Below are 72,089 nucleotides of genomic sequence, written 5' to 3'. Positions count from 1 at the left end.
ACACACCCCCTCACATAGCTCTTTTTGCCATCCTAGGATAATTGCTTCAATCTTAGAGGTCCTGCAAAAACTCCACCATAGGACCCTATCTACATATATCAGTGCCCTATACTCTTCATTATACCAGCAGTCGGGTATGTAAAAATATTACCTCATCCCTACCTCTCTCCCCTACCCTCCTATCCATCACATATCAAATTATGAGATTTACCTTATTGTTTTCATTGTTTTGTTTTGTTTTTTGACATTATTATGTTTTGTTATAAATTTATGATGCAGTTTACTGAAGAAGATCTAAATGTTTGACCAAAACGTTTATGCTGGGCTGCTATTCAAGTAATAAAATTATTTTTCTTTATTATCACGATCCACTAAGTTGAGTGCCAAGTTATTTACTAACTATATGATTGCTGGTGTGGGAAACCTTTCTTGAGCACCGACACAGCTGTGCCACGATATACTTCACTAATGAGCAGATCAAGGTCACAGATAACAGAAATTTAGGTTGTATATTACTGATGGTAACAGAACTAGCGATTCTCTTTATACGCTTATTGCAATAAGAAATAACATGAGCAGAGTCGCCGCAGTAAAAACACAACCTATTCTGTCGCCTGAATGTTTGACGTTCAGCTCTAGACAAAGTCCTATCACACTGCATAGGCTCAGGGCTCCGCTCAGAGGACAACGCCATAGAGTGCACAACTCTGCGCTCGCGCAAGTGCCGATCAATCTGAATGGCCAGAGACATAGAATCACTCAGACCAGTAGGCGTGGGGAGCCCCACCATAACATCTTTAACGGATTCAGAAAGACCCTTTCTGAAAATTACCGCCAAGGCATCCTCATTCCATTTAGTCAGTACAGACCATTTTCTAAATTTCTGGCAATACGATTCTGCCACTTCTTGACCCTGACACAGGGCCAACAAGATTTTCTCAGCCTGATCCACAGAATTAGGCTCATCATACAACAACCCCAAAGCCTGAAAGAACGAATCAACATTAAGCAAAGCAGGATTGCCAGTTTCCAGGGAAAATGCCCAATCCTGTGGGTCACCACGCAGCAGAGATATGATGATTTTAACCTGCTGAATAGGATCACCAGAAGACCGGGGTCTTAATGCAAAAAACAGCTTACAGTTATTTTTGAAACTCAAAAATTTGGATCTGTCACCAAAGAATAAATCAGGAGTGGGAATCTTAGGTTCTAAGGCAGGAGTCTGAACAATATATTCTGAAATACCCTGAACTCCTGAACACTCATGTTATTACTAGGTTCCGCAGCCACCCAGAGGTAAAGAGGGAGGAACAGGCTAGGGAAAAAAATGGCTCAAAAGCTTCTCTCCCTTCTTCTGAGATGTAATTAACTCATTGTAGGCCAGTTGTACTGTTATGATCTGGTGGCCTAGGAGCAGCATGAGACGGACTCTGGAGAAGGTGGTCCCTGTACTGACCGCAAACCCTGAACCTAGCAGCGCAACTAGAAATAGCCTTGGGAGGTACCTGACACTTCCTAGACCCCTCAGCACAGCCTAAGATCTAACTTCCCCTAAAGACAGAAACAGGAAACCTATCTTGCCTCAGAGAAAATCCCCAAAGGATAGATAGCCCCCCACAAATATTGACGGTGAGAGGAGAGGGAAATAACATACGCAGAAATGAAATCAGACTTTAGCATAGGAGGCCACACTAGCCAAAAAGAAAGAACAGAACAGAATACTATGCGGTCAGTACAAAACACTAGAAAATATCCACCACAGAAAATACGAATCACCACATCTGACTAAAGACATGGGGGGTATATCTGCATCTCTAGAGACACAGCTTAGCTGCAGAAAATCCTTCACAGACAAAGCTGAACAAGACAAAAACATGAATATGCACAAAATTATAAGGTCCACAGCAGGTGGACAGAAAAAACAAAGCCAGGACTTATCTTTGTAGAAAAGCACAGCAAACTGGAGAGACCAGCAGGCAAGTGAATCCTTCAAAAACAATGGACAACTGGCAGGGACTAAAGAGTCCAGCAAGGCTATATACCCCAGTCAGTTTTGCAATTAGTAGATACACCTGTCCAATCCTGCAGTCCAGTCACAACTGCATTACCTTTTACAACCACCAGAGGGAGCCAAAAGCTGAATTCACAACAGTCCACACTGCTGATAGGCTGAGAGACTGCACCGCCCCACTGTAAAGGCGGGAAAGAAAAAAAAAATGGAGATCGGCGTTATTTCAGCACAGATCTATCCCCCGCCCCCCCCCCCCCCCCCCCGCCCACTATACACTGAAACAGTCTATTAACAATGATAAACAGTTTTAATGTGCAAATCAAGTGAGACTTTTGCTGAATGAACAGTTATCGAACAGAAACTCGAACAGACGAATTTTAAGCAAATTGTTCGGTTTCGTCGAACGACTCGAACACCGCCCAAAACAGCTCGAATTTGAAATTGGCGAACAGTTCGACTCGAACACCGCTCATCTCTAGTTACCACAAAGAGCTTTTGTTGAGTTTTTGATGTTGCAGAATTTCTGCAACATTTCTGCACCTATTATTTAATTAGGTCACTTGCAGGGTTTTTTTTTTGCGTTTTTGCGCGCATTTTTTAACATGTGTTTTCTATCAATCCCATCCACTTTTGAACTGTAAGACACTGAGTTTTTGACACAGTGAAAATATGCAGCATCAAAATCTCACCAAACGCTGATCATGGGATCGTAGTCTAACACATACAGCTGCACCTACCCATTGCTGTTCCACTAATAGCTTTCCACTGCTGCTTCTGGTCTATCTTGATATGGCTGCAGTGGAAAAATCACAAGGACATAACTTGATTGCTATAGTCAATCAATGGGCTGAGCAGTCTGATTCCATCTATATCAGAATGACCTTTGAGCTCAGTGATTGGCTGCAGCAGTCTTATGACTCCAATGTGGCTTCACCACTGCAGCCATATCAACAGAGGCTTAATACAGAGGCAGAAAGCCGGTTCTGGATTGGCAGTGAGTAAATATAGCTGTAGCTGTTATTTTCTTGTGTATGATGCCAATGGATTACAAAAATGTACTCAGAAAACATCAGACATTTAAGGTAAAATAGTGCCTAATAGATGCTGAAAAGGAGCATTCTTTGCTCTAGTGTGAAGAGAGCCTTAATAAATCGTATCAGTTTTGTCTTTCATCAAAAAAATGATGATAATAATAAAGAACAGCGCACAGAGATATATGTGAAGTGATAATATATAGAACTGGAGGAAGGGTATATGATAGCCGAAAAAGGAAGGCAAAAAAAACCCCAGAGTGTTAGCATGCGAATCCGCTATAGCAATAAATCTGGGGAGTGAGGACTTCACTATATATGCCAAGAGGTTATAGCGTGTTACACCTGATCACAGTTCAATGGCCAAGAGGTTACCTGTGGTATCAGTATCCAGAGTCTGTGCGCCCGGGTAAGGATGAAAGTAAAGGTGATGTGGATGCCGCCCGCGCCCAACAAGTGCCGTTTCGCTGTTTAGCTTCTTCAAAATGGGGCCCCATTTCACATATATCTCTGTGCGCTGTTCTTTATTATTATCATTTTTTTGATATCTGGGATCTTTTCAGCTTTGTTTTCTAACATCTGACACACATGTGAGAGATTGATTTAGCTGCTTTGGATTCCCAGTTATATCCTAGTGTTGTGGTGTGCCTCCCAGGTATTTGGAGGTTTCCGTTCCCCCCCTCTATGTCTGCATTTATTTTATGTGTTATACACTTTTAGAAGAAGTTCTAAATAAATTTATTGGTTTTAATAATAATAATAATAATTTTTATTTATATAGCGCCAACATATTCCGCAGCGCTTTACAAATTATAGACGGGAATTGTACAGACAATAGACATTACAGCATAACAGAAATATAGTTCAATACAGATACCAGGAGGAGTGAGGGCCCTGCTCGCAAGCTTACAAACTATGAGGAAAATATTATCCTTATCTTCACTTCTTTTTTCTCCTGGTACCCACCATGTGGAAATGTGTTTATACTTCATATCGAAGTGATTCTAGCCTTTGCTAAATACAGGACTATGGGAATAATAGTCATAGAAGGGCATACCTTCCAACTAGGGTTGAGCGACCTTTACTTTTATAGGATCGGGTCGGGTTTCACGAAACCCGACTGTTTCAAAAGTCGGGTCGAGTGAAATCGGCCGATCCTATAAAAAAGTCGGGGTCGGGGTCAGCCGAAACCTGAAACCCAATGCAGTGCATTGGGTTTCCATGGTTCCCAGGGTCTGAAGGAGTGGAAACTCTCCTTCAGGCCATGCGATCCATATTTTAGTGTAAAATAAAGAATTAAAATTAAAAATATCGCAATACTTACCCTCTGACGCGCCCTGGTACTAACCGGGAACCTTCCTTCCTTAGAATCAGCCTTCCAGGACCTTGCGGTGACGTCGCGGTGACGTCGCGGCTTGTGATTGGCCGCGCGGCCGCCCATGTGACCGCTCGCGCGACCAATCACAAGCCGCGACGTCACCGCGACGTCACCGAAGGTCCTGGAAGGGCTGATTCTTAGGAAGGAAGGCTGCCGGAAAGAAGCAGGGCGCGTCCGAGGGTGAGTATATTCCTATTAGGTATATACTCACCCTCGGACGCGCCCTGCTTCTTTCTTGATTTCAGCAAAGTATAATGCTGCCACAGTGCCCCCACAACAGTATACTACCCCCCACTGCATGAAGCTCATAAAGTGCCTATCATAAAAAGTATTATGTCCCCATAGTTTCACCACACACAGGACTTTGGCCTTCACAGCCCCCCTACACATCATTGTGCCCCCTACAGCCACCTACACTTAATAATAAGGCCTCACAGCCCTTGCACAGTATGATGTCCTCACATTGTCATGGTATCTACAGCTTCCCACTCAACATGATGGACGCACCCACGGTCTCCCACGCATTATGATGACTTTACATGGTATCATTGTCTCATCAGCATGCTACAAACATGGCATTTAAAAAAAAATAAATAAAAAAAATAAATACTACTCACCTAGTTGTGTTCCGAAGACCAGCTACTCCAGTCTGTGCTGCATTTGGACTGACGAAAACAGCAGGCGCAATTTAGTGATGTCATTAAACCTGCTGTACTGAGTCTCGGACCCACATGATGAATGGTAGAGCAGAGAGATGATAGCTCTTTGATAGACCATTTTATTCAAAACTATCGGCATCCTGGATATGCAGATTCCGGTAATATTGTAATGATAAGTCAGAGTGGTGCAGGGGGTGTAGTGCCAGCCTTCCCAAACTCATGGGCTCCATAGCAGCTTACTTTGTGCGCAGATCATAGAAAAGAAATCTTTGCTAAATCCATGCTCAAAAAAAGTCAACCAACTCTACCATATGATCTTGCACAACAACCCTGGCAGTCTCCTTGCATTTCATGATCCAAGCCTGTTATTTAATTATTTATCTGATGCCAGACAGCTATGTTGTATTTTATTCCTAATATGTGTGAGCTGCTGAAGCTAAGTAAGCTATTCTCTCTCTGTTACATCTTATAGAAAAATCGTAACTAAAGAAGAAAATAGGAGAAAAAGAAAAATAATAGCTGTTCTATTTAGGAGCAATCAGACATAATAAACCTATTCCAGTTCCATACAAACTGAGTTAGCACAGCGATCAATTTTGTGTAAATCACAGGCATGATTTGCTGTTGCTGCCGAACACTGACACTGCTTACAACAAAGATGCCCAAGATATGTTTTATATGCACATTTATCTGCAATAAGCAAAGTATCGTGGGTAAGTATGAACCTTCAGTGATTTTGTAATGAGCTAGAGAACACAGTTTCAGAAATAGATATAGGCTTAACGGCTGCACTCATATTGTGTGGGGGATTACCATAGAATCATATCAGAAAATTGAGAGCAAATCTCTTTACCGAGTAGCACGTTTACATTTCAAAATATTTATAATATACAGTGGGTACGGAAAGCATACAGACCCCTTTAAATTTGTCACTCTTTGTTTCTTTGCAGCCATTTGGTAAATTCAAAAAAGTTCATTTTTTTCTCATTAATATACACTCTGCATCCCATTTTGACTGAAAAAAACTGAAATGAAGAAATGTTTGCAAATTTATTAAAAAAAAGAAAAATTGAAATATCATATCGTCATAAATATTCAGACCCTTTTGAGCTAGAACAGCCATGAGTCTTCTTGGGAATGATGCATAAGTTTTTCACACCTTGATTTGAGAATCCTCTGCCATTCTTCCTTGCAGATCCTCTCCAGTTCCATTAGGTTGGATGGTGAGCGTTGGTAGATCGCCATTTTCAGGTCTCTCCAGAGATGCTCAATTGGGTTTAGGTCAGGGCTCTGGCTGGGCCAGTCAAGAATGGTCAGAGTTGTTCTGAGTGGTCCTTTGTTATTTTATCTGCGTATTTAAGGTCATTGTTTTGTTGGAAGGTGAACTTTCGGGCAATTCTGAAGTACAGAGCACTCTGGAAGAGGTTTTCATCTAGGATATCTCTGTACTTGGCAGCATTCATGTTTCCTTCAATGGCAACCAGCCGTTCTGTTCCTGCAACTGAAAAACTCCCCCTTAGCATGATACTGAATTAGTCTGATTGCCGTATGTGGAGTCGGGAAGGAATTTTTTTCCCCAATGTGAAGCTTACTCTGCCACATGGTTTTTTTTTGCCTTCCTCTGGATCAACATGTTAGGGCATGTTAGGTTAGGCTATGGGTTGAACTAGATGTACTTAAAGTCTTCCTTCAACATTAATAACTATGTAACTATGTAACTTTCACCACCATGTTTCACTGTTTGGATTGTATTAGGCAGGTGATGAGCAGTGCCAGGTTTTCTCCACACATAACGCTTAGAATTATCACCAAAAAGTTCTATCTTCATCTCATCAGACGAGAGAATCTTATTTCTCATAGTCATTATTATTATTATTTATTATTATAGCGCCATTTATTCCATGGCGCTTTAGATGTAATGAGGGGTATACATAATAAAAACAGGTACAATAATCTTGAACAATACAAGTCACAACTGGTACAGGAGGAGAGAGGACCCTGCCCGTGAGGACTCACAATCTACAATGGATGGGTGAGGATTCAGTAGGTGAGGATAGAGCTGGTCGTGCAGTAGTTTGGTCGATCGGTGATTACTGCAGGTTGTAGGCCTGCTGGAAGAGGTAGGTCTTCAGGTTCTTTTTGAAGGTTTTGATGGTAGGTGAGAGTCTGATATGCTGTAGTAGAGAGTTCCAGAGTAGGGGTGATGTGCGAGAGAAATCTTTTATGCGATTGTGGGAAGAGGAGATAAGAGGGGAGTAGAGAAGGAGATCTTGTGAGGATCGGAGGTTGCATGCAGGAAAGTACCGGGAGACAAGGTCACAGATGTATGGAGGAGACAGGCTGTGGATTGCTTTGTATGTCATGGTTAGGCTTTTGTACTGGAGTCTCTGCGTAATGGGGAGTTAGTGAAGGGATTGACAGAGGGGAAAGGCCGGGGAATAGCGGGGGGACAGGTGGATTAGTCGGGCAGCTGAGTTTAGGGAATCCTTCATGTGCTTTTTAGCAAACTCTATGCAGGCTTTCATATGTCTTTCACTGATGAGAGGATTCCATTGTGCCACTCTGCCATAAAGGCCTGACTGGTGGAGGGCTGCAGTGATAGCTGACTTTGTGGAATTTTCTCCCATCTCCCTACTGCATTTGTGGAGCTCAGCTACAGTGATCTTGAAGTTCTTCTTTACCCCTCTCACCAAGGCTCTTCTCCCACGATTGCTCAGTTTAGCTGGACGGCAAGGTTTAGGACCACTTCTGGTGGTCCCAAATTTCTTCCATTTAAGGATTATGGAGGCCACTGTGCTCTTGGGAACCTTGAGTACTGCAGTGCTGTAAATATGTCATGATTAGGAAGGGCTTTCCAACCAATGCAGTACATATACATCATGGCAATCGCCCACGCACAGCCCCCTGATTCAGACAGCTGACACTCAGCTCTCAAGGTCAGCAGTGGTGCCGCACCACTCCCGGCACTGTAACCATCTAAATCCGAGTCACCAGGTACTAACAAATTAGTTAGTTAGATTGTTTAATATCACTATGAAAATAAGAACATTGGGGATGATATACCATTTTTGTGGGAAAATGTGATTTTTTTTATTTTTACTGCTCTACGTTATAAACTTCTGTGAAGCAGCTGAGGGTTCAAGATTCTCAATACACATCTGGATACATTCCTTGAGGGGTGTAGCTTCCAAAATAGTGTTATTTGTGGGGGGTTTCCACTGTTAAGGCACATCAGGGGTTCTTGGAACAAGTCATGATACCGGCTGATCATTCCATTAAAGTCTGTGTTCAAGAATATCACTCCTTCTTCTCTGAGCCCTGCTGAGAGCCTAAGCAGTAGTTTACCCCCACATATGGGGTATCTGGGTAATAAGGAGACATTGTACAACAAATTTTGTTGTCAGTTTTGTCCTTCTATTATTGTGAAAATAAAAACATTGGGTCAAACTTCTGTAACACACCTGGTGTTTCAAAGTGCTCAACGCACATCTAGATAAGTGCCATGACAGGTCTAGTTTCCAAAATGGTGTCACTTGTGGGACTCTCCACTGTTTAGGCACATTAGGGGCTCTCGAAATGTGACATGCCGTCTGCTAATTATTCCAGAAAATTTTGCATTCATAAAGTCAAATGGCGCTCCTTCCCTTCCAAGCCCTACTGCGCGCCAAAACAGTAGTTTCCTTCCAGATAAGAGGTATCGATGTAATCAGAAGAAATTGTACAACAAATTGTATGTTATCCTTGTGAAAATGCAAAATTTGGAGCTAAAAAATGTTTTGTGGGAAAATGCAATTTTTTTTTTTAATTTTCACGTCTCAGCGTGATAAACTTCTGTGAAGCACCTTGGAGTTCAAGGTACTCACCACACATCAAGATAAGTTCCATAAGAGGTGTAATTTCCAAAATGGTGTCACTTGTTGGAGGTTTCAACTTTTTAGGCACATCACATCAGGGGCTCTCCAAACACGACATGGGGTCCACTAATTATTCCAGCAAATTTTACACTCAAAAAGACAAACGGTGCTCTTTCCCTTCCGTGTGCTCAAATAAATTGCACAACAAATTTTTAGGTCAATTTTTTCCTGTTACCCTTGTAAAAATAAAAACATTTGGGCCTAATGTAAAATTTTTATGACAAAAAGTTAAATGTTATTTTTTTCCTTCAGCATTCCAAAATGTCCTGTGAAGCACCTGAAGGGTTAATAAACTTTTTGAATGTGGTTTTGAGCACATTGAGAGTGCAGTTTTTAGAATGGTGTCCCTTTTGGGTATTTTATGTTATACAGGCCCCTCAAAGTCACTTGAAATGTAATGTGGTCCTTATAAAATTATTTTGTAAATTTTGTTGTAAAAATTAGAAATTGCTGGTCAACTTTTAACCCTTATAACTTCCTAAGAAAAAAAAATTATGTTTCAAAAATTGTGCTGATGTAAATTAGACATGTGGGAAATGTTATTTATTAACTATTTTGCGTGATATTGCCCTGATTTAAGGGCGTAAAAATAAAAAATGTGAAAATTGCAAAATTGACAACATTTTTGCTAAATTTCAATTTTTTTCACAAATAAACGCACATTGAATAAATTGTACCACTATCATAAAGTACAATATGTCCCCCAAAAATAATCTGATTATATTCACTGGGATCTGTTGAAGAGTTCCAAAGTTATTACCACATAAGTGACACTGGTTAGAATTGTAAAATTTGACCCGGTCATGAAGGGGAAAACAGGCTCTGGGGTGAAGGGGTTAAGTTTTTGGAACCTATGCTGAACAACAACACTACCTTTAAAATATTAGTAAACTTCTTTAACAGTGTTAGTACCAAATGTTTTGTCAAATAAATAGTGTTTAATGCCCTTAAAAAAAATTTCAATGCTATCTCTACCTAAATAATCTACGTGCAATAAAACTTTTTTGATTGCCTTCATTTTTTCCAATGTTCTGTTTTTGCAAGCTATACAGAAGAAGATTGACTCTAAAGTTGTATTCTTTCCTGAACATTGAGTGCTGTTATTCTAAATAAAGTTTTATTATTTTTGTGGAGGAATTTACGCCTCCTTGGAATGCTCTTTGCTACTGGAAGCTTCTGTTACATGGAAAGTAATTGCGTTTTGCAAAGAAAAATATAAACAATTACTATAGCTTAGATAGTCTCTGTGAATTATACACACGGCATTTTACCACATATCATAAAATTGGAGGAGACGACGGGTCTGTCTGTCATCTCCCCCCTGTTGTTGTAAAGTTTTTGGGCTCACAGAAAAAATCCCCCCAAAAAAGAAAAAATACACTAAAATTTATCCTTTATTCATATCTAATATATAATTGCCTAGAATACTACTTCCTGCAATTTGTGCCAACTTCCGTGGCTTTGTCCGGAGCTAATGTCCGGAGCTAATGTCCGGAGATAATGTCCGGAGCTAATGTCCGGAGATAAGTGACGTCAACAGTGTCCAGTGTCTGTTTGGTTGCCGCCTGCTGCGAGCGACCAATCAGAAACGTGCCGTACTGTGACACACTCCGCCCGCCATTTTGGTGTGATTTTTGAATTTTTACCTCACAGCAAGTTTCTACTGCGTGGAGGCGGGCCCAGTGACGTTGCTCTTCAAGCTCCTGCCGAATTTCGTCAAAAAAATGATAATACCATTTACCAAAACTATATATATTTAGTTGTGAAGTGGTTCAGTGACATTTTCACACCAATTTTGAACTTTTGTTTGGTGTTTTCTCCATATACTGCCTATTATTTTTGTTCTTTCTTACTATTATTTATTAATTGTATTATTCTTACATTTGAATAAATAAAGTATATATGGATTCTAGACTCCCGATTCTTTAGAATCGGGCTGCCATCTAGTATATTATAAGACCATAAATGTGCACTTGACAACACCATCACCATTGGATGCAAGCGTACTACAGAAAAGGCCGGGTAGTGCCTCGCCCTAAAACTTTCTCAATGCTCCCTACCTGCCAGCGGAGGTTGGCACCCTATTATCCTGCACCGTGGTGCCCCCGCTCCTCGTCGGCTAACCCTGCTATTCCTATTGTGCCCTAATAGGGTCAGGAGAGAAAATCTCACTTAAACAATAATTAAATATGGATAGCTTGAAAGGGCATGAATATGTCAGTGAAATATCTGACTAGATCTAGGGATCTCACCTGACTTGGTAGTCTGTGTCCCTTACTACTTATATATATATACATAAAGATCATTATTTAGGCAAGATAATATAAACAGCAGGTAGGGATGTTACAAAGAGACTAAAAATATATATGTGATCTTGGTCTAGCTATATATGTATTACGGTCACCAGATACTGTGATGACAATAGGGAAGATGTATTTGCTGAAATGTCAAGCATACCCCATACAGCCACTAAGAGAAGGGGATCGGCCCGGTGGTGCAGCTGTCTACCATGCCAATGTGCTGCTATCTTATTGCAAGCTAAGTAACCCTTTGCTATCTGGATGTACTCCTGATGAACCCCTTTTCACCAGAAGGGGAGAAACGCGTTGAGTAGAAAAGGGATATGTTTTATTAACCTCTGTATGAGATAGAAGGTGGTTTATGGGTCTGGTCAGCACAACAAACAAATATGTGGGGACGGCATGTGGCTACTTGGCATTGATTATTTAATGAGAGCTGCAGCTTGATCCCTCTATGGCTGTATGGGGTATGCTTGACATTTCAGCAAATACATCTTCCCTATTGTCATCACAGTATCTGGTGACCGTAATACATATATAGCTAGACCAAGATCACATATATATTTTTAGTCTCTTTGTAACATCCCTACCTGCTGTTTATATTATCTTGCCTAAATAATGATCTTTATGTGTATATATAAGTAGTAAGGGACACAGACTACCAAGTCAGGTGAGATCCCTAGATCTAGTCAGATATTTCACTGACATATTCATGCCCTTTCAAGCTATCCATATTTAATTATTGTTTAAGTGAGATTTTCTCTCCTGACCCTATTAGGGCACAATAGGAATAGCAGGGTTAGCCGACGAGGAGCGGGGGCGCCACGGCGCAGGATAATAGGGTGCCAACCTCCGCTGGCAGGTAGGGAGCATTGAGAAAGTTTTAGGGCGAGGCACTACCCGGCCTTTTCTGTAGTACGCTTGCATCCAATGGTGATGGTGTTGTCAAGTGCACATTTATGGTCTTATAATATATATGAATAAAGGAAAAATTTTAGTGTATTTTTTCTTTTTTTGGGGGATTTTTTCTGTGAGTCTAGTTTAATTTACCCCAAGTGTATTCTTTGACTAAGATATTTGTAAAGTTTTTGACAGCAATCTGCTCGTAGTGTTGATGTTGTAGATGGAGCTGCATGCTGCGCATCCTCAAAATGTTGTTATTTTACAAGCGCCAATCCTCCTTTTCACCAATACTTTAATGGCCCAGTTGCTCATGTATTTTACAATCATAAATGTGTATAAAAATTCTAATTTATTGGCTAGACAATGCTTCTGACCAAGTTAAAAACTTTATTTGACACACACTATGGCCACAATTCATTAGGACTTGCGTTGTACGTGCCAGTCTCAACAAAGGGGCGTGGTGGGGTACGAAGTGCCTAATTCATTAAAGGGAATCTGTTACCCCAAAATTCTCCTATAAACTAAGGCCACCGCCATCAGGGGCTTATCTACAGCATTCTGTAATGCTGTAGATAAGCCCCCCGATGTAACCTGAAAGTGAATAAAAACACATTAGATTATACTCACCCAGGGGCGGTCCCGGTGCGGTTCGGTTCGACGGGCGTCGCGGTCCGGGTCCCATATTCATATGATGACATTATCTATTTTCTTCCTGCCTCGGTTCCAGTGCAGGAGTACTTTATCTGCACTGTTAAGGGCAGAGCAAAGTACTGCAGTGTGCAGGTGCTGGGAAAATTCAGAGAGGCCAGGTGCCTGCGCACTGCAGTACTTTGCTCTGCCCTCAACGGGGCAGATAACGTATGCGTGCACAGGAGCCGCGGCAAGAAGCAAAGAAGAGGATGTCATCATATGAAGATGGGAGGCCCCGGACCAGGACAGCGATGCCCATCGGGTCAGACCGCACCGAACCTCCCCTGGGTGAATATAATCTAACTTGTTTACAGAATACTGTAGATAAGCCCCTGATGTCGGTGGCCTTAGCTTATAGGCGAATTTTGGGGTGACAGATTCCCTTAAGAGTCAAAAACCAACTTAATGAATCAGAAGCATCTTACAAGTGGCTCTGTGAGCATCGCCAGAAATTCTCGAAATAAGATTTGCCCCAACTGACCATGAATTAAACATGTGGCGGTATAGCCACACACTTTTACCACCCATGTCCTGCCCTCTTTAGCTGAGTTGTCCCGACCTGGCATGAAAATGCCAAAAGTCGCAAAATTTATATTCAACATTGTGTTGAGTAGAGATTTTGCTAATTTTCATACTTTTTTCATGCCCCAATCACTGTTATAGATTAATCCTTGCATAGTTTTCGCATATGTATAATTTGTGTCTCTGCCATGATGAGCTTAGCATTGGCATTCTTTTTTTAGATAGATCCATTAGTGTACCAATATCAATTTGGTTGATGTCTGCAATTGGATGAAGAACTATATTTTGTTAGATAGGTGTCAAAGGTCAACCTCTAGAACTAGGCATTATCAGAAGGGTCCAAAAATCTATCAGTTCTGATAAGTCTTTAGCTTATTCATGTTTTCTAAATAGACTTTTTGCAGGCTGAGGTTATCTAACATAAATTAGCTAAATTAATATGTTCATAAATGGAAACTATACAGATTTTTTTTGTGAGGACTGAAACATCATCTTACAATTGTGCATTTACATTTACACTCATATCGGTTACATTTTTAAATGTTAAACTAGCTGCCAGGCGAATGATGATTTTTCAATCACCTGTTCTTCGTGCTTCAATATACAGTATGCATGCATGTTTGGTTTGACCAAGTATGCATTTTTTTAGTGGGTGAAGGGGAGTAGAGGCCCCCATTCATTTTAGACTAGATTAATACTAGGTAGTCAAACAATGGACATGGTGTTAAACCTCTCCCCCAACAGTTAGTTGGTGCTCCCATACACGTTAGACTGTGAGGAAAACCCATCAATATCTGCAGGTTTGGCCACCAGTCTGTGATTGGTAGCACTGACCAACTGATTGTCGGGAGAGATGTCGATCAGCATGTCTGTTCTTGGACTACTGGTCTCATTGTTCTCCTGAAGATAAACCAGTAGCTTTATCATGGAGAACACAGGAGCACTCAGCAGAACAAGTGCTCTTGTGCATGGGATAGTCAGCTGAGATGGCGGTCAAATTAATGATCGGCCAAAACATTGCTCGGCCCAGATGCATATCTAGGGGGGCAGCCGGTGTATGTGCCCCTTGCTTAGCCAGCAGGAGGGCGCAGTCGGTCCGCCTAAGGCAGCAGTCTGAAGTGTGTTCCTCAATGGTTGCATTTTGGTGCCCTCCGGACTGGAAGTTGACAGTTCTCTGAGCCAGCTGTCAAGCTGTCAGCCAGCTCAGAGAAGCTGCAGCACGTCGGCTCCCAGTGATCAATTGTGCTCGCATCTTTCAGGCGCGAGTACAATTGAAGCTTTGACCCCCCCACATCAGTGTGATGTCAGGAGCATGTTTAGGTCATGTGATAACACTGCTGACATCACTCGGCGGCACCCAGATCCACACTTATTCGCTCCTTACCCAATTGCCTCCAAGATTTCTTCCGACTATCCCCAATCCTCTGGAATTCTGTGCCTCAACACGTCCGATTATCCACCACATTTGGATCCTTCACATGGAACCTGAAAACCCATCTCTTTGAAAAAGCCTATATCATCTATAAAGGCACGAATGATTGACCTCGTGGAGACCAAAACATCCAACACCGCGGAGACACCATCACGTGTTTCTCAACGCAGTGATCCAGAACACTGCCCCCAAATATGCAAATGCAAGTAGAGGAGCTGCAGAGACACCATCACGTGTTTCTCAACGCAGGCAGTGAATAGCCAGGCCTTTCCCCGGGAAGGAACAACCAAGGGAAGGGCAGCATCCAATAAAGGAAAACATCCAATAAAGGAAAACCACCTATGCCAAGCATGGTATCCATCCACAGACAGCTGTTTCGGGGTTTTTGCCCCTCATCAGTGTGGAGTAGGAAACTGGCTATCAGGAGCAGTGCCTAGTAGAAAGTCTATAAAGGCACGGATGATTGACCTCGTGGAGACCAAAACATCCAACAACGCGGAGACACCATCACTAGGGTTGAGCGAAACGGGTCATTCATTTTCAAAAGTCGCCGACTTTTGGCAAAGTCGGGTTTCATGAAACCCGATCCGACCCCTGTGCGGGGTCGGCCATGCGGTACGCGACTTTCGCGCCAAAGTCGCGTTTCAATGACGCGAAAAGCGCCATATCTCAGCCAATGAAGGTAAACGCAGAGTGTGGGCAGCGTGATGACATAGGTCCTGGTCCCCACCATCTCAGAGAAGGGCATTGCAGTGATTGGCTTGCTGTCTGCGGCGTCACAGGGGCTATAAAGGGGCGTTCCCGCCGACCGCCATGTTACTGCTGCTGATCTGAGCTTAGGGAGAGGTTGCTGCCGCTTCGTCAGAAGCAGGGATAGCGTTAGGCAGGGTCCATTAACCGCTTGTGCTGTAGCGATTTCCACTGCCCAACACCACCTTCGGTGTGCAGGGACAGTGGAAGCTACATTTTTTTTTTTTTCCCTCAGCGCTGTAGCTCATTGGGCTGCCCTAGAAGGCTCCCTGATAGCTGCATTGCTGTGTGTACGCCGCTGTGCAAACCAACTACTTTTTTCAAAGCACAAATCCTCTTGTTCCTTCAGGTACCGTCACACTAGACGATATCGCTAGCGATCCGTGACGTTGCAGCGTCCTCGCTAGCGATATCGTCCAGTGTGACAGGCAGCAGCGATCAGGCCCCTGCTGGGAGATCGCTGGTCGGGGAAGAAAGTCCAGAACTTTATTTCGTCGCTGGACTCCCCGCAGACATCGCTGAATCGGTGTGTGTGACACCGATTCAGCGATGTCTTCACTGGTAACCAGGGTAAACATCGGGTAACTAAGCGCAGGGCCGCGCTTAGTAACCCGATGTTTACCCTGGTTACCAGCGTAAAAAAACAAACAGTACATACTTACATTCAGCTGTCTGTCCCTTGCCGTCTGGTCCCTGCACTGACTGCTGGCCGCAAAGTGAAAGTGAAAGCACAGCACAGCGGTGAGTCACACAGCGGTGACTCACCGCTGTGGCTGTGCTCTGCTTTCACTTTACGGCCAGCAGTCAGTGCAGGGACCAGACGGCAAGGGACAGACAGCTGAATGTAAGTATGTACTGTTTGTTTTTTTACGCTGGTAACCAGGGTAAACATCGGGTTACTAAGCGCGGCCCTGCGCTTAGTTACCCGATGTTTACCCTGGTTACCGGGGACCTCGGGATCGTTGGTCGCTGGAGAGCGGTCTGTGTGACAGCTCTCCAGCGACCAAACAGCGACGCTGCAGCGATCCGGATCGTTGTCGGTATCGCTGCAGCGTCGCTTAGTGTGACGGTACCTTTCCTTTCTGCACAGCTATCTTTTTGGTTTGTACACACTTTTTATTTAATTTGTGCATCAGTCCACTCCTTATTGCTGCCTGCCATACCTGGCTGAGATTACTGCAGGGAGATAGTAATTGAAGGACACTCCCTGTTTTTTTTTTTTTTTTGTGGGAGATTAAGATTGACATTTCTGCTAGAGTGCCATCCCTGTCTGTGTCATCTCTCACTCAGTGGGCCATAGAAAGCCTATTTATTTTTTTGCTTGATTTGGGTTATAAAATCTACCTGAAAAAATCACTACATCAATCAGTGGGAGAAAAATATTGGCCTCAGGGCTTGTGTGCCACTCTTGACTCCTGTGTGCATCATCACTCACTCAGTGGGCCATAGAAAGCCTATTTATTTTTTTGCTTGATTTTGGTTCTAAAATCTACCTGAAAAAATCACTACATCAATCAGTGGGAGAAAAATATTGGCCTCAGGGCTTGTGTGCCACTCCTGACTCCTGTGTGCATCATCACTCACTCAGTGGGCCATAGAAAGCCCATTTTTTTTTTTTTTTGCTTTATTTGGGTTCTAAATTCTACCTGAAAAAATCAATAAATCAATCAGTGGGAGATTAATATTGGCCTTTGGGCTTGTGTGCCAGTCCTAAGCGTGCCATCTCTCTCTCTCAGATAGTGGGCCATAGAAAGCCTATTTATTTATTTATTTTTTTAATGGGTTTATAAATTTTCCCTGGAAAAAAAAAAAAAAAAGTGGGAGATTAATATTGGCCTCTGGGCTTGTGTGCCAGTCCTGAGCGTGCCATCTCTCTCACAAATAGTGGGCCATAGAAAGCCTATTTATTTATTTTTTTTTGGTTTTATAAATTCTCCCTTAAAAAAAAAGGGAGATTAATATTGGCCTTTGGGCTTGTGTGCCAGTCCTAAGCGTGCCATCTCTCTCTCACAGATAGTGGGCCATAGAAAGCCTATTTATTTTATTTTTTTTTTAATGGGTTTATAAATTTTCCCTGGAAAAAAAAAAAAGTGGGAGATTAATATTGGCCTCTGGGCTTGTGTGCCAGTCCTGAGCGTGCCATCTCTCTCACAAATAGTGGGCCATAGAAAGCCTATTTATTTTTTTTTTTTTGGTTTTATAAATTCTCCCTTAAAAAAAAAGGGAGATTAATATTGGCCTTTGGGCTTGTGTGCCAGTCCTAAGCGTGCCATCTCTCTCTGTCTCTCAGATAGTGGGCCATAGAAAGCCTATTTATTATTTTTTTTATTGGGTTTATAAATTTTCCCTGGAACAAAAAAAAAAAAGTGGGAGATAAATATTGGCCTCTGGGCTTGTGTGCCACTCCTGACTCCTGTGTGCGTCATCTCTCACTTAGTGGGCCATAGAAAGCCTTTTTTTGTTTTATTTGTTTTCTAAATTCTCCCTGAAAAAATCATTTTATTTTCTTTGGTTTCTAAATTCTTCCTGAAAAAATCATTTTATTCTATTTTTTTTTTCCTAAAGTCTCCCTGAAAAAAAAACAAAAAAAAAACAAATCAGTGGGAGATTAATATTGCCCTTTCTGCTTGTGTGCCAGTCTTGACTCCTGGGTGTGCCATCTCTCACTCTCTCTCCAATTGTGGGCCATAGAAAGCCTATTATTTTTTTTAGCTTGATTTGGGTTCCAAAATCTACCTGAAAAAATCACTACATCAATCAGTGGGAGATAAATATTGGCCTCTGGGCTTGTGTGCCACTCCTGACTCCTGTGTGCGTCATCTCTCACTCAGTGGGCCATAGAAAGCCTTTTTTTGTTTTATTTGTTTTCTAAATTCTCCCTGAAAAAATCATTTTATTTTCTTTGGTTTCTAAATTCTTCCTCAAAAAATCATTTTATTCTATTTTTTTTTTCCTAAAGTCTCCCTGAAAAAAAACAAAAAAAAAAAACAAATCAGTGGGAGATTAATATTGCCCTTTCTGCTTGTGTGCCAGTCTTGACTCCTGGGTGTGCCATCTCTCTCTCTCTCTCCAATTGTGGGCCATAGAAAGCCTATTATTTTTTTTAGCTTGATTTGGGTTCCAAAATCTACCTGAAAAAATCACTACATCAATCAGTGGGAGATAAATATTGGCCTCTGGGCTTGTGTGCCACTCCTGACTCCTGTGTGCGTCATCTCTCACTCAGTGGGCCATAGAAAGCCTTTTTTTGTTTTATTTGTTTTCTAAATTCTCCCTGAAAAAATCATTTTATTTTCTTTGGTTTCTAAATTCTTCCTCAAAAAATCATTTTATTCTATTTTTTTTTTTCCTAAAGTCTCCCTGAAAAAAAACAAAAAAAAAAAACAAATCAGTGGGAGATTAATATTGCCCTTTCTGCTTGTGTGCCAGTCTTGACTCCTGGGTGTGCCATCTCTCTCTCTCTCTCCAATTGTGGGCCATAGAAAGCCTATTATTTTTTTTAGCTTGATTTGGGTTCCAAAATCTACCTGAAAAAATCACTACATCAATCAGTGGGAGATAAATATTGGCCTCTGGGCTTGTGTGCCACTCCTGACTCCTGTGTGCGTCATCTCTCACTCAGTGGACCATAGAAAGCCTTTTTTTGTTTTATTTGTTTTCTAAATTCTCCCTGAAAAAATCATTTTATTTTATTTGGTTTCTAAATTCTTCCTGAAAAAATCATTTTATTCTATTATTTTTTTTTCCTAAAGTCTCCCTTAAAAAAAAAAAAAAATCAAATCAGTGGGAGATTAATATTTACATTTGTGCTTCAGTGACAGTCCTGCGTGTGTGGCATCTCTCTCATTTGTTGCCACCAACAACAGAGTGTGTAACATTGTGCCTGATTTTCGTTGTGGTCTCACTCACCTGTAAAGGGGTAGCTAAATCATACTGAAGTTATAGCTCACCGTGTAATTTGTGTGACAGCAACAAATACCGTTAGTTTGTTTACGTTTTTAAAACAATGAGGAAGTATGGTGGAAGAGGTCGTGGCCGGGGGCGTTCATTGTCAGCTGGTAATGAGGGTAGTGGTAGTGGTGGAGCATCAGCTGGTCGTGGGAAAAAAAATATTGCACCTAAGTCTGGAGCTGTGGAGCCAGGTTCGTCGTCTGGCTACACAAGGCCTCGAACGCTCCCTTTTCTGGGAGTAGGAAAACCGCTTTTAAAGCCGGAGCAGCAAGAGCAAGTTTTGGCTTATCTTGCTGACTCAGCCTCTAGCTCTTTTGCCTCCTCTCGTGAAACTGGTAAATGTCAAAGCAGCGCGTCGTTAGTGGATGTTCACGGTCAGGGACAAGTCGCTTCCTTGTCCTCTTCAGCAAAAACAACAACAGAGAAGAATGCAGCAGGCGACACAACGGGTTACTCCATGGAGCTCTTTACACATACCGTCCCTGGCTTAGAAAGTGAAGCAGTTAACAGTCCATGCCCATTACAAGTTGAATCTGACATGGAGTGCACTGATGCACAGCCACAGCCAGACTACTATGCTGGTCCTTTGACTCAGACCGCAACATTGCCCTCGCAGGGTGCTGATCAAGAATCAGACCCTGATGAGACTATGTTGCCCCATCACGAACGCTATACCACCGACCGACACGGTGACACAGACGAAGTTGCACACGAGCTACAAGAAGAGGTAATAGATGACCCAGTTCTTGACCCCGATTGGCAGCCATTGGGGGAACAGGGTGCAGGCGGCAGCAGTTCTGAAGCGGAGGAGGAGGGGCCGCAGCAGGCATCAACATCGCAACAGGTTCCATCTGCCGGGCCCGTATCTTGCCCAAAACGTGTGGCAAAGCCAAAACCTGTTGGAGGACAGCGTGGCCATCCGGTTAAAGCTCAGTCTGCAATGCCTGAAAAGGTATCCGATGCTAGAAAGAGTGCAGTCTGGCATTTTTTTAAACAACATCCAATTGATCAGCGCAAAGTCATCTGTCAAAAATGTTCAACTACCTTAAGCAGAGGACAGAATCTGAAAAGTCTCAATACAAGTTGCATGCATAGACATTTAACCACCATGCATTTGCAAGCCTGGACTAACTACCAAACGTCCCTTAAGGTTGTAGCACCCTCGGCCAATGAAGGTAGTCAGCAACGCAACATCCCTTCCGGCAGTGTAGGGCCACCATTTTCCGCACCACCTGCAGTATCTGGCAGGTTTCTTTGCCAGGCCAAAGCAGTCAGGGTCAGGGAATCACCAGTTTCGTAGTAGGAAACACTGCATCTAGGGCACCGGTGGCAACAATACCATCTCCCACCGTCTCTCAGTCTGCCATGTCCACCGGCACCCCCGCTAGTTCCACGATCTCCAGCTCTCCAGTCCAGCTCACCCTACATGAGACTATGGTTAGAAAAAGGAAGTACTTAGCCTCGCATCCGCGTACACAGGGTTTGAACGCACACATAGCTAGACTAATCTCGTTAGAGATGATGCCCTACCGGTTAGTTGAAAGCGAAGCTTTCAAAGCCCTGATGGACTACGCTGTACCACGCTACGAGCTACCCAGTCGACACTTTTTTTCCAGAAAAGCCATCCCAGCCCTCCACCAGCATGTTAAAGAGCGCATCGTCCATGCACTCAGGCAATCTGTGAGCACAAAGGTGCACCTGACAACAGATGCATGGACCAGTAGGCATGGCCAGGGACGTTACGTGTCCATCACGGCACACTGGGTAAATGTGGTGGATGCAGGGTCCACAGGGGACAGCAAGTTTGGGACAGTTCTGCCTAGCCCACGGTCTAGGAAACAATTGGCTGTAGCCATTCGCACCCCCTCCTCCTCCTCTTCGTCCTCCTGCAGAAGCGAGAGCTCGTCCACAGACCGCAGTCGCACAACCACTCCATCCGCAGCTGCCACTGTTGCACACCAGGTCTCCCATTATGGGGCAGCTACTGGCAAACGTCAGCAGGCTGTATTGGCTATGAAGTGTTTGGGCGACAACAGACACACCGCGGAAGTTCTGTCCGAGTTCTTGCAGAAAGAAACGCAGTCGTGGCTGGGCACTGTAGATCTTGAGGCAGGCAAGGTAGTGAGTGATAACGGAAGGAATTTCATGGCTGCCATCTCCCTTTCCCAACTGAAACACATTCCTTGCCTGGCTCACACCTTAAACCTGGTGGTGCAGTGCTTCCTGAAAAGTTATCCGGGGTTATCCGACCTGCTCCTCAAAGTGCGTGGAATTTGCTCACATATCCGCCGTTCGCCCGTACACTCCAGCCGTATGCAGACCTATCAGCGTTCTTTGAACCTTCCCCAGCATCGCCTAATCATAGACGTTGCAACAAGGTGGAACTCAACACTGCACATGCTTCAGAGACTGTGTGAACAGAGGCGGGCTGTTATGTTTTTGTGGGAGGATACACATACACGGGCAGGCAGTAGGATGGCAGACATGGAGTTGTCAGGTGTGCAGTGGTCGAAGATTCAAGACATGTGTCAAGTCCTTCAGTGTTTTGAGGAATGCACACGGCTGGTTAGAGGAGGAGGAGGACGAGGAGGATGATGGGGATGATTATATTTTTAATGAGGAAGCTTTTCCGGGGCCACTGGAAATTGGTGGCGCGGCAAGGCCGGGTTCTGGTTTTTTGAGGGACACAAGTGACGTGGATTTGCCTGAAACTGCCCCTCAACCAAGCACAACCGCAGATTTGAGAACTGGAACTTTGGCCCACATGGCGGATTATGCCTTACGTATCCTCAAAAGGGACACACGCATAACTAAAATGATGAATGATGACGATTACTGGTTGGCCTGCCTCCTTGATCCTCGCTATTAAGGCAAATTGCAAAATATAATGCCACATGAGAACTTGGAACTAATATTAGCAACCAAACAATCAACTCTTGTTGACCGTTTGCTTCTGGCATTCCCTGCACACAGCGCCCGTGATCGTTCTCACACGAGCTGCAGGGGCCAGCAGACCAGAGGAGTTAGAGGGGCAGAAATCAGAAGTGGCGTTGGCCAGAGGGGTTTTCTGACCAGGTTGTGGAGTGATTTTGCTATGACCGCAGACAGGACAGGTACTGCCGCATCAATTCAAAGTGACAGGAGACAACACTTGTCCAGTATGGTTACAAACTATTTTTCATCCCTTATCGATGTTCTCTCTCAACCGTCATTCCCATTTGATTACTGGGCATCAAAATTAGACACCTGGCCAGAATTGGCAGAATATGCATTGCAGGAGCTTGCTTGCCCGGCAGCTAGTGTCCTATCAGAAAGAGTATTCAGTGCTGCAGGTTCAATACTAACAGAAAAAAGGACTCGTCTGGCTACCCAAAATGTAGATGATCTAACCTTCATTAAAATGAACCACAACTGGATTTCGAAATCTTTTGCCCCACCTTGCCCGGCTGACACCTAGCTTTCCTATGAAAAGGTCTTGCCTGTGGACTATTCTGAATGCCTTTTCCAATCTCGTAATTTTCTGCACCTGATTGTCCAGCATACGACATGTTTACATCTCACTAAATGGCCAAACTCCCCACACGGGGCCGTGGTATCGACACTTGGCGACAGCACCCGTGAGAGTGCAGTTTGTCTGAAGAGGTGGGTGAGCCCGCTTTTGGTCGACGGCACTGCCACTGGGTCCCTCCTAGTACAATAAAGTGTCTCTGGCGGTGGTGGTGCGCACCCAACGTCAGACACACCGTTGTAATATGAGGGGCCCTGAGCCTGTACCGCCGGCCACAAGACAGTTTCCCCCCACCCCAGCTCAAACAGTGCTCTACCACTTGCAAAATTATCTCACAGCTCCACCAATGTTTAGTCTATGCGCTGACATCCTTCAATGCCTGCCACTGACAATACCATTGTATTGACATTTTTGTTATGTTAGGCCTTCGATGCCTGTCTGTGGTCACTCCTTCCACTAGGCCTCCACTGACCACACCACTGCTGCCCGTGTACCCCTGTAACCAATTTAAAATTGCCTACAGCCATGTGTTATTATTTTAGGCCTTCGATGCCTGTCTGCGGTCACTCCTTCCACTAGGCCTCCACTGACCACACCACTGCTGCCCGTGTACCCCTGGAACCAATTTAAAATTGCCTACAGCCATGTGTTATTATTTTAGGCCTTCGATGCCTGTCTGCGGTCACTCCTTCCACTAGGCCTCCACTGACCACACCACTGCTGCCCGTGTACCCCTGGAACCAATTTAAAATTGCCTACAGCCATGTGTTATTATTTTAGGCCTTCGATGCCTGTCTGCGGTCACTCCTTCCACTAGGCCTCCACTGACCACACCACTGCTGCCCGTGTACCCCTGGAACCAATTTAAAATTGCCTACAGCCATGTGTTATTATTTTAGGCCTTCGATGCCTGTCTGCGGTCACTCCTTCCACTAGGCCTCCACTGACCACACCACTGCTGCCCGTGTACCCCTGGAACCAATTTAAAATTGCCTACAGCCATGTGTTATTATTTTAGGCCTTCGATGCCTGTCTGCGGTCACTCCTTCCACTAGGCCTCCACTGACCACACCACTGCTGCCCGTGTACCCCTGGAACCAACATCAGAAAATATAAAAATAAGTATTTTGCTTATAAAAAAGAAAATACTGGAGAGATATCAAATGCAGACATTTTAACATTAAAAACAAACACATACAACAAAAATCTGGTACAGTACTAAAAATGGCCACCAGCTACAATAACTTTCTCCTGCAAGTAGTTAACTGAAAGGTTTTTTCAATTTTAAACACAGATATGGCATCCACCGAGTGTTGTCCTGTCGCGTCTTCTTTATATTATTGCCAAGAAGATGCAAAACAATGAAAATAATAAAATCATTATTTACCAAAAAAATAGAGTAAGTCAAAACCACATTGCAAATAAACATTCATTACAAATAAAGAAGCAGGGCGCGTCCGAGGGTGAGTATATACCTAATAAGAATATAATCACCCTCGGACGCGCCCTGCTTCTTTCCGACAGCCTTCCTTCCTAAGAATCAGCCCTTCCGTGGTGTAGAGAGAGGGTTTGTTACACTCCAAGGTGTTCCCCAGGTTGCCTTTCCTGAGCTTCGATCTTCCGGCTCTCGTTTAGTAGTTGTTGGAAACTACACTGCATTGGGCCTACAAATTGGGTATGGGGTGTTGAGAGATGGTGTGTTCCACTCCAAGGTGTTCCCCAGGTTGCCTTTCCTGAGCTTCGATCTTCCGGCTCTCGCTTAGTAGTTGTTGGAAACTACGCTGCATTAGGCCTACAAATTGGGTATGGGGTGTAGAGAGATGGTGTGTTCCACTGTAGAGAGATGGTGTGTTCCACTCCAAGGTGTTCCCCAGGTTTCCTCGCCAATGCTTTGATCATCATGCTCTCGTTTAGTAGTTGTTGGAAACTACGCTGCATTAGGCCTACAAATTGGGTACGGGGTGTAGAGAGATGGTGTGTTCCACTCCAAGGTGTTCCCCAGGTTTCCTCTCCATTGCTTCGATCTTCATGCTCTCGTTTAGTAGTTGTTGGAAACTACGCTGCATTAGGCCTACAAATTGGGTATGGGGTGTAGAGAGATGGTGTGTTACACTCCAAGGTGTTCCCCAGGTTTCCTCTCCATTGCTTCGATCTTCCGGCTCTCGTTTAGTAGTTGTTGGAAACTACGCTGCATTAGGCCTACAAATTGGGTATGGGGTGTAGAGAGATGGTGTGTTACACTCCAAGGTGTTCCCCAGGTTTCCTCTCCATTGCTTCGATCTTCCGGCTCTCGTTTAGTAGTTGTTGGAAACTATGCTGCATTAGGCCTACAAATTGGGTATGGGGTGTAGAGAGATGGTGTGTTACACTCCAAGGTGTTCCCCAGGTTTCCTCTCCATTGCTTCGATCTTCCGGCTCTCGTTTAGTAGTTGTTGGAAACTACGCTGCATTGGGCCTACAAATTGGGTATGGGGTGTAGAGAGATGGTGTGTTCCACTCCAAGGTGTTCTCCAGGTTGCCTTTCCTGAGCTTCGATCTTCCGGCTCTCGTTTAGTAGTTGTTGGAAACTACGCTGCATTAGGCCTACAAATTGGGTATGGGGTGTAGAGAGATGGTGTGTTCCACTGTAGAGAGATGGTGTGTTCCACTCCAAGGTGTTCCCCAGGTTTCCTCGCCAATGCTTCGATCATCATGCTCTCGTTTAGTAGTTGTTGGAAACTACGCTGCATTAGGCCTACAAATTGGGTATGGGGTGTAGAGAGATGGTGTGTTCCACTGTAGAGAGATGGTGTGTTCCACTCCAAGGTGTTCCCCAGGTTTCCTCGCCAATGCTTCGATCATCATGCTCTCGTTTAGTAGTTGTTGGAAACTACGCTGCATTAGGCCTACAAATTGGGTATGGGGTGTAGAGAGATGGTGTGTTCCACTCCAAGGTGTTCCCCAGGTTTCCTCTCCATTGCTTCGATCTTCATGCTCTCGTTTAGTAGTTGTTGGAAACTACGCTGCATTAGGCCTACAAATTGGGTATGGGATGTAGAGAGATGGTGTGTTACACTCCAAGGTGTTCCCCAGGTTTCCTCTCCATTGCTTCGATCTTCCGGCTCTCGTTTAGTAGTTGTTGGAAACTATGCTGCATTAGGCCTACAAATTGGGTATGGGGTGTAGAGAGATGGTGTGTTACACTCCAAGGTGTTCCCCAGGTTTCCTCTCCATTGCTTCGATCTTCCGGCTCTCGTTTAGTAGTTGTTGGAAACTACGCTGCATTAGGCCTACAAATTGGGTATGGGGTGTAGAGAGATGGTGTGTTACACTCCAAGGTGTTCCCCAGGTTTCCTCTCCATTGCTTCGATCTTCCGGCTCTCGTTTAGTAGTTGTTGGAAACTACGCTGCATTGGGCCTACAAATTGGGTATGGGGTGTAGAGAGATGGTGTGTTCCACTCCAAGGTATTCTCCAGGTTGCCTTTCCTGAGCTTCGATCTTCCAGCTCTCGTTTAGTAGTTGTTGGAAACTACGCTGCATTAGGCCTACAAATTGGGTATGGGGTGTAGAGAGATGGTGTGTTCCACTGTAGAGAGATGGTGTGTTCCACTCCAAGGTGTTCCCCAGGTTTCCTCGCCAATGCTTCGATCATCATGCTCTCGTTTAGTAGTTGTTGGAAACTACGCTGCATTAGGCCTACAAATTGGGTATGGGGTGTAGAGAGATGGTGTGTTCCACTGTAGAGAGATGGTGTGTTCCACTCCAAGGTGTTCCCCAGGTTTCCTCGCCAATGCTTCGATCATCATGCTCTCGTTTAGTAGTTGTTGGAAACTACGCTGCATTAGGCCTACAAATTGGGTATGGGGTGTAGAGAGATGGTGTGTTCCACTCCAAGGTGTTCCCCAGGTTTCCTCGCCAATGCTTCGATCATCATGCTCTCGTTTAGTAGTTGTTGGAAACTACGCTGCATTAGACCTACAAATTGGGTATGGGGTGTAGAAAGATGGTGTGTTCCACTCCAAGGTGTTCTCCAGGTTGCCTTTCCTGAACTTCTATCTTCAGGCTCTCATTAAATTGTGGTTAAACGGAACAACTGCATTTGGCGTACTAGTTGGTTTGGGGCCTACTATCGGTGTCTGCCGCTCCTTGCTGTTCTCCTGGTTTCCTGTCCTGAAATTCCGTTTTCAGGCGCTCGTTAAGTAGTTGTTAATGTTAGACTGCATTTGGCCTACTAGTTGGGTTGGGGCCTACTATCGGTGTCTGCCACTCCTTGCTGTTCTCCTCCACTGAACAAAGCTGTGCCGCCTGTTTACTACTGTTGCCAATTTTGAACTGCATTTCGACTACTTACTGATTTGGGCCTACTCTCTGTGTCAGCCTCTCATTCCAGTTGTCCTCCACTGCAATGCCCCCTGATTAGTCCTGTGTTACCAATTTTGAACTGCATTTAGCCCACTTTATTCTTTGGGCCTTAATCTGTGTTTCCTCCTCATCCTGCCCATTGCCCAGCCAGTGATAGATGAGTCTGCTGGTACATTGACCCATAACGCAACATTTCCCGTGCACGCTACACTGCAAGATTGTGACCCTGCTGAAAGTCAGGTCCCCCTTCCCGCATACCATACCACCTTACACGGGGACAAACAGGAAGGTGCAGATGAAAGTGCAGGTTCCTTCATCAGGTGGGGGGAGGAATACTAGTTGGCGACGTCACTGGCACAGGGCCTCTCATGGTACGCAAAAGTGTTGCTGCCGGTGGGAGGCGCCCCCGCCGTGCAAACACACCGCTGTACTTTGAGGGGCCCTGTGCCAGTGCCAATGCCAACGAGTGGGCCCCCCCTGCTTGCTCAGGTTCACAGCACTTGCAAAGTTGAAATACTTACCTCTCCCTGCTCCACTGCCGTGACGTGGTCCAGATTTCCTGGGCCCACTAATTACTTGAACCAGCCCTACCCACCACAACTTTAGCCAAATGACCCCCAATTTCAAATGCCTTCCAATTATTATAAGGTAAATTACGCTTGACAAGCTTCATTAAGAAGAATGGATGGTTTTGACATTAAAATGGGCACTCTAGGTGTTTTCCTGGCCCCCACTCACTGCCGACTATGCTGCCCCATTGACTTGCATTGGGTTTCGTGTTTCGGTCAATCCCGACTTTACGTCATAATCGGCCGATTTCACTCGACCCGACTTTTGAGATAGTCGGGTTTCGCGAAACCCGGCTCGACTCTAAAAAGGTCAAGGTCTCTCAACTCTAACCATCACATGTTTCTCAATGCAGTGATCCAAAACACTGCCCCCAAATATGCAAATGCAAGTAGAGGAGCTGCGGAGACACCATCACGTGTTTCTCAACGCAGGCAGTGAATAGCCAGGCCTTTCCCCAGGAAGGAACAACCAAGGGAAGGGCAGCATCCAATAAAGGAAAACATCCAATAAAGGAAAACCACCTATGCCAAGCATGGTATCCATCCACAGACAGCTGTTTCAGGGTTTTTGCCCCTCATCAGTGTGGAGTAAGAAACTGGCTATCAGGAGCAGTGCCTAGTAGAAAGTCTATAAAGGCACGGATGATGCGGTGTTGGATGTTTTGGTCTCCACGAGGTCAATCATCCATGCCTTTATAGACTTTCTACTAGGCACTGCTCCTGATAGCCAGTTTCCTACTCCACACTGATGAGGGGAAAAAACCCCGAAACAGCTGTCTGTGGATGGATACCATGCTTGGCATAGGTGGTTTTCCTTTATTGGATGTTTTCCTTTATTGGATGCTGCCCTTCCCTTGGTTGTTCCTTCCCGGGGAAAGGCCTGGCTATTGACTGCCTGCGTTGAGAAACACGTGATGGTGTCTCCGCAGCTCCTCTACTCACACTGTCATCTAAACAGCATCGGAGCCACTGCAACCCCCAACCTCCTGTCTCCTTCCCCATAATAATGTAGAATGTAAGCCCGCAAGGGCAGGGTCCTCTTCCCTCTGTACAAGTCTATCATTGTTAGTTTGTTTACTGTAAGTGTTATTTGTATTTTGATGCAACCCCTCCTCATGTACAGCACCATGGAATCAATGGTGCTATATAGAGAAATAAATGGTGGTAAGTGCTCCACAACAGTTGAGTTGAAGACACCAAAGACTAAATGTAGTGGGATGGGAAGGGTGAATTAGTGTGGGGGTATAAAACTGAACTGTGGATTATATGGGAGTATTTACTGTGTGTTTGGGGGAAATTTAGGGTAACAGGGCTGGGGAGATTTACTGTGTGAAAGCGCTTTAACTGTGTGTGAGGGTATTTACTATGTGGAGGAGATTTAGTGTAACAGGGCTGTGGGAGATTTACTATGTGGGAGTATTTACTGTGTATGAGGGAGTTTATTGTCTGTGGGGGTATTTACTGTGTGTGTGTGTGTATTTGCTCTGTGGGGGAATTTAGTGTAACGGGGCTGGGGGAGATTTACTGTGTGAGGAGTATTTACTTTGTGGGAGAGATTCAGCTTAACAGGGCTGGAGGAGATTTACTGTGTGTGGGAGTATTTACTGGTTATGGGGGTATTTACTGTTTGTGGTGGTGTTTACTGTGTTGGAGGAGATTTACTGTGTGTGGGGGTATTTAGTGTATGTGGGAGATTTAATGTATGTGACAGATTTAGTGTAATGGGGCTGGGGGAGATTTACTGTGGATGGGAGAATTTACTGTTTATGGGGAGATTTACTATGTATGGGAGTATTTACTGTGTGTGGGAGAGTTAATTTGTGGAAGAATTAGTGTTATGGGACTTGGGAAGATTAACTGCGTGTGGGGGTATTTACTGTGTGGGGGTATTTACTGTGTGTGGGGATATTTACTGTGTGTGGAATGAAATTTATTTTGTGTGGGGCTGTTTACTGTGTGTGAGGGTATTTACTGTGTGGGGGAGATTTAGGGATACAGGGCTGGGGGTGATTTACTGTGTGTGGTGGGTTGATTTACTGTGGTGGAGGATACTTAGTATTACAGCATGATTTGAGGACACAAGTTTGAGGAGCAAGGAAGGGACCAGTGCAGACAATATGGAAAGCGGAAGAAATTTGAATACACATTATGAGGAGCAAGGGGGAAATGGGGGGCATGTATGAGGAAACACTATGGGGGACAGGTGCAGACACAGTATGAGTAGCAAGGGGAAAATGTATGTGGATACAGTATGGGTAAAGAGGGCGATGAGATGGGTGCGGACACAGTATAGGGAGTTGGGGGATATGTGAGGAGATAGTGGGGAGAGTGAGAGGGTAAATGTGTGAGGAGACTATTGAGGGGAATAGTGTGAGGAGACCGTATAGGGGAGAAAAATGTGAATAGCCACAGAATAAAGACTGAATAGTGTGGGGGGGTAGCATTGGGGGAACAGTGTAAGGTGAAAGTCAAGAAGGGATAATAAGGAATAGAGGGTGAGTGTGGTGAGGGCGCATAGTTTAGAGACTGGGCAGTATAGGGGGAACACAGCGAGATGAAAGTGAGAAGAGGAGGCCCAGTATGGAAAGGGAGGGCAGTGTGAAGGGCATGTGCCTTAACAGGCACAGTGTGGGTGTAAAATTTTGTGCAGGAAATATAGTGAGGGGCTCAGCTTAGGACAGATATTTTTATTCAGTAGCATTTTAAACTGCTCAAAAAAATAAGGGGGACACCTAAACAACACACAATGTAACTCCAAATCAATCACACTTGTGTGAAATCAATCTGTACAGTTATGAAGCAACATTGATTGTGAATAGTGATGATCGAATAGTGAAATATTCGGATTCGGGAAAATCGGCACAAATAATTTCTAATATCGCACCGAATAACGAATCCAGTACCAGTCAATGGGAAAGCAGAATATCTTTCTGCTGGACCCCACAAACAGGTCTGAGGGCATGAGATAAAAGCTGAAATTGTTGGGAAAGAGCTAAAACTAAATGGGAACAGAATAGAGAAGATGCCTGCATGCATTTCTGTCTCACATATGGTATCTGGAAATAATGTTGTCAGGCTATTGAAAAGGTTTTACGGATTTTTAAAAAGACCTACTAAACCAAACCCAAATTTTTTTTTTAATTGCAAAAATGATAAGAAACATTTCCTTCATAACTACATGTATATAATGCAAAATAAAAATTATGAAAAAAAATATACCACCCCTTCAGCATATGTTTACATGAAGCATGTTGGCTTTATTTTTTACTTTAGCATTTGTGAGGGCTTTCACTCCTACATTTGGGAGGACCCTCACTGATGGCAAATAGCAAGATAGTAGAATACATATTCCCCATCCCTTTACAATGCCATTTTCGCCCACCATCACAATGTCCACCGCCATGTCATTATGTGACCCTAGCTGACAATTAGTAGAGTGCCACCATGTGCTGTGAAACCTGCGTTTTTTAGGTTCCACAGTTCATTTTTGCCACCGGATCCCAATGGAACCACTGTCATAGCGGGTGAAGCCGCTGTAAGGTAAATATAATACAGGAGTTGGGGAAGCTGTATGATCAATGTCAGGAAATTGGATTCTAACAGACAACAAAAGCATTAGCATTTAATTCGGAATACAGTGTATGCAAGTGAGGGCCTGTATTGTGGTTAGTCTGTCAGGCCTGAAGCCCATGTCAGCATGTACAAGCCTCATTTTACTTGGAAGCGGCCTCCTCAAGGGAAAGTGACAGGAGTAACATTGACCAATCTGCACAAACCTGCGCACTTCTTCTGGAAACTACCCAACTAGGCAGAATGTATCTTTTGCATTGTTTTGAGCAACAATGGAATAATCACAGGTTATGTCCCAGAGAGTGATGAGGTCTGTGGAGCGTATTACTCAGGTGACAGACAGTGCTACAGAGCTCAGGTAAAGACCTTGGCGTGCCATTGACCATGTTTCCAATATGTGTAAGGCTGAGGCTGGAATAGGTCTGTGGAGCGTATTAACCTAGTCTCTTAGACGTTCTTAAAATGTACATAAACTAGCCAATACCCCATCATCGTTTTTTGTAAGGACCCAAATGTCGAAAATATAAGGGAAGTGACAGTTTAATAAAGAGACAAAAGTAACATAGTAACATAGTTAGTAAGGCCGAAAAAAGACATTTGTCCATCCAGTTCAGCCTATATTCCATCATAATAAATACCCAGATCTACGTCCTTCTACAGAACCTAATAATTGTATGATACAATATTGTTCTGCTCCAGGAAGACATCCAGGCCTCTCTTGAACCCCTCGACTGAGTTCGCCATCACCACCTCCTCAGGCAAGCAATTCCAGATTCTCACTGCCCTAACAGTAAAGAATCCTCTTCTATGTTGGTGGAAAAACCTTCTCTCCTCCAGACGCAAAGAATGCCCCCTTGTGCCCGTCACCTTCCTTGGTATAAACAGATCCTCAGCGAGATATTTGTATTGTCCCCTTATATACTTATACATGGTTATTAGATCGCCCCTCAGTCGTCTTTTTTCTAGACTAAATAATCCTAATTTCGCTAATCTATCTGGGTATTGTAGTTCTCCCATCCCCTTTATTAATTTTGTTGCCCTCCTTTGTACTCTCTCTAGTTCCATTATATCCTTCCTGAGCACCGGTGCCCAAAACTGGACACAGTACTCCATGTGCGGTCTAACTAGGGATTTGTACAGAGGCAGTATAATGCTCTCATCATGTGTATCCAGACCTCTTTTAATGCACCCCATGATCCTGTTTGCCTTGGCAGCTGCTGCCTGGCACTGGCTGCTCCAGGTAAGTTTATCATTAACTAGGATCCCCAAAGTCTCATTTAGGAGCCTGGAAAAATCAGCAATGATCCAGCACTGGACAATACAAAATTGCTAATGAATATGTATGGCCTATCTAACTAAAAAATTGTGAACAGACATATATGCTGACAAGGGACAGCTGAACACAGCGCTGAAACAATGAACTGGACGTGGTTGTGACTGTTGTGTCTGTACAACTGCAGGCTGTGGACTGGTGGCCTAAGTGCCTCCTTCCTGGACAGCAGAGTGGGAATGACGTAACACAGGGGAACAGCCAGTGGTTTCACCGTCACACACAGATTTTGTACCCAGGCTTTCTACCCACCTACAAGAGGGCTGCGTATATGAGCAGGATATGGCGTATGGTAACAGAGGTAGTATGTCAAATTTCCTTTTATAAAGGGATGTGTGGGTAAGATTTGAGAAGGGCAACACAATAAAAACAATTATAATAATAGAATATTAGTACCACAAAATCCAGACTCATAATGTGACCCTTACAAATTGCCTGGTCACTACGTTTACCTCCATAAATAACTATTTTTCTCATGTTTATATATAATAATAGAATATATAGAAATTGAGAGTAGAAATTTGACCATTGCACAATGGACAAAGGTTTCCAAAATTTACCCAAGGGGTCTATATCATACACGCTGAAAGATACCATCATGGGGATATCACAATGCACTTAGCAGTTATTACAAGAGGTAGAGAGTACAAATATCACCATTGCACAATGTGCAAAGGTTACCAAAAATTAGCCAAGGGGTCTCTCTCAGACCAGCTGAAAGACGCCATGATGGGGATATCACAATACACTTAGCAGTTATTACAAGAGGTAGAGAGCAGAGATGAGCAAATTTGATCAGGTCAGAGCTTATTCGGCAAGCTAAAGTGCTTACCGAATAAGCTGCAGAGGTAATCTGGATCGCTCCGGCTGATCAGCTGCTTGGCTCCGCTGCTGCATCTGTCACAGCTGTGTGACAGTCAGGACACATGCATTGAGACACTGGAAGGTCAGCCAATCAAAGTAATGCCACACCAAAGATGGCACTGGCATTACTGTTATTGGTATGCCAGCCTAGCATGTTCATTGGCTGCAAAAAGGCATCAAACATGCTTGGCAGGTCATTCGAATATAGCGAGGCAAATACCAAATTACTCGCCGATTAACAAATAGCCTGAATACCGTACTATTCATGCGAGTAAAGAATAGTGCCGAATGTATTCGCTTATCACTAGTTGTGAATTAATTTCTCCTTCTGTTATGCAAATGGAACAGACAACACATAGAAATGATAGGCAATTAGCAAGATATCCCCTATAAAGGAGTGGTTCTGCAGATGACCACAGTCCATTTCTCATTCTTTTGGCTGTTTTTTGGACACTTTTGCACTTTGTCATTGCTCTCACCCCTAGAATTACAGTAACATGAAGCAGAAGTTGCTCCAGTTGTGCAGCTCATCGAGGATGGCACATCAGTGTGAGCTGTGGCAAAAAGGGTAGGTGTGTCTATCAGTCCAGTGTCCAGGGTATGGAGCAGATACCAGGAGACAGGCCAGTACATCAGGAGCTGTGGTGTGGGCCATAGCAAGGCAATGACCCAGCAGCAGGACTGCTACCTTCTCCTTTGTGCAAGGAGGAACAGGAGGAGCAGTGCCAGAGCCCTGGAAAATAACCTCCAGCAGGCCACTAACATCCATTTGTCTGCTCAAACTGTCAGAAACAGATTCCATGAGTGTGTTATGAGGGCCTGACATCCACCAGTGGGTGTTGTGCTTACAGTCCAATTCCATGCAGGGTGATTGGCATTTGCCAGAGAACACCAAAATTAGCAGATTCGACATTGGTGCCCTGTGCTCTTCACGGATGAGAACAAGTATGTCATTTTTTTTAATCGCAGCAGCAGCATATGGGGCATAATATGCTATGGAGCATCTTATGGGGCCATCAACCTTTCTTCAGCATTATATAGGGCATAATATTCTATTGAGCATCTTATGGGGCCATCAACCTTTGTGCAGCATTATATGGGGCATAATCTATCGAGCATCTTATGGGGCCATCATTAACCTTTTATGCAGCATTATATGGGGCATATTTTAATAGAGAGCATCTTATGGGGCCCATCATAAACTGTATGGAGCATTATATGGGGCCCTTGATTCAATATGGATATTTAAAAACATTTAACCTACTGATGTCTCAATCAATTTTACTTTTATTGGTATCTATTTTTGTTTTTGAAATGTACCAGTAGCTGCTGCATTTCCCACCCTGGGCTTATACTTGAGTCAATAAGTTTTCCCAGTTTTTTTGTGGCAAAATTAGGGGTCTCGGCTTATACCCGAGTATATACGGTATTTTGATTTACATTAATCATGTTTTTATTTTATTGTTCTCAACACATTCCACTATATAATGAATAAAGATTTGCAACTGGAATATTTCATTCAGTGATATCTAGGATGTGGTATTTTATTGTTCCCTTTCTTTTTTTGAGCAGTGTGCTAATACTGCTATCTTTAAGGGTATCATGTAGGGATGTGCAGAGGACCGGAGAAAATGGAAGTCTGCAGAGATTTGCTGTGGATGAGAAAAGTCATCATGGCGTCTGGACAAGATGAAGAAGAAAAGAAAGACAATGACTCCAGAGACAACGGCACCTATTAGGTAACTGGATGTCAATTTTTTTTGTGATACTGAGTAATTCTCATATTTTTATTTATGTTAGGGTCTTTAAAGGGGTTGTCCAAGTTTGTGATGAGTCTGCAGTCACATAAAATGACTTCTGAATTCTCACCGTGCGTACTGCACACTGTCAGGATTCTCTTGTGCCGGCGATTTACATGCATGCAGTCACGTTAAATCTAGACATGCATGGCCTCACTCAATGAAAATGAATTGAACGAGGCTGGAAAAGTCTAGTCGGAATGTAGCCAGAAGTATACACATCACATACTTGTGTAGCAGAGAATCTTAAAACGGAGAGTCCAAAAAGTGTTCAGTACATGAGCTGTGAGAATTCATAAGCCTGCAGCCACCTATAGTGACTGCAGACTTTAATCTTAAACTTGTACGCACCCTTAAATTATACAATGAAGACCTATAGCATGCCATTCCTAACAGAGTGTAATGTACTCACTGTTAGGATTCAGCTCTGCTTGCAGGTTCCAGCAGTCACCACTAGTGTTGAGCGATACCTTCCGATATTTGAAAGTATCGGTACAGGATGGGATCGGCTGATATCCAAAAAATATCGGATATCGCCAATACCAATACCCGATACCAATGCAAGTCAATGGGACACAAATATCGGAAGTGATCCTGGATGGTTCCCAGGGTCTGAAGGAGAGGAAACTCTCCTTCAGGCCCTGGGATCCATATTAATGTAAAAAATAAAGAATAAAAATAAAAAATATGGATATACTCACCCCTCCGACGAACCCTGGCTGTCACCGCTGCAAGCGTCTGCCTCCGTTCCTAAGAATGCAGAGAGTGAAGGACCTTCGATGACGTCACGTTCAGGTGATGTCTGACCGGTCACCTGACCGTGACGCCATCGAAGGTCCTTCACTCTCTGCATTCTTAGGAACAGAGGCAGATGCTTGCAGCAGTGACAGCCAGGGTTCGTCGAAGGGGTGAGTATATCCATATTTTTTATTTTTATTCTTTATTTTTTACATGAATATGGATCCCAGTGCCTGAAGGAGAGTCTCCTCTCCTCCAGACCCTGGGAACCATACACACCGCACACGCCGAAGATGACTGGGAACTTATAGGAACTTCCGATTCTGATTTCCGATATCGCAAAAATATCGGAACTTGGTATCGGAATTCCGATACAGCAAATATCGGCCGATACCCGATATTTGCAGTATCGGAATGCTCAACACTAGTCACCACTCAAATGTGATTTTCATTCTTACAGTCATGGGGCAAGCTTCTCTTCCTGGTTCTCTCAGTTTTTCACTGAACATTGAGATAATTAGGAAGAGCAGTTCGTCGGCACGTGACTAGGTGTGCAAATCGCATATGTGCTTGGGATTGGGGTGGGGCGCCAAACTGAATTCTTGCCTCTGGTGCCAGAAAACCTAGATGCACCTCTGGCTCGGCCAACAACCATCTAATGTGTGTGGCCAGCTTAGGCTGATGCAAAACACCTCTAGTGGCATCTTGTCTGTGAATAAAAGGAATAGGAATTGAAATGCAACATGCCTGGTCTTTTTTTTCTCTCCAAAATCATATCCAGTATTTATCCAATATCTCCAAAATCTGATGTGTATGGGGCCTTAAGAGTACCTAAAGGAAGACCACTGAAGCAAAGGGGAATCTACAGGAATCATGTAGATATATAAACCCTCTAATTGCATTCTACCAGTTTCCATGGCATCCTCCTCACTGTAAGAAGAATAATTGAGGAATCCCATTGTATCAAGAAGATCATCATTGCTTCACACCTTTCTTCAATGTCCATATCTCCTAATCGACTTCATAGGAAGCATAGCTCACAGCACATACTTCAAAGCCGGCTCTCACCAATAAAGTTTATCAAACACAGTTATACTAACAAGCATGAGATAAAAGTAAATTCAAATAGTCCATTACATGGAGTGATTTGATTTTCAGCAACCCAACCCAGGTTTCACCAACATTGTTTTTTTCTGGAGCATCTGGTTGGACAAAATGACTGATCATAGGTTTGGTACAGTTTTTCTTTGCTTTACTAAGTTTCCTGTTGATGTTTCCCTTTTATAACTTATGTGTGCACAGTACTGGACAGGATTGAATTAAAACTGTCTACTTTTTTTTTTTTTTAAACAAGGCTACTCTTCGGAAAGGTTTACGTGTAATGGATCATGTAGACATCCATGAAACTCAATTTGAGCATGGATCACAATGTACGGATTGTCCATAGGTCTCCTGACCCAAGCTGAACAGCCTTATAGGCATATATGAGGACAGTCTGTGCATTGCCGTCCATGCTCGGACCAAATTTCACAGGCATCTGCATGAGCCCTAATAGTGAACCCTATGCAATGAGTTGTTAGCTAATGAATAACATGAAATTTGTAAGTTCACTCTTTTAAGGTCATTCATATTCTACCACAAGGTCTATCATTTTTGTCCCCCCCATTTAATTTTTTGTCTGCTTGAACTTCATGTTCACATTTCTGATCTAATTCATCTGTACCCAGCATATCATAAAATATGCAGTCTTACATTTAAGTGCTGCTTACATTTTTATTGCTCGTGTAGTCATTTCGGAGAAGCACACGGTAACACGACACTTCTTTATACCTATTTTAACAAAAACCATGTGTTACTGTTGTCATGTATGCTTTCAATTATCTTGTTTGTTCCCATTTTTAATGTTACCTGACATGATTACTAACTGTAAAGCACTTATGAAACAAGTTGGAAGAATATTGTGAAATATACCTCCTGGCCAAAAGAAAGACCAAAATTGTATTTAAAAGCTATCCCCTTATCAAAAGTTTATCTTTTTAGTAATATACAAAAAATAATCCCTATTCTACAAGTTTACTTCAACACTGAATCTAAAGACAAGAATGTTATCCTAAAAAAAAGTCTTCATTTTCGTGACATTAGGAAGTGTGGAATACAAAATAAGGGTTCATATATGCAAATATAGTCTTGGCAATGAATTGCATCAATTCTAGGCTATGTGCTTATGAGAAGAGCTAAGACACAAAAATGGAGATTGACCTTGGCGAAAGTGAAATTAACGAATCCCACTTCACACGAAAAACATTGCAACAGTTTGAGGAAAAAATATATGTATGCCCGAGTTACATGGATCGCACTTGGCCATGAAAGTCAATCAGTCAGTGGAAAAAAATTGTACTGTGAGATGACATCAGAGTGCAGCCCGATTTTCACGGACTAACAGAATAGAGAAAATAAAGACAACTTTTTTCTTCATTTTCTCCTCATTCGAGATCACACTTTGGTCAGAGTTTGGTCAGAGATTGATCAGAGTGTAATTTGCATAATCTTCCGATTCTCTTGGATGTGAGGATACACAGTCGTCTGCACCTGCCCTAAGTTATCTGGCTACAAACATGATTAATACATTTTTTTGGAATTGTTGGTAAGGGTTACACAAATGTGTTGTGATAACAGCTTCTACTCTTACAAATGAGCATAAAATATTTCCAAAGATGAAGTTACTACATTATTATACGAAATCAAGATTTTGAAAATAAATGAAGACATATTTCAGTCACTGTGAAACACCTTCTGGCATTTATTTAGTTAACAAACGAATAATTAAAACTAGATTTAATTTTATAATGCATTTTTCCATTAAAATATAATTTTTAACACTCATCGTCTTTTTGTTCTTTTAATCTTTTTTTCCTTTTAATAATTTTGACACATTTGGGTTCCTGAATCCTGACATATTGTCATATTAAAACTTTTTGGCAGCTCTTCAGGTATTGTGGCGCAGTATTTGTGGTGACATCAAAAAATTGCTTAGCACTGGTAATATTTTTCAATCTTTTCATAGTCCTCCAACATCTGACTGCAATAATTACTAATGTATACACTTAATATGCTGTTACACAAAGCTCACAAGCCTGTACAAATCAAAAGCAAAATGTTTTACATTGCAATTTTTCTTGCTTTATCATGTTTTATAGATGTTGCATTCACCAAATGGACATTTGTGGCAGATGTGAAATTATGTCCATGCAAAATAAATAAGCCACCATTCTACTGCATCTTGTTATAACTTTTATTAGAAATTTCCACTGTATTGTTGTCTTGTTTTCCCATTGAAATTATATACATAGCCCTTTTAATAATAATTTTATTTCCATAGCACCAGCAGATTCTTCAGCACTTGGTTATTCAGAATATTCCTTCTGGTCAATTTCTGCAGGCGCGTAGGATTTGCTAAGGTGATCTACGATATGATCAACAGGAATTGGATTTGACCAACCACTTCTTGAGTCGTGGTTAGAGTCGGCGATGTATTAAGAAGGCAATGAATCGAGCAAAAAAAAAAGTTCTGATCTTCTCATCTCAAAGAAAAATTAAAAAATGACATGGACAAGATTCATTTCATATGTTATTTTTCCAATCACGAGATCATCAGGTACGAAGCATTCCATCAAAACCCTGGCCTGTCTTATTATGAGACTCCACACTGAACAAACATCTCTCGAGTTACCCATATATGTCCTTCAGGAGACTGAAGACCCTCAGAGACATATTGTTACACAGTCATTATTTGAATAATGACAAAAAGTCATGACATATTTTTGGATCTCATGGACCAAAATGGGGCAGCTCTGCATGTGGCCAATATGTCGCATGCCAAAACATGAACAATGCCTCTAATTTTCAGAACTCTGCTGGTACAATTGATTACAAAATCACTCATTCTATCAATTTTAACACCATGGGAGTAATATATTATTCATTTTGTCCGTGCTGGAAAATATATGTTGAGATGACAATTAAAAAGGAAAATTAGGGAACATGTATGAGACATCATTAGGAAAAATAGAAGGGGATCCAGCTCACTCACAGGGCTCATTAAAAATATGCAATGTTTTATTGGGTTATCCTTTAAATATTGAAGATTACAAACGGACATCTCAGATGACACAGTACTGACAGGGGGTGGTGTGTAATAAGGCCATACGCATTTCGAGCCACACGGCTCTTGAACACTTCTATTTTTCCTATTGCGTTGGACACTGTGCAGCAATGAGGAGACCATGCTCCTTCTTGTGTCTGGAATCACATCTCAGGGGTGAGTTGAAATTTTTTTTTTTTCATTTTTTTGTATTTATGACACATCATTGCAGCAAAGGAAGCGACCACAATTATTGATTTAAAACCCACCTCAACACTTTTGGTCAGTACACACTGCTAAAAGTGAGAGGCATTAATCACATAATACCTGGACTGAGCGGTGGAACTGGAAACAGAGACTAGCTCGAAAGGAAGTACAGTGGATATATACAGTTAGGTCCATATATATTTGGACAGAGACAACATTTTTCTAATTTTGGGTATAGACATTACCACAATGAATTTTAAACAAAACAATTCAGATGCAGTTGAAGTTCAGACTTTCAGCTTTCATTTGAGGGTCTCCACATTAAAATTGGATGAAGGGTTTAGGAGTTTCAGCTCCTTAACACGTGCCACCCTGTTTTTAAAGGGACCAAAAGTAATTGGACAATTGACTCCAAGGCTATTTCATGGACAGGTGTGGGCAATTCCTTCATTATGTCATTCTCAATTAAGCAGATAAAAGGCCTGGAGTTGATTTGAGGTGTGGTGCTTGCATTTGGAAGGTTTTGCTGTGAAGTAAACATGCGGTCAAAGGAGCTCTCCATGCAGGTGAAACAAGCCATCCTAAAGCTGCGAAAACAGAAAAAACCCATCCGAGAAATTGCTACAATATTAGGAGTGGCAAAATCTACAGTTTGGTTCATCCTGAGAAAGAAAGAAAGCACTGGTGAACTCATCAATGCAAAAAGACCTGGGCACCCACGGAAGACAACAGTGGAGGATGATCGCAGAATAATCTCCATGATGAAGAGAAACCCCTTCACAACAGCCAACCAAGTGACCAACACTCTCCAGGAGGTCGGCGTATCAATATCCAAATCTACCATAAAGAGAAGACTGCATGAAAGTAAATACAGAGGGTTCACTGCACGGTGCAAGCCACTCATAAGCATCAAGAATAAAAAGGCTAGACTGGACTTTACAAAAAAACATCTAAAAAAGCCAGCACAGTTCTCGAAGAACATTCTTTGGACAGATGAAACCAAGATCAACCTCTACCAGAAAGATGGAAAGAGAAAAGTATGGCGAAGGCGTGGTACAGCTCATGATCCAAAGCATACCACATCATCTGTAAAACACGGCAGAGGCAGTGTGATGGCTTAGGCATGCATGGCTGCCAGTGGCACTGGGTCACTAGTGTTTATTGATGATGTGACACAGAACAGAAGGAGCCGAATGAATTCTGAGGTATTCAGAGCCGACATACTGTGTGCTCAGATCCAGCCAAATGCAGCCAAACTGATTGGTCATCGTTTCATACTACAGATGGACCATGACCCAAAACATAAAGCCAAAGCAACCCAGGAGTTTATTAAAGCAAAGAAGTGGAATATTCTTGAATGGCCAAGTCAATCACCTGATCTCAACCCAATTGAGAATGCATTTCACTTGTTAAAGACTAAACTTCAGACAGAAAGGACCACAAACAAACAGCAACTGAAAACCACTGCAGTGAAGGCCAGGCAGAGCATCAAAAAGGAGGAAACACAGCGTCTGGTGATGTCCATGAGTCCAAGACTTCAGGCAGTCATTGCCCACAAAGGGTTTTCAACCCAGTACTAAAAAAGAACATTTTATTTAAAATTATTGAATCTGTCCAATTACTTTTGGTCCCTTTAAAAACAGGATGGCACATGTTAAGGAGTTGAATCTCCTAAACCCTTCATCCAATTTTAATGTGGATACCCTCAAATGAAAGCTGAAAGTCTGAACTTCAACTGCATCTGAATTGTTTTGTTTAAAATTCATTGTGGTAATGTCTATAACCAAAATTAGAAAATGTTGTCTCTGTCCAAATATATATGGACCTAACTGTATATACTCAAGACACATACTCTGTTGGATCTTAATGAACATACTTCCTTTTTGTTCCATTTCTGTAGTTCCCCTTGATTCTGTGTGTCTCCCTCTGTGTGCCATTAACAATACATCTACATGTATATGTTTATTTTCTGTGGTAAGTCAGATAGATGGGATGGTAAACATCTAGGGCTCCTCAGTAAGTACTGAATACTGTCATTTTGGTCTATTTTTACCTATCAACTATATGGTCCTCATTTTCCGTTATGCCCTTCAAATATGTTTTCAGTTATCTAGGCATTAGGACCTTTGACTCCTCATCTGCAAGGACTTATTGTCACCTGTTGTATCATATGAACCGGCCCAAAGTGTGCTCTTGCGCACAGCATCCTACATGGGCTGCTCTGGGCCAGCGGCTGGATGTGGCCAGGCTCCAGCGCGTGTGCTCACATTGTCAGATCTGGTCGCATTATTATAGGACCTGTGAGTCATGTAACCAGATGTCTCTCCCTCGGCACAAGTGCAGCATCTCGTTACAAGGAATCACACTGACATATACTGCACATGCGCCGGCATAAGCAGTAATACTGCTACAGGTACCTAATTTATGGGCAGGTTTTTATGTTTCATGTGATGCACCTGTGTATGTTTTGTATGTATGTTTCTGATTGTCTATCTGTCCTTTAAAAAGCTTGGCTATTAGCTCACCAGTCAGCTCACCAGTCACCCCTGATGAAGCAAATGTGAAATGCACGTCAGGTGCCTAGTGGATGAGTATCCCTGCTTAATATATTTACATTTTGCATCTGTTGCACCTTATCTACATTGGGGTATTATTTTCCCCTTTTTGTCTGCTATGCTTATTGACTTAGCATTGCGATATATTACATCTTTTACAGACTGTGGGTTATATGTGTCTTTTTTATGCTGTTGGATCTTAATTTATGGTGACTATATGTGGAATTACTATTCTCTCTATACGTGGTACTATTCTACTATTTAGTCACATGTTGTATTAATAACAGAATCTATCTAATACCCATAGTTTCAGTGGATTTCTCACCCACCCGGCTTTTTTGTTTTTTTTGTGTCTGCAAATTATGGAATTCTTATGTTTTTTAACATTCATTACATTTTAATATTTAATATATTAATATTCATATTTATTTGCCCTGACACATTTTTTTTCATTTTTGGTATTGCCATATATGTCATTGCCCTGTGTGACACATTATTCCCACCTGGATTTACAAATCTTTGATATTCTTGTTTCTGGAAAACACCCATGTCAAAGTCGTCACTACACCTGTAAATAAATTCCCAAAGGGGTATAATTTCCACAATGGGGTGGCTGTAGGGAGGGATTACACTCTTCAAACACTTAGGGGCTCTGTATATGGAGTCTGCAAACTATTCTAGGAAAATCTGCACTCCAAGAGGCAAATAGCGCTCCGTCTCTCCCGAGTTTCGCCGTGTGGCTAAGCAGTACCATACCACCACATATGGGGTATTGCCATGTTCTGTAGAAATTGTGGGACAAATTTTGTGCCATTTTTACCCACTTCTTGTGTGAAAATGTAAACTCTGTGGTAAAACATAATTTTTGGTGGTAAAAATGTAATTATTTTTTCCTCACTGCACAATGGTATACAATTCTGTGTCACACCCATGATGTCAATATGATCATTGCACCCCTATACAAATTCATTAAGAGGTGTATTTTGTAAAATTGGGTTACTCGTGGGGAGTTCTGCTGTGCTGCCACCACAGGGGCTCTTACAGTGTGTCATGGCACCTACAAACCATAACAATAAAATCTGCACTGTGATATAGTGCTCCTTCCCTTCTGAACTTTGCACTGTGCCTGAAAAATATTTCCCGTTAACATGTAGGGTAATGGCACTCTCAGGAAAAAATGGAGCTTAGTTTGTTGTAAAAAGTTCTACTATTAGCCCTTCGAAAAATTAAAAACTTGGGGTTAAAATAACATTTTAGTGGTAAAAATGTACTTTACTCTTTCTTCACCACTCAACGCTATACAATTCTGTGAGGCACATGTGCTGTCAATATGTTCACTGCACCCCTAGATGGATTCATTGGGCAGTGTAGTTTGTAAAATAAGTTCACATATGGGGGGTTTCTGTTGTTCTGGCACCTCAGGGGCTCAGCCAATGTGACATGGCACCCTCAAACCTTTTCAGCAAAATCTGAACTCCAATATGGCATTTCTTCCATTCTAAGCTTTGTACTGTTCCTCAAAAGTAGTTTAGTTTTCCCCCACATACGGAGGAATCGGCGTACTCAGGAGAAATTGCATAGCAAATTATATGGTGCACCTTCTCCTGATACCCTTATGAAAATTCAAAATTTGGGGCTAAAAATACATTTTTCATGACTCTATGTTGTAAACTTCTGTGAAGCACCTTGGGGTTCAAGGTGCTCACCACACATCTAAATACATTCCTTGAGGGGTCTATTTTCTAAAAGGGGGTCACTTGTGGGGGATTTCCACTGTTTAGGCACATCAAGGTCTCCTCAAACGGGACTTGGGGTCCGCTAATGATCCCAGCAAATTTTTGCGTTCAAAAAGTCAAATGATACTCCTTCCTTTCTGAGCCTTGCTGTTTACCCAAACAGTAGCTTTCTCCCCCATATATGATATTGGCGAACTCAAGAGAAATTGCACAACAAATTGTATGGTGCAATTTCTCCTGTTACCTTTATAAAAATGCAAAACTTGAGGCTGATTAACATTTTTGTCAGAAAAATTAGTTTTTTTTTTTATTTTCACGGCTCAATTTTATAAATTTCTATGAAGCACCTGGGGGTGCATACCCCTAGATAAGTTCCTTGAGGGGTCTAGTTTCCAAAATGGTGTTACTTGTGGGGATTTACACTGTTCAGGCACATCAGGGGCTCTCCAAACACAATATGGTGTGTACTAATTATTCAAGCAAATTTTGCATTCAAAAAGTCATGTGGTGAGCCTTCTCTTCTGAGCTCTGCCATACGTCCAAACAGTTGTTTTCCCCACATATGGGGAATCGGCATGCTAAAGAGAGATTGCACAACAAATTTTGAGATCCATTTTTTCCTGTTACCCTTGCAAAAAAAAAAAAATTGGATCGAATGTAAATTTTTAATGAAAAAAGTTAAAGGGAACCTGTCACCCCGGTTTTTCAGATTGAGATAAAAATACTGTTAAATAGGGCCTGTGGTGTGCGTTACAATAGTGTATGTAGTGTACCCTGATTCCCCACCTATGCTGCGAAATAACTTACCAAAGTCGCCGTTTTCGCCTGTCAATCAGGCTGGTCAGGTCAGGTGGGCGTGGTGACATCGCTCTTTTCTTCCCCAGCTTTACGTTGGTGGCGTAGTGGTGTGCGCATGTCGCAGTGACGAATCCACTGCGCGCACGTCAAGAAACAGCGCGCGATCTGCGCTGTTATCCCTGTCATCGGTGGGGGCGGCCATCTTCCTGGGGCCGCGTGTGCGCAGATGGAGTGCTCTGCTGCACGGGGCTTCAGGAAAATGGCCGCGGGATGCCGTGCATGCGCAGAAGAGATCGCGACGGCCATTTTCCCAAAGCCGAGATGCAAACTATTTAACAGTATTTTTATCTCAATCTGAAAAACCGGGGTGACAGGTTCCCTTTAAATATTCATTTTTTTGTCCACATTCCAAAAATTTGTGTGAACCACCTGAAGGGTTAATAATTTTCTTGAATGTGTGTTTTGAACACCTTGATGGATGCAGTTTTTATAATGATGTTACTTTTGGGTATTTACTGTCTATAGACCCCTCAAAGTCAATTCAAATGTAATGTGGTCCCTAAAAAAAAAAGGTGTTGTAATTTTTTTTTTAAATTAATAGAAATTACTTGTCAACTTTTAACCCTTATAACTTTCTAGCAAAAAAATAATTTTGTTTAAAAAAATGTGCTGATGTAAAGTAGACATGTGGGAAATGTTATTTATTAACTATTTTGTGTGACATATCTCTCTTACTTAAGGGCATAAGAATTCAAAGTTTGAAAATTGCAACATTTTCCAAATATTTGCCAAATTTCTGTTCTTTTTCACAAATAAACACAAGTCATATGAAAAAAAATCTTACCACTATCATGAAATCCAATATGTCACCAAAAAATATCAGAATCAGTGGGATCCATTGAAGTGTTCCAGAGTTATTGCCTCATAAATTGACACTTGTCAGAATTGTAAAAATTGGCCTTGTCATTAACGTGCAAACCACCTTAGGGGGTAAAGGGATTTAAACCTAATTCCCAAAACAATTCATATGCACACATAATATATACAGTGGGGCAAAAAAGTATTTAGTCAGTCAGCAGAAGTGCAAGTTACACCACTTAAAAAGATGAGAGGCGTCTGTAATTTACATCATAGGTAGACCTCAACTATGGGAGACAAACTAAGAAAAAAAAATCCAGAAAATCACATTGTCTGTTTTTTTAACATTTTATTTGCATATTATGGTGGAAAATAAGTATTTGGTCAGAAACAAAATTTCATCTCAATACTTTGTAATATATCCTTTTTTGGCAATGACAGAGGTCAAACGTTTTCTGTAAGTCTTCACAAGGTTGCCACACAATGTTGTTGGTATGTTGGCCCATTCCTACATGCAGATCTCCTCTAGAGCAGTGATGTTTTTGGCTTTTCGCTTGGCAACACGGACTTTCAACTCCCTCCAAAGGTTTTCTATAGGGTTGAGATCTGGAGACTGGCTAGGCCACTCCAGGACCTTGAAATGCTTCTTACGAAGCCACTCCTTCGTTGCCCTGGCGGTGCGCTTTGGATCATTGTCCCATCCACGTTTCATCTTCAATGCCCTTGCTGATGGAAGGAGGTTTGCACTCAAAATCTCACGATACATGGCTCCATTCATTCTTTCATGTACCCGGATCAATCATCCTGGCCCCTTTGCAGAGAAACAGCCCCAAAGCATGATGTTTCCACCACCATGCTTTACAGTAGGTATGGTGTTTGATGGATGCAACTCAGTATTCTTTTTCCTCCAAACACAACAAGTTGTGTTTCTACCAAACAGTTCCAGTTTGGTTTCATCAGACCATAGGACATTCTCCCAAAACTCCTCTGGATCATCCAAATGCTCTCTAGCAAACTTCAGATGGGCCCGGACATGTACTGGCTTAAGCAGTGGGACACGTCTGGCACTGCAGGATCTGAGTCCATGGTGGCGTAGTGTGTTACTTATGGTAGGCCTTGTTACATTGGTCCCAGCTCTCTGCAGTTCATTCACTATGTCCCCCCGCGTGGTTCTGGGATTTTTGCTCACTGTTCTTGTGATCATTCTGACCCCACGGGGTGGGATTTTGCGTGGAGCCCCAGATCGAGGGAGATTATCAGTAGTCTTGTATGTCTTCCATTTTGGAATTATTGCTCCCACTGTTGATTTCTTCACTCCAAGCTGGTTGGCTATTGCAGATTCAGTCTTCCCAGCCTGGTGCAGGGCTACAATTTTATTTCTGGTGTCCTTTGACAGCTCTTTGGTCTTCACCATAGTGGAGTTTGGAGTCAGACTGTTTGAGGGTGTGCACAGGTGTCTTTTTATACTGATAACAAGTTTAAACAGGTGCCATTACTACAGGTAATGAGTGGAGGAAAGAGGAGACTCTTAAAGAAGAAGTTACAGGTCTGTGAGAGCCAGAAATCTTATCTTGATTGTTTGTTTCTGACCAAATACTTATTTTCCACCATAATATGCAAAAAAAAAATGATAGAAAAACAGACAATGTGATTTTCTGGATTTTTTTTCTCAGTTTGTCTCCCATAGTTGAGGTCTACCTATGATGTAAATTACAGACGCCTCTCATCTTTTTAAGTGGTGGAACTTGCACTATTGCTGACTGACTAAATAATTTTTTGCCCCACTGTATAAGTGAGTTTACTGAACATGGATACATACTTTCCCTATGCTGGACTGTGGATCCGTCCCTGCCTACCAGTGGAGGTTTTCTCCCTAGGAGATTCAAATTGGCGCCCCGCTAAATGGCGGGTCATTATCACTGCCCCTAGTTTGTCCTATAAAAAGGGTATATAAGGATACTTAATAGTATATTTGTAAATCGCAAGAATTAAAAGAACTGGAGCACTCGCCCAGATCCTTCTTGATGTGCAGTTTTTATTCCAGAGTAGATGACATCAAATCATATTAAAATGCGGTGTGCAGGTGGCAGAGGAGTTGGTGAAGATGGAGAAGTGCCATGGCCATGTTCACACTTGCATACCTGGGCTTCGCGGATGGCTGCGTACTTCCTCACTGAAGCTCCACCCACTTCCACACTTCTTCTGTTTAGGTCTGCTTACTTCTGCATGCGTCCTGCGTACCTTTCTTTAACATTGGGTACGCAGGACATGCAGATGTCTGCGGATGTGTCGTGTTGACGCACCCGCATTCAACACAAAGACCAACAAGTTGTGTTCCTGTGCGGTTGGCGTGAACGTCAAAACAATGCATCCGCACACATCCGCATGTCCTGCGTACCCAATGTTAAAGATAGGTATGCAGGATGCATGTAGAAGTATGTGAAAGTAGGCGGAGCTTAATAGACAAAGTGCGCAGCCCTCCGCAAAGCCCTCAAATGCTAATGTGAACTTAGCCTAAGCAAGCGCAAAACAGCCATAGTCTGTCAGGCTCTTTCACCTGCATAACTCCCATGCCACCTACACACCGTACTTTAATATGATTTGATGTCATCTTCTCCTCCATGGTGGCTTCCCCTCACTTTCCCTATTTTACCCTCAATAACCAGGAACGGTGTAGGTATATGTCAATGCACTTGTCCTTGGACTGATAAAACCATTGGTCTGACAAAAGTAGAAAGAGATATTAGTGCAAAGTGTGGCACTAAATTTGCCCCACTCTGCCCCTAATAAGATAAATATATTAAGCATCCATATTACCCCCTGTTTACAGAGCAAACCTGGGCAGTGGGGATGAGCCGCTGATGAGCGGCATTAATTCGAATTCGCTTGGCTGCCAACCTCTACTGTTAGGGACGTTAGGGACGGATCAACAGTATATATATATATATATATATATATATATATATATATATATATATATATATATAGTGTATGGTAAACTCACTTGTATATTTCACATGTGCATATGGAATATCTTTGGGAAATACGTTTCAATGCATTTCAAGAAAAGTTATCATTTTATTTTTAAGGGTATTTTTTTGTAAGTCCCTACTTAAGAAATTTTGCTAAAAATAAACAATTGTACAGATAACACTCTGGAAGGCAATCTCAATAGTATTATTGATTAACAAACTGTGCAGTACGGTGTTCATTTTAGGACATGGTCACAAATCAAAGTCAAACATCAGAAATACTCTGTCTGATACCTCAATTCTGATACTTGAGTCTGATACCTGAGTCTGATACCTGAGTCTGATACTTGACTCTGATACCTGACTCTGATACCTGACTCTGATACTTGACTCTGATACCTGACTCTGATACCTGACTCTGATACCTGACTCTGATACTTGACTCTGATACCTGACTCTGATACCTGACTCTGATACTTGACTCTGATACCTGACTCTGATACCTGACTCTGATACCTGACTCTGATACTTGACTCTGATACGTGACTCTGATACCTGACTCTGACACCTGACTCTGACACCTGACTCTGACACCTGACTCTGATACCTGACTCTGATACTTGACTCTGATACCTGACTCTGATACCTGACTCTGATACCTGACTCTGATACTTTACTCTGATAGTTGAGTCTGATACTTGACTCTGATACATAAAATTAGTAAAATTAGTAAAATTAGCTAAAATTAGTACCTGGGATCACTTGAGCTTGTGGTGCAATGGTAAGGCCGACTGCTGTAGTGTCTAGACGCAGGATCCGTTTTTTTTCCGCCAGATCGGTTTTATCTTTCTGCCGGATCTGTTTTTTACGCCGGATCCGATTTTTTTTTACGTCGGATCTGTTTTTTTACGCCGGATCCGTGTTTTTTTTTTCGCCGGATCCATTATTTTTATGCCGGATCCATTTTTTTTTTTTGCCTGATCCGTTTTTTTCCCGCCGGATCCGTTTTTCTTCCGCTGGATCCGTTTTCTTCGCTGGATCCGTTTTTTTACGCCGAATCCGTTTTTTTTTTCGCCTAATCCGTTTTTTTCTGCCAAATCTGTTTTTTTACGCCATATCCATTTTTTTTACTCCGGATCCGTTTTTTTTTTACGCCGGATCCGTTTTATTTTACAGCGGATTTTTTTTTCACCTGATCCGTTTTTTATTCGCCTGATCCATTTTTTTACGCCAAATCCGTTTTTTTTTCGCCTGATCCATTTTTTTCTTCTGGATCCGTTTTTTTTACGCCTGATCAGTTTATTTTTGCGGCGTAAAAACTTTTTTTTTACGCCGGATCCGTTTTTTCCACCAGCAGAAGAAAAACGGATCCGGCGGAAAAAACGGATCCGGCAGGGAAAAAAAACGGATCAGGAAGAAAAAAAATGGATCCGGCAAAAAAACCGGATTTGGCATAAAAAAAACTGATCCGGCGAAAAAAAACGGATTTGGCGAAAAAAAACGGATCCGGCGAAAAAAACGGATCCGGCGAAAAAAAACGGATCTGGTAAAAAAAAAACGGATCTGGCGAAAAAAAAACGGATCTGGCAAACAAACCCCGAATCTGGCGAAAAAAACGGACTCGGCGTAAAAAAACGGATCCGGCGGAAGAAAAATGGATCTGGCGTAAAAAAACGGATTTGGCGAAAAAAAACGGATCCGGCGAAAAAAAACGGATTTGGCGAAAAAAAAATGGATCCGGCGGAAAAAAAAAGGATCCGGCGAAAAAAAAACGGATCTGGCAAAAAAAACGGATCTGGCGAAAAAAACGGATCTGGCAAAAAAAAAACCTGGATCTGGCGAAAAAAACCGGATTCGGCGTAAAAAACGGATCCGGCGGAAGAAAAACGGATCCGGCGTAAAAAAACGGATTTGGCGAAAAAAAACTGATTTGGCGAAAAAAACGGATTTGGCGGAAAAACCCGGAGTCGGCGAAAAAAAACGGATCTGGCGAAAAAAAACGGATCCGGCGAAAAAAATAACGGATCCGGCGAAAATAAACGGATCTGGCAAAAAAAACCCGGATCTGGCAAAAAAAAACGGATTCAGCGTAAAAAAACGGATTTGGCGGAAGAAAAACGGATCCGGCGTAAAAAAAACGGATCCGGCAAAAAAAACGGATCCGGCGCAAAAAAAAATTGATCCGGCAAAAAAAACGGATCCGGCAGAAAAAACAGATCTGGCATAAAAAAAACGGATCCGGCAAAAAAAAAACGGATCTGGCAGAAAAAAATGGATCTGGCGAAAAAAAACGGATCCGGTGTAAAAAAACGGATCCGGTGTAAAAAAAACCCGGATCTGGCGTAAAAAAAAAGGATCCGGCGTAAAAAACGGATCAGGCAGAAAAAAAATGGAGCCGGCAGACAAAAACGGATCCGGCGGACAAAAACGGGTCCGGAAAAAAAAACGGATCCTGAGGAAAAAAAACGGATCCTGCATCTAGAGGCTACAGCCGTCGGCATTACCATTGCACCACAAGCTCAAGTGATCCCAGGTACTAATTTTAGCTAATTTTACTAATTTTACTAATTTCATGTATCAGAATCAAGTATCAGACTCAGGAATCGGAGTCAAGTATCAGACTCAGGAATCGGAGTCAAGTATCAGAGTCAAGTATCAGAGTCAAGTATCAGAGTCAAGTATCAGAGTCAAGTATCAGAGTCAGGTATCAAAGTCAAGTATCAGAGTCAAGTATCAGAGTCAGGTATCAAAGTCAAGTATCAGAGTCAAGTATCAGAGTCAAGTATCAGAGTCAAGTATCAGAGTCAGGTATCAAAGTCAAGTATCAGAGTCAAGTATCAGAGTCAGGTATCAAAGTCAAGTATCAGAGTCAAGTATCAGAGTCAAGTATCAGAATGAGGTATCAGACAGAGTATTTCTGATGTTTGACTTTGATTTGTGACCATGTCCTAAAATGAACACCGTAGTGCAGGCCGGATTTAAGAGGTGGGTGGCCCGGTGCCCATTTTGCAGGGAGGCCCATTTTTCAAGGTGTTGCAATATGTAATGCAAAACACAAAATTAAACGAACGCAAGTTTATTTACAAATATCATTTACGCAGAATAATTCAGGTAAAATCAATAATTTTTTTACAATCTAGGCACTTTCCTTGATTTTCGTGCTGCAAAATCACTAATGATGTTACTAAAGTCCAGTTCACGCAGTATATCTGACTCAATGCTCATGATAGCCAAATTTACAAGCTGTTGCTGCTTAATGGATGTCCTAAATCAGTTTTCAACTAACTTGAGTTTTGAGAAGGAACACTCACCACTGCAGTTTGTATGTATGTATATTGTAGAAATTTGGGCTGTCTATATCAAAAACTGCTGCTGGGCTCTATATGTCAGAGGCTTCTGCTGGGCTGTATATGTATGAGAGGCTTCTGCTGGGCTGTATATGTATGAGAGGCTTCTGCTGGGCTGTATATGTATGAGAGGCTTCTGCTGGGCTGTATATGTATGAGAGGCTTCTGCTGGGCTTTATATATTAGAAGCTGCTGCTGGGCTGTATATATATGAGGGGCTGCTGCCGGGCTGTATATGTCAGAGGCTCTTTACCTGTATATATCACAGGCTGTTGCTGTTCTGGCTGTATATAGAATAGAGGCTGAGGGGCTGTGTAACGTGTATGCACAGCACTATACTGTAAACAGGTCCACACTATATACATACAGTATACACAGACAAACTGTAATGCAGGGTATAGTGTGCACCTGTATATACAGTATGGTACTGTGTAGGACAGGAGCTGCAAGAAAGATACACAGACAGACAGATATCATACTCACTCACCACGACACTGTGATGACTGACCCACTTCACCTCTGGACCTTCAGTGACTGAAGATCCAGAGTGAAGTCCTGCCGCGCTCCGCGGTGAAGAATCCTCTTTTTGCGCCGACATCGTGGCTCCGCCTCCTTCCTCGAAGCTGAACAAACTCTCATCTGATCTAATCCAAGGGAGCGATCATATAGCTGAATAGGTAGCGCCTAGAAGCTTCTGTTGGGATCGGAGAAGGCCGCCGCATGCCATAAGCTAAGCATTAGGTACAGGGAGGGTACTAAGGAAGGCTGGCTAGGCTACCCAGGTCAGTGGATGCTGATGCAGGTCAGGTGCCAGGACTCTGCCACTCTGCGCCAGCCACTGAGATGTAGGACCGTAGCCAGGTCCCTACACTTTCAATAGTTTCTCTTTTGGTAAATGTTCCTTATCATTAGAAACGGTTCTCAGCAAAGAGACGTGTATTTTACATGTTTTGAGATATTTATCCCTATATTGGTGGGAGGCCCCCGCTTGGTGGGTGGCCCAGGGCCCGGGCCCCCTGGGCCCCCCTAAATCCGGGCATGAAATTGTGGATACATTAACATAACATGTCCCCTGTCCTAGCGGCATCATCAGGACATGTTTGAAGCATATTTGGGGAGTTTATTTGTATATTACGATTAATCCCCAATCCCCACAGTTTTAAGCGTGCCCTAAAAACTCATTTGTTCAGACTGGCCTACCGCCTCAATGCATTAACCTAACGATCCCTGTGTGGCCTATTTATAATAAAAAAAAAAAAAAAAGGTTCCTCGCATCATGTTCTCATACACTTTATGCAGTTAATAGCCCTCTGTGTCTGTTCTGCTACATACTTAGGCAGGTAACTGGTTCATGCAGCTTTACATGAACACCTGAGCCTTACACTATGGCCGGTCCGAATAACTAAAGCAATTGTTACCATCCACCTCTCGTGTCTCCCCTTTTCCCCATAGTTTGTAAGCTTGCGAGCAGGGCCCTCACTCCTCCTGGTATCTGTTTTGAACTGTATTTCTGTTATGCTGTAATGTCTATTGTCTGTACAAGTCCCCTCTATAATTTGTAAAGCGCTGCGGAATATGTTGGCGCTATATAAATACAAATTATTATTATTATTATTATTATATTTGAATCAATTCCTCTCCGAGGCTATCTTATTTACTCAATATAATTGTTTCTTTACATTCATTTTATATGATAAGTAAGAAAAAAAGCTGACTTTTTGTATTGAAAATATGATACTGTATAATTAAACTTTTCAAAAACATTTATGTAATACTCCAGATATTCTAGTATTTAAGCTAAACATGCGAGGACAAAGTAAGAGTATAATAATCAATAGCAGATGTAGTTGACCTTGTGAATTGAAAAGATAGAAACATGTCAGTTTTTTGCTGGTGACAGAAAGCTACTTGATATATAAACCTTAGAGAGATAAATTACTTCAATTTGAGACTTTACCAGTAAGTCAATGGATTCACTTGTAATGAATACAACTTTATGATCTGCATAGCTCCTGTGTATAACTGTTTTTGGTGGGAATTTTAAAGCAAACTTGACAGCAGGATTATACTCAGTAAACTACAGACAGTGTCAGGTTGGTGCCATTATATTGATTAAAATGATACCTTGGTTGATGAAATCCATCTTGTGATTGTTGTTTAATCTGTATTTGTAATTTTCAGTTTATGAGATTCATGTGCTTCAGGGCGGCCTGTAGGCGGAGCTGTGGGTGGAGCTTTATGCAGTGCTCTGCTGACATTTGCATCTTTAAGGGCTTATGACAGGTCACTAATCCCTCAGTGACCTGCCCTCTATTTCAGTTACTGCATGTAATATTGTGTGGAAAAAAAATAAGATTCATCAAAATGACGCCTGCGACTACACCTGTGCTATAGCATGATACCATGATTTTATGCAATTATGATTTAGTCATATAGCATTGTGGGGAAAAAATCAATATATTCATCAAAATGGCAGTGTCTGTGCAGTAGCAGATGCCACCGCTGCTATTTTGATTGCGCCAATTTTTTGTGCTCCAGCAAAATGACGCTGGCAGTAGCGCATGTGCACTAGAATCTATTGGAACGCAATAGATGCTACTATGCAAGTGCCACTGCCATTTTGATGAAGATAATTTTTTTCTCCCCACAATAATATATCACTAAATCATAAATACATATATGCATATTAGCCATTGCATCATGCTACAGCGTAGCCATTGATGCCATTTTGATTAATAAATTTTTTTCTTTCAATTTAGAGTGATGAGACCAAAATTGAACTTTTTGGCCACAACCATAAATGTTACATTTGGAGAGAGGCCTATAATGAAAGGAACACCATTCCTACTGTAAAGCACGGAGGTGGATTGCTGATGTTTTGGGGATGTGTGAGCTACAAAGGCACAGGAAATTTGGTCAAAGTTGAAGAAAAGATGAATGCAGAACGTTATCAGCAAATACTGGAGGCAAATTTGCACTCATCAACCCGGAAGCTGCGCATGGGACGTACTTGGACGATTGTTTTAATAAAAATAATAATTTTTATTTATATAGCGCCAACATATTCCACAGCACTTTACATTATAGAGGGGACTTGTACAGACAATAGACATTACAGCATAACATTGAACACAGATCAAAACAGATACCAAGAGGAATGAGGGCCCTGCTCGCAAGCTTACAAACTATGAGGAAAAGGGAAGACACGAGAGGTGGATGGTAACAGAACATGATGTGAGGAACCTGATCATGGTTTAAGTTTTTTGAATGGGCCACACAGGGATATGTATAGTGATTTAGAGTGGAGTTAAACAAAACAAAGTGGTTTGGTACCGTGTTAGCTAGTAGAAAAAGTGGGAGAGACAAATCAGGAATCATGTGGGTGCGACACCCCCCCAATGGCCAACAAAATACAGTGAATGATGCCACAAAGCAAGCCCTCGAGACGGCCCACGTCTCCCCACCAGGCTGGCCTGATGAAGAGACACATGCCGTCCCAAAAACCCACCCCGCAACATAACTCACCTCATTCTGCCAGCCATCAAAAGGCATCACACCCACAAGACCCCCACCTTGTCTCTCCCACTGAGAGAATTCTACATGTTCTTTTATAGAGGAGTTACAAACATTGGGAGGTAAAGTAAGACATTAGATAAGGATGTAAAATGAATTGGGAGGTGGCAGAGGATGCTCAGTACCTGATAGTGTCTTCTCCCATCCCCAAATTCATTATGATGCTATCAAGGACTTATAATGAATGAGGGGGACACAGGACAGGGACTAAAGGTACCTTCACACATATCGATATTGTTAACGATATCGTTGCTTTTTGTGACGTAGCAACGATATCGTTAATGAAATCGTTATGTGTGACAGCGACCAACGATCAGGCCCCTGCTGGGAGATCGTTGGTCGCTGAATAAAGTCCAGAACTTTATTTCGTCGCTGGACTCCTGCTGACATCGCTGGATCGGCGTGTGTGACACCGATCCAGTGATGTCTTCACTGGTAACCAGGGTAAACATCGGGTAACTAAGCGCAGGGCCGCGCTTAGTAACCCGATGTTTACCCTGGTTACCATCCTAAAAGTAAAAAAAAACAAACACTACATACTTACCTACCACTGTCTGTCCCCGGCGCTGTGCTCTGCACTCCTCCTGTACTGGCTGTGAGCGTCGGTCAGCCGGAAAGCAGAGCGGTGACGTCACCGCTCTGCTTTCCGGCCGCTGTGCTCACACAGACAGTACAGGAGGAGAGCAGAGCACAGCGCTGGAGGACAGACAGCTGTAGGTAAGTATGTCGTGTTTGTTTTTTTTTACTTTTAGGATGGTAACCAGGGTAAACATCGGGTTACTAAGCGCGGCCCTGCGCTTAGTTACCCGATGTTTACCCTGGTTACCGACATCGTTGGTCGCTGGAGAGCGGTCTGTGTGACAGCTCTCCAGCGACCAAACAGCGACGCTGCAGCGATCCGGATCGTTGTCGGTATCGCTGCAGCGTCACTTAATGTGAAGGTACCTTAAGAATATGTGCACACGTTCAGGATTTGCAGGAGAAAATTCTGCAGCATATACTAATGTGTTGGCAGGAAGGATGCTGCATAAAATACATTTATTTTTTCCACATTTTTGCCATGCTTTTGTTATATCTTTTCGCCCATTAGTACAGGTGAAATACACTGCAAGAATTGACATTATGCAGATTTGAATCTGCTGCAAATCTGCAAGGAAAAATAAGCAGCGTGTGCATGAGACTTCAGGGATCTCATTTTCTTTTCCTGTACTGTAAAACCTTGTATATATTCCGTGTGCACATAGCCTTACAGGTAATGGGGGAGAGTCACAGACCGAATAGTTTATATTATTGGGAGTCAGCGATTATAGGTAATGGGGGACACAGTGCTGCTTATCACGTTATATGTTTAATGGTGCATGGCTAATAGAATATTAATGGTGAGGTACATATCTGTATTCGGGGGGAGACACATGTATGTATACTATGTATGTGACCTTGTTATTTTTAGGGCTGCGATGATCATGGTGACGAGTTGTGGCTGGGAGATGTCGACATGAATGTCTGACCAGATGGAGAAGAAACAGCAGAAAGCTGCTCTAATCAGACAAGATGTCAGCGGTAAGTGCCTGGATGTAGATATTATTCTGTATCTGCTCTGTTTGATGTGGAGTGATAATGTTATCTGTAAAATCACTTATTCTACATTCTCACATTGTTGTGAAATGTCCGTGTGCTTCCAGAATTTTTTATCGGATGGCACACGGACTTGTAGAGTTTTATAGCTCCATTCACACATGCATGAAAATCACAGATCTGAGAATGAGATCCGTGATGGTCAGAGAATCTCTTGTTCTGATCCGATTTTGAGGATCAAAATAGGACATGCTCAATGTGTCTGCAAAAGCGGGCAGCACACCGACACTGCACATGGATGCAGGAATGTAGCCTTACTATGTATAGCATAGTCCCTTAGTATATAGCGTACTCACTTATTAGGTATATAGGTATAGCAGAGTATCTTAGCATATAGTATACTCTCTTTTTATGTATAGCACAGTCCCTTAGTATATAGTGTACTCACTTATTATGTAGTATCACACAATCCCTTGGTATATAGTGTACTCACAGTGAAGTTACTTATTATGCATAGTGCTGTCCTTAGTTACATAGCTTCCTCTTTCATTATGTATAACACCGTCCCCTATTGCGTACCATCATCTCTAGTTATATATGGTGCCGTCCCTTATTATGTAGCTTCCTCTGCTGTTATGTATGGTGCTGTCTCTTGCATAGTGTATTCTTCTTATTTTTGTTATTCACAGCACCCTCTTTTATAATAGTCCCCTCCCTCTTGTTAGATATAAAATGACTGCTGATGGAGCAGCCGGTGACCAGACGACCAGTTCATCAGCTTCTCCATTAGAAAAAAAGCTTTCCCATGCTCCTTCCGTTTTAAATTGTATAATTTCCATAGCTCCATAATGACACTAGATAAACATAATTAACCACACATCATCATAATAGTCTTAATTAGTAATTGTTTTTTGAGAGTATTAATTTATTTACCGATATTAAATATATGGAGTAGAAAAATAAGTATTGTCAAACATCCATCAAATTTTCTAATATCAAATTACTCTACATATGTGTTTGATATTCTCAAAAACCTGGTATTTGATTGAAAATGTTGATGTCTCCGAGACAAATTCTGAAGACTTCTCTAACATCAATATACCATGCCTCATCCACCAGGAAGACTGAACAACATAGCCATCCATCTTATGTTGTCAGAGTAAACCCTTATTTTTCAGACATGGTTGTTTTTACACATATTAATAAGAGGGAATATTTAAAAAGCACAAAGTATGTGAAGTTTTGAAACTTTATTATCTAGTGATCAGCCTTGTGACAGCTACAATATAACTTACAGCATCAGGAGTCTGCTCTGGTGCTGAAAGTGTAAGGAAAAACACATGTCCTATCAAACACATTTTGGTGTACAGAATTTTAACCGTCTGCATATGTCGATATATATTGGAAAATGTGTTAACAGTACTACTCAGAGAACCCTGTTATGTGAAGTCTAATATGTGTTCTTTGGGGCAGAGATCAACTCACTATTGTAAAAAAAACTATCTTCTAAGACGCAGCTATAGTCGTTTCATGTATCATCAAACCACACATCTCCCATGGGAGATTATTGATAAAGAATTTAAAGATGGGAACATAAAAAAAGATTAAAACTTATTAAAAAAATATAAGCTAGCGTATGAACTTTTAAACATTGAAACATATGTAGTAATGTGTCTATCACCAGAATATTTAGATACTTCAAGTGTTCAACACAAGCGACCTAAACCACGTAATAAAATCAATGCTCAGAGCTTACTTAACATTTAGTTATCAGACAATAAAGTATCCTCATTTCCAAGCCAAGTTGATTCAAGTTAACACCAACATGCTAATCTACTATTATTTTTTTTACATTATTTTCTTTTAACGGTCTTCAGCAGTGGCGTTACTAGAGTCTGAAGGGTCCGGGTGCAAAATTTTGACATGGGCCCCTCTCAAATGTTGGTCAGCTGTATGGGTCCTTGTAGCTTTCTAAATCCAACCCAAATCTCTGATCCCAATGCGGCCAGTGTGCTGAACCAAAAACCCTGGTCCTCTTGCAGCCAGTTTCCTGAACCTTGTCCACTGGTCCCAGTGTGGAAAGTGCCCTGAATCTTGTTCATTTGTCCGAGTTCGGCAAGAGTCCTGAACCTCATCCCCTGGTCTCTTGTGTGGCAGTGTCCTGTTCCCGATGTCCCCTGGTCCTAGTGCGGCCAGTGCCTGAGCATTGTTCTCCAGTCCGTATGCGGCCAGTCCTTGATCCAGTATCCTTGACCGGTGTGTCTGAACATAGTTCTAGTCAGTGTCAGCAAATCTGACCCCTGGGATCAGCAGCCGCAGTACCAGGATCTGCCTAGGAGTGGTACATGGCAGCTATCAGCTGCTCAGTTTGTCTCCACCATCAGAGCTCCAGTGAACATCTGGAAGCCGTTTTGCTATGCCCCTTCCTATGCAGGCCCAGTCCTGTAGCACAGTGGGTCCACAAATACATGTGCGCCACCATAGGGCGCTACACCCTCTAAATAACTCAATACACAGCCATTAGTGTCTAAAACACTGGCAAGAAAGGTGAGTACACACCTAATAATAATAATAATAATAATAAAAAATAATTTTGTTTATATAGCGCCAACATATTCCGCAGTGCTTTGCAAAATTATAGAGGGGATTTGTACAGACAATAGACATTACAGCATAACAATAATCACTGTTCAAAACATACCAAGAGGAGTGAGGGCCCTGCTTGCAAGCTTACAAACTATGAGGAATAAAGGGGAGACACGAGAGGTGGATAGTAACAATTGCTTTCATTGTTCGGGCCAGCCATAGTGTAAGGATCAGGTGTTCATGTAAAGCTGAATGAACCAGTTAAACAGCCTAAATATGTAACAGTAAAGACACAGAGGGCTATTAACTGCATAAAGTGTATGAGAACATGATGCGAGGAACCTGATTATGGTTTAAGTTTTTTGAATGGGTAACACAGGGATAGTTAGGTTAATGCGTTGAGGCAGAAGGCCAGTCTGAACAAATGCGTTTTTAGGGCACGCTTGAAACTGTGGAGATTGGGGATTAGTCGTATTAACCTGGGTAGTGCATTCCAAAGAATTGGCGAAGCACGTGAAAAGTCTTGGAGATGGAAATGGGAGGTTCTGATTATTGAGGATGTTAACCTCAGGTGATTAGCAGAACGGAGACCACAGGGAGGGTGGTAGACTGAGACCAGGGAGGAGATTTAGGGTGGTGCTGAGCCATGAAGTGCTTTGTGGATGAGGGTAATAGTTTTTTACTGGATTCTGGAGTGGATGGGTAACCAGTGTAATGACTGGCACAAGGTAGAGGCATCGGTGTAACGGTTGGTGAGGAAAATAATCCTGGTTGCAGCATTCAGGACAGATTGGAGCGGGGAGAGTTTGGTAAGAGGGAGGCCGATTAGTAGAGAGTTACAATAGTCCAGATGAGAATGAATGAGTCAAACAGTAAGAGGTTTTGCAGAGTCAAAAGTAAGAAAAGGGCAAATTCTAGAAATGTTTTTGAGATGCAGATAAGAAGAGCGAGCCAGTGATCGGATGTGGGGGTTGAATGAAAGCTCGGAATCAAGTATGACCTCAAGGCAGCGGGCATGTTGCTTGGGAGTAATGCTGGAACCACATACGGAGATGGCAATGTCAGGCAAAGGTTGGTTAGTAGAGGGAGAGAACACGAGGAGTTCAGTTTTTGACAGATTCAGTTTCAGATAGAGGGAGGACATGATGCTAGAGACAGCGGTAAGACAATCACTGGTGTTTTCTAAAAGGGCAGGTGTGATATCAAGAGAAGTGTACAATTGGGTGTCATCAGCATAGAGATGGTACTGGAACCCAAAGCTGCTGATTGTTTGTCCAATAGGGGCAGTATACAAAGAGAAGAGGAGGGGACCTAGAACTGATCCTTGAGGAACCCCAACAGTAAGAGGACGGTGAGAAGAGGAGGAACCAGCAAAAGATACAGTGAAGGAGCGATTAGAGAAATAGGAGGAGAACCAGGAGAGAACGGTGTCCTTGAGGCCGATGGAGCGGAGCATTTTGAAGAGGAGCTGATGATCCACAGTATCGAATGCTTCAGAGAGATCCAAGAGAATTAGAATGGAGTTGTGACCATTAAATTTAGCTGTTAGTAGATCATTAGAGACTTTAGTGAGGGCAGTTTCAGTAGAGTGTAAAGAGCGGAAACCGGATTGTAGAGGGTCGAGAAGAGAGTTATCTGAGAGATAGCAGATAAGATGGGAGTGGACCAGGCGTTCCAGGAGTTTAGAGATGAAGGGAAGATTATAGACAGGTCTATAATTAGCGGCACAGTTTTGATCGAATGATGTTTTTAAGTAATAGATGTATGATGGTATGCTTAAATGAGGAGGGAAAGATACCGGAAGAGAGAGAAAGGTTGAACATTTTTGTTAGGTGAGAGATGACAACCGGGGAAAGGGACTGGAGGAGATGTGACGGAATGGGTTCTCTGGTGCAAGTGGTCAGGCAAGAAGATGCAAGGAGCCTGATTACTTCTTCTGTAACTGGTTCAAAGTCAGAAAGTGAACTAGATGCCATAGAGGAGGGAGGACAGTGCATGGTATTAAGGGATTGGGAGATAATTTCCTGTCGGATGTGGTCAATTTTTTCTTTGAAGTAATTGGCCAGATCGTCAGCATGGAGATCCGTGGTTGGGGCCTGCACTCTTGGGTTGAGTAGGGAATGAAAAGTGTCAAAGAGATGTTTAGGGTTATTGGACAGTGAGGTGATGAGGGTGTTAAAATAGGTTTGTTTGGAGAGGTGAAGGGCAGAGTTGTATGTTTTAAGCATGAACTTATAATGGATGAAATCTTCAGGTAGATTAGATTTTCTCCACAGACGTTCGGCGCACCTAGAGCACCGCTCCAGGAAACGTGTTTGCAGCATGTGCCACTGTTGTCACCATCTGTGCCGAGTTGTTCTATGTATAGGATGTGCAATTTCTTCCAGGGCACTTTGCAGGGTTTCATTGTAATGCTTCAGTGCAGAATCAGGACATGAGATGGAGGAGATAGGGGCCAATGATGACTGCAAGTTCTTCATAAGTTTCTGGGTGTTATTGGTCTGTATGTTTCTATAAGTGTGGAAAGTGGGGGTGACCTGAGCGGGATGGCAGTTCTTGATAGAGAATGAAAGAAGGTTGTGGTCCGAGAGCGGGAGAGGGGAGTTTGTGAAGTCGTCCACTGAGCAAAGCCGGGAGAAGACTAAGTCGAGGGAGTTTCCGTCTTCATGCGTTGGAGAGTTAGTATGCTGTGAGAGGCTGAAAGAGGAGGTTAGAAATAAAAGGTGAAAATCAGATGGGGAGAGGGAAAAAGCAATGGGGATGTTGAAATCACCCATGATGAGGGTGGGGATGTCACAGGAGAGAAAGTGTGGAAGCCAGGTGGCAAAGTGATCAAGGAACTGATGAGAGGGGCCTGGAGGATGATACACCACAGCCACTTGCATGGAAAAGGGGATGTAGAGTCTGACCCCATGGACTTCAAAGGAAGGGAAGACAAGTGAGGGTACTTGTGGAATAACTTGGAAGGTACATTTGGGTGAAAGGAGCAGACCAACGCCTCCACCTGCTCTGTCTGATGTTGGAGTATGAGAAAAGTGTAGTCTACCATATAAAAGAGCAGCAGCAGTGGTGGTATCTGACTGCTGGATCCAGGTTTCAGTAAGAGCCAGGAGTTTAAGAGAATTAGAAAAGAAGAAGTCATGGATGAAAGGGAGTTTATTTCACACAGAGCGAGAATTCCTAAGGGCACAATTGAAAGAGGCAGAAGGCATGCATGGGATATTAATAAGGTTAGAGGGGTTTATGAGTGTAGCAGTTGGGAGGTTAGACTTGCTATAACATGGGGGGCCAGGGTTGGGAGAGATGTCTCCTGCGACTAGGAGAAGGAGGATAGAAAGAGTGAATAGATGGTTAAGTGATTTGTGAGAGTGTCTCTTGTGTTGGATGGTGGGACTGAATGGATCAGCATAGGAGATGAAAGGACAGAGGGGCCAATATGGATGGAGTGTAAAGAGTTAATGCAAGGGCGGTGAATGTGAGTGAATGCAGCAGCCAGGTTATAGATTATACAAATGTATATTGTGAATATTTGTTATGTTCCAAATGTACAGGGAATAGATTTATTCCATTGTCTTACCTGTCTCCTGCCCTGTCTAACTGCCATGTTGTAACTGCCAGTACTTTGATAAATGTACTTTGATTAAATGTGCACGATTAATAGAGCACAAATGCCCCCCACACAAATGCTTCCCCAGGCAAGTCTGAATATATGGGAGGCTAGATCTTAGATCTTACTTTTTTTTCTCTCGTTAACAATCATTTAATTTAATTTGAGGCAGCAGGACACGATAAATGTAGTGAAGAGATAAACAAATGTCCAGGTCTACATGGATCATAAACCACTTTGAAAACAGGTATGTGACCTCTCTGCATAAGGACAAGCAGAAGTAAGTTCAATATCTATATACAAAAACAAATGCTTACTAAGATGGCTAACAAATCTAGATACATGCAGGATTCGGTGCCGGAGATAGAATGAGTTAGATACCGTTCGGATTGCTTGCTGACAATGACTGGAGTTAAAAGACGTGCAAGGTAGTTCAGTTCAGAGTTTGAATGATATGATTACCATTCAGGTTGCTTGCTGACAATGACTGGAGTAAAAAGACATGCAAGATAGTCAGTTTAGAGTGTGAATGATATGATTACGTTTCAGGTTGCTTGCTGACAATGACTGGAGTAAAAAGACATGCAAGGTAGTGAAAATGGCCAAATTGTGCCCAAAGTGTCAGTATTGTGTGGCTTCCACTATTTTCAATCACTGTTTTAACTCTTTTGAGCAGGTAGTATAATAGAGATTCACAGGTTGCCACTGGAATCCTCTTCCACTCCTCTTTGATGACATCACAGAGCTGGTGAATGTTAGAAACTTTGTGCTCTTCCACCTTCCATTTGAGATTGGCCCACAGATGCTCAATAGGATTTAGGTCTAGAGACATGCTTGGCCAGTCCAGCCCCTTTACCCTCAGTTTCTTTAGTGAAGCAATGGATGTGTTGAAGGTGTATTTGGGGTTATTATAATGTTGGAATAATGTCCTGTGGCCCAGTTTTCAAAGGGAGGGTCAATGTTCTGTACCCGAATCCTTGGTCCTGAAATGGCCAGTGTCCTGAACCTGAAATCATGGTCCCAGTTTGGCCAGGGTCCTGAACCTGGATTCCTGGTTCTGAAGTGGCCAGCATCCTGAACCCAAATCCCTGGTCCCAGTGTGGCCATTGTTCTGAACCCGAATCCCTGGTTCCAGTGTGGCCAGTGTTCTGAACCCAACTTCCTGGTGCCCATGCAGCCAGTGTCCTGTTCCCGAATCCCTGGTCCCGGTGCGGCCAGTGTCCTGAAGTCGAATCGTTCGTCCCGGTGTGGCAAACACCAAAAAAGGAATTTGGGCCCAAATGGTTCTGTACACTGTGGCCTCTGTTCACACGGGATGCATTGTAGCACTGGGCAGCCCGCCATAGGGCGTTAGTAATAGGTTGGATCCAGATGCCTTGCATTCCTTGTGTGAAAACGCCACATACAGAGTATGTATCTTAGTGCATTGGGGTACAACACAGCCAAACCCTTATTGAAGGCTCGCTGATTCATTAGTTATTGCAGCTGTGCATTTGCTATTTTATTTGGGTCTGCTGCACCCTGCTTGTGCATTTGTATTGAGGCCCCTTTAGACAGGTAAGCATCTCTGCCTGTTTTTAGTGTGTTTTCGTGAATTTTTCCGTTTTTGGTGCTTTTCATGTTAGAGTAGGACTGGCAATAGGTAAGGACCCTTGGAGCGGGTTGCCGGTTAGCTTAGATACAGTTGAAATCAATGATAGAGGAGAGAGCGTCAGGTGACGCGCCCTCTCCCAGCATCCCCCTATGCTTCTGAAGTAGAGGGAACGATTATGTCACTTCATCATGCGCGATGCTATGCCGAGCAGTGGAGCTGCTGATTAGATTCACTAAATGAATTATAATTCCAAACAATCTAGTGGAAACAAAAAAAAATATATATATATATATATAAAGGGTAAACAAATACATATATATATACAGCCACAATGTTCCTTCGTCAGGACACGGTCCGAAACGCGCGTCGGGGTGCTCTGTACCTGGAGGATTGGACGGGCATCTCTTAGGAGGAGGTAATAACATTGTGGCTGTATATTTATAACTCTGCATTGGTCGGCATTGTCCATACATAAGCACTCCGAACCTTTCTCTGCCTATGGGTTTGATCCCACATCCGAGTCCCCTTTTTTTTGCTCTAAGCCCCACATGCTACATTAGTATTGCATGTATGTCGTTACACTAATATATTTTACATTTATATCCAGCTTATGCTGCTGTATCTATATATACGCACAGTACATTTTTTGTGCTAGTTTATGGTCCTTATACGTTTAAGGCGCTGCAGGTTTTGTGCACTATATTTAATTTTTTACATAAAGCATACACTTTTTGTACAAGCACATGATATATATATTTTTTATGAATTGGTTGTAGGGACTTTTCTCTGCGTGTATATATATGTGTATATATATATATATATATACATATATATATATATATATATGTATTTGTTTACCCTTTATATATATATATATAATTTTGGGTTTATAATTTGGTTATTCTTTTAAGTCATTTACGGTTTTACTTCCATACATAGGGCTTTTGTTGTTGATTTTACCGAATGGTATGCCATTCATTTTTTAGTAGCAGGGCTTCTTTACGGATTGGATATATCTATGTATTCCCTCACTTGGATAGTAATACACATTATTGTTTATGTTTTATTTTTATAATAATATATTTTTTATCCATTTGAGCTAATTTTTCTTGTCTGCTGCTTTCTTCTTTCTGATTAGATTCACTGCAGAGACTGGGGCAGAGGTGGAACAGGGAGAGGAGAGTATGTGTTTATTTATTTTTAAGTCAGTGAGTACGAGGTGGCCACACTACTGGAGTTATATGGGTATGCATTATACCATTTGAAGATGCATTATAATCCATGGGGGTTGTTTTATACTATTTGAGGCTGCATTATACTTTTTGAGGCTGCATTATAATCTATGGAGGCTACATTATACTCAATGTGGCCTGCGTTATACTCTATGGGGGCTGCATTATACTCTTTGGGGCTGCATTGTATTCTATGAAGGACTATGGGGAGTGCATTATACTATGTGCACTATATAGGGGCTGCATTATACTCTGTGTACTATATGGGGCTACATTATAGTGTGTGGAAGTCTATGGGGAATGGATTCTATTATATGAGGGTCTATGGGGTGCATTATACTATGGGGAGTGCATTGAACTATATGTAGGGCTATGGGGGTGCATTATACAATATGGAGGACTATGGGATGAATTATAGTATATTGAGGACTATGGGGAGTGTATTATAGGACTATGGGGTGCATTATACTATACGGAATATTGCTGGATGTATTTTACTATATGGAGGGCTATGGAATGCATTATACTATATTGAGGACTATGGGAAGTGTATTATACTATATTGTTGACTATGGGGGGTGTATTATACTATAAGGAGGACTATGGAGAGTCCATTAGACTATATGGAGGACTATTTGGCACATTACACTATATGGAGGACTATGGAGTGTGCATTATACTATATGGAGGACTATGGGGTGTATTATATTATGTGGAAGACTATGGGGTGCATTATACTAAATAAGCAAAATGCTGCCTATTCATCGAGTGATTGGATTGCTTATGCCAGAACAGAAACCGTTGTTCGCAGCAGCACATCACCCTGTGAAAACCGCAGATATTCTGCTGATAATATTATACTCCATGGGGACAGATTTATCTACTAGTGATCATTATGCCCCCATCATTCTACCTCAGCCGGTGTAAATAGGCTGGGAAACAAGCATCGAACCACTTGAAAATTGTTGATCATGCTTGTGTAACGGCCTCAACTCAGCATGTTACCATTTGGGACCCCACTTATTCCTTTTGCCCAGGGCCCCACTTTGACTAAAACTGGCCCTGTGCCTTTTGCATTAGTTCTCCTATGACCTGTTCTCAGCTATCTCAGTTTGCCATTGTGACTTATTTATGTAACTCACTTGTATAGCACCATTAATTCCACAGCCTTTTACAAACATCTCCAACACTATCCTCATTGGGGTTCACAATGTAAATTCCCTATCAGTATGTCCTTGGCATCTCAGAAGAAACCTGGAGAACCCAGTGCAAACCCACGCAAACACAGGGATAAAATGCAATTTATTTGCAGATGTTGTCCTTGGTGGGATTTGAACCCAGGACCCCAGCACTGCATGACTCGTGCCTCTCAATGGTGCCATCCTATTAAAAGAGACGCCATAAGACTGTGATTGTGCTTCTATTATCAACTTCTGAATGCAGTTATGTATCCTGTTTGTTACATCCAGCCGGAAATTCCATTGATGATTTTTGGCTATATCTCTAACTTCACTGCAAGTTATTTGATGCAGTAAAATTTCCTATTCTAATTAACATGACTTAGGATTCTGAAAAGGAAAGCCTTTCCTGCTTCAACAATTTTAAGGTGAAGAACGGAAAGAGACCATAGACTCAGTAAGGCTAGGTTCACATTGCGTTAATGGCAATGCGCTGATGGCACTAATGCTATGTAATGGATGCATTAGCTCATCCATTGACTGCCATTATGTAGTGCATCACTAGCGCATATCATAATTGGCATGCGTTAGCGATGTGCCGTCATTCTGTTACGGACCCTCAGATGCGGTCTGCAGTGTTTCGGTGTCCATCACTGCTAGCACAGATGGAACATCTGCATTAATGCGATCGCATACCGCGATCTTTAAAAGGCACTTGCATTGCGCAGTCCGTTTAACGCATGCATTGAATGGACTGCACTAACGCAATATGAACCTGGCCTAACCCAGTCTGGCCTGGAACAATACATTCCTGATTAAATTATATGAAAGGGTATAAAGGTACCTTAACACATAACGATATTGTTAACGATATCGTTGCTATTTGTGACGTAGCAACGATATCGTTAATGAAATCGTTATGTGTGACAGCGACCAACGATCAGGCCCCTGCTGGGAGATCGTTGGTCGCTGAATAAAGTCCAGAACTTTATTTTGTCGCTGGACTCCCTGGAGACATCGCTGGATCGGCGTGTGTGACACCGATCCAGCGATGTCTTCACTGGTAACCAGGGTAAACATCGGGTAACTAAGCGCAGGGCCGCGCTTAGTAACCCGATGTTTACCCTGGTTACCATGCTAAAAGTAAAAAAAAACAAACAGTACATACTTACCTACCGCTGTCTGTCCTCCAGCGCTGCGCTCTGCACTCCTCCTGTACTGGCTGTGAGCCGGAAAGCAGAGCGGTGACGTCACCGCTCTGCTTTCCGGCTGCCAGACAGTACAGGAGGAGAGCAGAGAAGCAGAGCGCAGCGCTGGAGGACAGACGGCTGTAGGTAAGTATGTACTGTTTGTTTTTTTTTACTTTTAGCATGGTAACCAGGGTAAACATCGGGTTACTAAGCGCGGCCCTGCGCTTAGTTACCCGATGTTTACCCTGGTTACCGGCATCGTTGGTCGCTGGAGAGCGGTCTGTGTGACAGCTCTCCAGCGACCAAACAGCGACGCTGCAGCGATTCGGATCGTTGTCGGTATCGCTGCAGCGTCGCTAAATGTGAAGGGGCCTTTAGACCATATCAAAGACTAGCTGGATGATCGGATTTCCCTCACTATTAAGGTACCTTCACACATAACGATATCGTTAACGATATCGTTGCTTTTTGTGACGTAGCAACGATACCATTAAGGAAATCGTTCTGTGTGACAGCGACCAACGATCAGGCCCCTGCTGGGAGATCGTTGGTCGCTGAGGAAAGTCCAGAACTTTATTTGGTCGCTGGATCTCCCGCTGACATCGCTGGATCAGCGTGTGTGACACCGATCCAGCGATGTCTTCACTGGTAACCAGGGTAAACATCGGGTTACTAAGTGCAGGGCTGCGCTTAGTAACCCAATGTTTACCCTGGTTACCAGCGTAAAAGTAAAAAAAACAAACACTACATACTTACCTACCGCTGTCTGTCCCCGGCGCTCAGCTTCTCTGCACTCCTCCTGTACTGGCTGTGAGCGTCGGCCAGCCGGAAAGCAGAGCGGTGTCGTCCCCGCTGTGCTCACAGCCAGTGCAGGAGGAGTGCAGAGAAGCTGAGCGCCGGGGACAGACAGCGGTAGGTAAGTATGTAATGTTTGTTTTTTTTACTTTTACGCTGGTAACCAGGGTAAACATCGGGTTACTAAGCGCGGCCCTGCGCTTAGTAACCCGATGTTTACCCTGGTTACCCGGGGACCTCGGGATCGTTGGTCGCTGGAGAGCTGTCTGTGTGACAGCTCTCCAGCGACCAAATAGCGACGCTGCAGCGATCGACATCGTTGTTGGTATCGCTGCAGCGTCGCTGAGTGTGAAGGTACCTTTAGAGTGAAAAGTTATGTTTAGGACAGATTATAAGAAAATGAATGTGCTTGTCATTTTCTCTGTCTAAGGCTACATTCACACTAGCGTTGTGCGCCGCTGCGTCGGCGACGCAACGCACAACGCACGCAAAAATGCAGCAAAACGCACGCAAAAACGCTGCATTTTGCGATGCATGCGTTGTTTTTTGCCGAAAATCGGACGCAAGAAAAATGCAACTTGTTGCGTTTTCTTGGTCCGACGCTTGCGGCAAAAAAGACGCATGCGTCGCACAACGCAACAAACAAAAACGCATGCGTCCCCCATGTTAAATATAGGGGCGCATGACGCGTGCGTCGCCGCTGCGTCGCCCGACGCTAACCCGACGCACGCTAGCATAACGCTAGTGTGAACGTAGCCAAACAATTACGTTAAACCAGGAGTTGCAAGTGCAGGCAAATCCATTCAAATTGGTTATCCTGCATTATCAGTGGGGTATCTAAGACATGATCTAACTCAAGGCCTTTAACTTCACAGTAGACAAAGAGGTAATCTCTAAATTATTTGTCCAGACCTTCCTTCATTGCTTCACAAACTTCAAGGCCTAAGCCAAGAGCAGAAGAGTGTTTGCCACCACTTTACCTCAAAGTGATGAAATTAGGTTAACCACACTAAATCATGAACACTATATAGCCTCCAAAAACACCGAAAAACTCCAAAAATAGGTGCTCAATCTATATGGAAAAAACCATGCAGGAAATCCACAATAACCAAAGAAAATAATGGATGGCACTTACCAATGCGTTCCCGTTGCAGGACTCATTGAAGCGCTGATGCGCAAAACAGCTGTAGTCCCAGTGGCGTAGGAAGGAGGGTGCGGGGGGGGGGGCGGTCCGCCCCGGGCGGCACAATGCGGGGGGTGGCCGGCGCTGCAGTAGGAGAAAAAAAAAAAAAAAAAGTCGCCCCTTTAAATCTTCGGGCGGCGCCGTCCGCCGCCACGACCAGGGCTAGCTCCCCCCACCACCGGGCCCCGCCCCGCCCCCCGCTCTAATACTCACCTCTCCTGGTTCCTGCGGCTTCAGCGTCCTCTGACTCTGCGACGTCTCAGGGCAGAGGGCGCGATGACGTCACTACTGTGCGCGCCGCTCTGCCTCTCTGTCCTGAGCGTCGCAGAGCCGGAGAGACGCTGACTGGCTGCACCGGACCTGCGCTAGGAACGGGAAAGGTGAGGATTTTACTTTTTTTTTTTTTTCTTTATGTCTGACTGGGGCTGGGGCAATGCTGGACACACTGGAGCAGTACTGGAGACCATGGGGCAGAATGCTGGACACACTGGGGCAGTACAGGAGACCATGGGACAGAATGCTGGACACACTGGGGCAATACAGGAGACCATGGGGCAGAATGCTGGACACACTGGGGCAATACTGGAGACCATGGGGCAGATTGCTGGACACACTGGGGCAGTACAGGAGACTATGGGGCAGATTGCTGGACACACTGGGGCAATACAGGAGACCATGGGGCAGATTGCTGGACACACTGG

This window comes from Ranitomeya imitator, chromosome 2 (assembly GCF_032444005.1).
Source record: "Ranitomeya imitator isolate aRanImi1 chromosome 2, aRanImi1.pri, whole genome shotgun sequence".
Taxonomy (NCBI): Eukaryota; Metazoa; Chordata; class Amphibia; order Anura; family Dendrobatidae; genus Ranitomeya; species Ranitomeya imitator.
Note: the sequence above shows the minus strand (reverse complement) of the source record.